Source organism: Thermobia domestica, chromosome 7, assembly GCF_964235325.1.
Source record: "Thermobia domestica chromosome 7, izTheDome1.hap1.1, whole genome shotgun sequence".
Taxonomy (NCBI): domain Eukaryota; kingdom Metazoa; phylum Arthropoda; class Insecta; order Zygentoma; family Lepismatidae; genus Thermobia; species Thermobia domestica.
Genome location: NC_137460.1, coordinates 206679366 through 206751454, shown reverse-complemented (window position 1 = coordinate 206751454; position 72089 = coordinate 206679366). Strand labels below are relative to the sequence as shown.

The 72089-nt window shown below is 39.9% G+C and overlaps 1 protein-coding gene and 3 pseudogenes across 1 annotated transcript; 1 reads left to right on the top strand and 3 right to left on the bottom strand.

The window, feature by feature from the left end:
* Positions 1–34017: 34017 nt before the first annotated feature.
* On the top strand, positions 34018–37643 carry LOC145689483 (NADH-ubiquinone oxidoreductase chain 5 pseudogene; annotated as a pseudogene).
* A 1744-nt stretch (positions 37644–39387) lies between these two features.
* LOC145689482 (ATP synthase subunit a pseudogene) lies at positions 39388–40165 on the bottom strand (annotated as a pseudogene).
* A 256-nt stretch (positions 40166–40421) lies between these two features.
* On the bottom strand, positions 40422–41134 carry LOC145688994 (cytochrome c oxidase subunit 2 pseudogene; annotated as a pseudogene).
* Positions 41135–49286: 8152 nt separating this feature from the next.
* On the bottom strand, positions 49287–50759 carry LOC145689481 (uncharacterized protein T26G10.4-like). Its single transcript, XM_081763653.1, has one exon. The coding sequence runs from the start codon at positions 50757–50759 to the stop codon at positions 49287–49289; it is 1473 nt and encodes a 490-aa protein (XP_081619779.1).
* Positions 50760–72089: the final 21330 nt, after the last annotated feature.

Here is a 72089-nt window from a genome sequence, read left to right as displayed (position 1 = left end):
TAAATGTGATTTCCCCTAACACAGAGAACTGTAAATCATGTATTTCGCGTTCGGGAGCGTGAATGGAGAGGAGTGTTATTTGATTTGCTTTTTAGTAACACATTGCATTGCAAATAAAGGTAGGCAACATTAATGGTAAGTAAAACAATAATAATAATAATAGGTGTTGTTTGTGGCAAGGCAATATCTTCCTCAATTTTTCTTCAAACGTAATGATTGTAACGCCATATCCCCCTTACAAACCAAATATTAGCAATTTATATCGAGTGAACGGGAAATTGTGGAGTGATGGGAGCAACGTTGGACAGTATGCACTCATATTACTCAGAAAACTAATCGATTTCAATGCAAAATGAACGAAGAGTCATTGTCATGGGGAGTCATGGGGCCACGGCAGAGCCCTCCTTAGGAAAAATGTCGATAACTTATATCGAGAGAACAGGAGGTGATCGTGGGATGGGACCAACGTTGGACACCGTGCACCCATAAGGCGCATCGAAAATATTAGGGGGGGCCGCCAGCCAGCCTTGCTTATTTTTACATAACAATATAAAATTATATTGTCCAAATACACACGCGAGTTACCTAGTAATATTTCATATTATTATTATTATTATTATTATTATAAACAGCGTCTTTTCATTACGTGTGCATGTTTGACATGAAACCAAAGAGAAGATCCATCATTCGTAAAAAGAATAAGAATAGCCATATACTTTAACTGTGAAAGACGGCGAAAAATACGAAAACAGTGTAGCGAAAAGAAACAATACTTTCTTTCAAATGGATAAAATATCAAGGAGAGATAGATTCGAAGTCGCATGGACGGCGCGAAAAGCCAGTGCTTTGTCCACTATTTTTTTTAACTGACTCACCGAACGTGTTTCAGTAACTTACTTATTGCTAATTTTACTTGTTTGTGTTTAACTTGCTTTTTCTAATAACATATAACGAAGGGGACACGAACACAGAAACATCGAGGACAGTTAAAAATCATAAATACTCTCCCGCCGAGAATCGAACCCGGGACACCATACACCAAAGTCGCACGTGCTAGCCGCTAGACCAGCGGGGAGGGCAACGCTCAACGCCTCTGTCGTTAGGGATTACGACCACTGTATTGCCAGCTATCACTTCTGTGGGTTGTATACTATGATCACATGTTCCTTCTTTGCTGGAAGAGTTAAACCTACATTCTATGTAATACATGAGGTATTTAGACCTACATGCTCTTCATATAATGTGATAAAAGGCCATGCTCGGAATAAGAAAAAGAACATTCCTTGGACAAAACGGAAACTATTGGCATCAGAAATATTTATCTACGAGGCATGCGCAGTAGTATATTTCAGAATAGCTACTGTTTCACTCAGTAAACGAAGAAAGGGGTATAAAGAAGCAAATATGTCGCGTCAACGAGATGAACCAGAGTTGACAGAGGCGGAGGCAGATGTGTAGTAATACAACAACTTGGTTAAATTGATAATTGATTCTGTATCCTGTAGTAGATTGTATCACAACTTTACGGGAGAGCAGAGAAAGACTCACTAACTAACGCTATCATACAGTAAGCTTTAGTAACACGATCATATAGACACAAATGGATGTAGTTGTGAGTACTACAACTTGGATTTAACGAAAGCCGTTTAGATATTCAGTGGTTTGCAGGGTTGTATAAGACACAAAAAAGATAAGACACAATACAATTCTTCATACCTTAGCTTCCAGTAGCTAAATACATGCAATTTCTGGTTAGATACTGCAACTCCTGTCGGATTTTAATACATGACGTATTGCAGGATACAAAATGCTTTGCATTACTTGTTTCTTTGTAGTAGTGCTCTCAACGGGTCGGGTCGGGCCGGGTTGAAGACCGACCCGACCCGATCCGTGACCCGAATTGACTGACCCTACCCGATGACCCGACCCGACCCGACTGACCCGAACCATGATCCGACCTCATTGACCTGACTCGACAACCCGACTCAAGCCTACCCGATTGACCCGACCCAACAACCCGACCCGAATAACCCGATTGACCCGACCCGAGCAGACCTGACTGACCCGACCCGACCCGTAACCCGACCCGTTTGGGAGCACTAGTTTGTAGACAGCTACTAGCTTAGCGTTCTGAAAGGTTGTGTATAAACTAGGGATAGCCAATTCCGGAATTTTTACTTTCCGTACTCCCGAAAGTAAAACCGGACAAATTCCGGAATTCGGAATATTCCGATTTTGGAATAATTCTGGAATTCGGAAAAATCTGGATTTTTCGAAATCCGTAGTTTTTCTCAATTCCGGAATTTTCTAAATTCCGGATTGTTTCCGACTTCCGGAATTCTTCTGAATTCCGTGGCGGAAATAAGACTTTGACCAGGTAATGGCGACTGCTTTGAAAGAAATGGAGATTATGAGAATTCAATCTGTCATATCTGCAGTTTCGTGTGGAGAAAAAACAAACTTATTAACCAACGGTTAAAGAACAACTCAAGCTATTAGTGTAAACTTTGCCGACATCATAAAAGAAATACGAAAGACATTTTGAATCGAAGAAATATGACATACAAGTTTGCAAGTGGAGACAAAGAAACCTAACGTAACCAGACTAAAGACGATTGGTTTGCCGCGTAGTGATCGCGGTTGAGTGGTCTACGGGGTCCCGGGTTCGATTCCTGGTGGGAGAGCCTTTGTGATTTTAATTGTCCTCGATATTTGTGTGTTCGTTTTCCTTCGTTCCTAGGTAAAGCCAGTTAACCGAGTAAAGCACGTAAAGCAAATCAAGTGTAGTTAGGTCAAGTAAGTTGCTGAGGCACGTTCGGTGGCTCAGTTAACTTTTTTTTTTTTTAAAAAAAAAAGTGGTCAAGGTGCTTGTGCGAATGCACGTCGCATTTTTTGTTTGTTTTTGTTTTGTTACTTTAGGATTTTTGATGGCGATTGATCGGTGATGACATACGTATCATTATATTCAGATATTTGAATACTCGGATGTTTCAATACTTGAACTATCAAATCTTCAGGAATAATAATAGTAATAATAATAAACTAATAATTATTATTATCTCGTAGAAGATTAAAAGCTAGGAGCCAATTATCGCTCAGGTCATACCATTACAAGCAGAAACGTGACATTTGGAAAGAATACTTCGGTTTGGTTTAATGTTGTCCACGAGAAGAGGAATTTCTCATCTGGTTTCTAAAACAAACAAAATAACCTGAGAATTAACATTTTACGTTCGAGACGGGATAAGGCTAACTCAAAATTTTCGTCTCGCTTTGGAGATGAGAATCGAGACGAGACGAAAAGTATCGTAAACATTTCCCGTCTTGTCTCGATTCTCGAAATAGTGTATGTCCATTATTTAAGTAGCAATTGCTCTGTAGGCTGAATCTCATAGGCTATTTCGTTACATTGTATTTCAGAGATCATTGAATTATGGTCTGTGTAGGTATTTTTCTAGCAAAGCTTTTATATTTACCTCTGCATATCCTAAAAATTAGTTTATTATATGCCTTACTGTTGCGTGATATTCAGTTATATTTATTACAGTTATTTTCCTTAAAACATACAGTAGAATACTGTTACATGAAACTTGAATGGAACACTCGACTTTAAAATTCGGGTAATTGCAGAGGTGTGTCTTGAAGGTGCGGAACCCTTTCCCCGAAATCTCTAATTTTAAGTAAGTTTTGCCAAATTTTAGGGCAAGTTTAAAACTTTTAATGCCATTATTATTACTATTATTATTATTATTATTATTATTATTATTATTATTATATCAACAACGTATACAATCTTTAAATGATATGTGGTTTATATCTGAATAGTAAAAGATAATTGACTGTCGATCTCGGTCGTCGAGAAGTCTTCAGGAGGCAAGGACATCGGTCACGTTCTGGGTTTGAGTTCCGAAAGGGCAAGTATGTAGGTTCGAGCCAAAAATTGTTAAAAGTTATAGGCTTCAGCCAAACATATTCAAAACAGCTGGGACCGGGTTTAGGCTTCTCAACGGCTCGAGCGGCTCGGCTTACAGCTCATTCACTATCGAACCGAACCGAAAAGTGAGCCGAGCCGACAGCTCACCCAACCGAGCCAATTTTGAGCCATCGGATTAGTTGAGCTGAGTCGAACCCTGCCGATGGACTAGTTTCAACTTAGCTGGCTAGAACCGGTTCTCATGAGCCGAGTAGGTGATCCATCCCAACCGAGAAAGCTCGAGCCATCGGTTTAATTAAGCTGAGTCGATGGCTCGTTCCAACTGAGCCGGCTCAGGTTATCGGCTCAATTGGGCCGATCCGACTGGAGCTGTTCGCTCAGTTGATACGAGCCGAGCTGGTTGATATCACTACCGGAGTTGGTCTTCTGCTTGGGCTCAAGAATAAGACCGTGCAGGTCTCAGCCTTGATTTTAAGAACTACAGAAGAACTACAGTATATACTTATATTGGTGATTACGACATTTGAGGCTGTCTCGTAATAATAATAAAAAACTCTTGTCTTCTCGTTATCTAGACGAGACGAGATACACCAAAATTGCATCACGAGATGCACTAAAATCACGAGACGAGATTCACACCTGTCGTGAGCAACACTGAAAGTATTCCACATTACTGCTTACTTTTCTTATGGCTTTCGCTTTCCACTCTAATCATGCCATTATTTCAAAACGAGTTAAAACGAGCTGAACGAGCTGAACGAGCGAGCGAGTCATTATCAAACATGACTCAACTCGAAACTCGACCTCGAAAACAGCGACTTGGCTCGGAACTCAAGTCAAGAAAATTACCTTTGACTCGACTCGAATTGAACTCGAGTCGAGTCGAATTTTGGCTCGACTCGTGCTCATCCCTATTCGTATTTGTAATTTGTTTCCACTTTAACAATTTCTATTCTTTTTTTCTCCGTTTACCTGCTGTTTCTGGATTTCTCTTTCGGTGTCGAATTTTTCCGAATTTCGGAATATTAACGAAATCAGACATTTCTGATTCCGAATTCCGGATTAGACGAATTCCAGATTTATTCCAAAATCGGAATTTTCCGAATTCCGGAATTTGTCCGGTTTTACTTTCGGGAGTACAGGAAGTAATAATTCCGGAATTGGCTATCCCTAGTTTATACACAACCTTTCAGAACACTAAGCTAGTAGCTGTCTAACAAACAAGTAATGCAAAGCATTTTGTATCCTGCAATACGTCATGTATTGCTATTCTTATTCTTTTTACGAATGATGGATCTTCTCTTTGGTTTCGTGTCAAACATGCACACGTAATGAAAAGACGCTGTTGATAATAATAATAATAATAATAATAATAATAATAATAATATGAAATATTACTAGCTAACTCGCGTGTGTATTTGGACAATATAATTTTATATTATTATGTAAAAATAAGTAAGGCTAGCTGGCGCCCCCGCCTAATATTTTCGATGCAGCTTATGGGTGCACGGTGTCCAACGTTGGTCCCATCCTACGATCACATCCTGTTCTCTCGATATAAGTTATCGACATTTTTCCTAAGGAGGGCTCTGCCGTGGCCCCATGACAATGACTCTTCGTTCATTTTGCATTGAAATCGATTATTTTTCTGAGTAATATGAGTGCATACTGTCCAACGTTGCTCCCATCACTCCACAATTTCCCGTTCACTCGATATAAATTGCTAATATTTTGTTTGTAAGGAAGATATGGCGTTAAAATCATTACGTTTGAAGAAGAATTGAGGAAGATATTGCCTTGCCAGAAACAACACCTATTATTATTATTATTATTATTATTATTGTTGTTGTTGTTTTACTTACCATTAATGTTGCTTACCTTTATTTGCAATGGAATGTTTTACTAAAAAGCAAATCAAATAACACTCCTCGCCATTCACGCTCCCGAACGCGAAATACATGATTTACAGTTCTCTGTGTTAAGGGTAAGCACATTTATTATATTATTCTTTCAAATAACACGTTTCACTAGTTACTTCACTTTCAATGTGTAATTTCATATCATCACTAACAATCATCTTGTTCCGATACGAAAATAATCCTCCTCCTGCAAAAAAAAAAAAAAAAAAGAAAGAAAAAAAGCCTGACCGTAGCGAAAGGGCGTGAACCTTTTTTAGGCGATTAATCGGGTCCAATATTTCAATGAAAGAGGATAAGTCCATGCAGACAAATATTTCAGTAAAAGAGGAAAAGTTACTCAAACTTTCTGAATACCTATTTATGGGCGAAATTTGGTTCCCTTGGAACTTTTTAAGAGTTTGAAGGGCCGCCATTTTGAACATTTTCATCTGATTATTCTCTTTAACAAACTCATCAACATATTTCAACAATAATGTTTGTGCCAAGTTTCGTCTCAATCCGCGGAAAATTAGGATGGTTATGGCATTCACAAATAGCGTTATATATACAGATAGATAGATAAATAGACACACAGAGGGAGAGAGAGAAGGTGTTTTGCTGCCTTCTCGCACCTGTGCTGCGTCAGAACTAAACCGGGCCTCTTTGCAAAATGTATTAACCAGCCTAACCTAAACACAAGCCTTTTACTTGCTAACGTAGAAACGTGGTGGAGAAGTGTAAGACATGTAGAAATTGTATTTTTATAACCATGAGTATGGATTCGAACCCCTCCAGTTCCATGTTTTTCTTTTTACTTTTTACAGCTACGTTGAAACGTTCAATTTTTATTCTTCACTAATTGCAAATGGCGTTTACATTCAAAATAAGAGGAATTTTGGTGGCATTTGTTCGGATATTCTTCTCTTTGGAAATGAAGAAAAGAATAAAAGCAATACGCAAAGACAAAAAGTATTATCAGTACTAAACATTACCAATAATAATTGCCACGAAAGACTAAATACAACCTTTTTTAATATCTTTCATGAGCTGTATGTATTATTAAGAAAAAAAATAGAAACTACCTTGCCGGAGATTTGAACTGGCGTCCTTTGCATTTGTGAGCCAGCACCTTAACCACTACACCAAGATCAGGGCGTGGTGAAAGTTTAGTTGTCGGCGTATTTATTGTATTTGTGTTTTATGTTCCCACTTCGACAATTCTTTCTCTTTTTTCTGCGTGTAACAGCTGATTCTGGCTTTCTCTTTCGGTGCCGTACTTTATTTACTCTATGCACTATTCGTATTCACAGTTTGTGCCTCTCTGCAATGTCTTATTCAGATTAAACTTTTCTCTTTGCCCCTCTGTAAACATTTGATTGATTTAATTCTCATACTCTCCACGGATGGAGCGCAGGAATGCCAGATTCGAAAAATAGGTGTACATTTATTTTCCTGACAGATAATACATGTCTTTTATAATGGATATAAAGGTATCTAGTGCATTTTTTCTTTTTTAGAACTGCATCGATTGCTTCGTGAGGTAAGCTTCCAAATGCGTTTGAGCAATCTAATTTGACTAGACAAAGGTCTTGTTTTGTAGCTCTTGCTTCTTTGATTCTTCTTTCCACTATGTAGTTGTGTTCAAAGACGCCATCGAATGGCATGAACTCTTTCTGGGCCTTGGTGATAGTGTTTTCTTCTTGAATCAATTTCATAAGTCTCGTAGACTAGCATCGTGCATATAATTTGGCTGCTGTTCTATTTAGTGTTATAGGTCTGTAGTTGGAAATGCCCTCTGGGTCGCCCTTTTTCAAGATGAGGATAGTTTTCCCATTCTTCCATTGTATTGGTATCTTCTTGTATTTACGGCAAATATTAAAAATTGTTGTTAATAAAACTCCATTCGGGTCCAAGAGTTTCCAATGGTTAAAGGTTAGGCCATCTTACCCAGGGGCAGAGTTTTCGGTCTTAGACAGTCTTCCTACCACTTCCTCCACGGTGAATGGGGCTGTTAATACTTCATTTTTCGCTTGATCAATTCCACTACCGTAAACCGATTCATTTAAATCAGTCTGGAAGGAACAACATCTTTCCTGGTCGGGCATTGGGCGCTTTCACCCTCTAAAATCAATCGTATGGTTCTTCTTCTATTTCGTTTATACAATTTTTAATTTTTTTTAGCGTCTTCGATGTCAATTTCTTTACGTCTAGAGCTTAAGTTTCTAGGTTGAAGGTTCATAAGATTCTGAGCAGTGTTTGTGATTTCAGACATTAGGTGTTCAAATTCGTCCCACCGTAAGTCATTTGGTTCCACTCTTTCAATTATCTTCAGTACATTTAGGAATTTCTTATGTAGTTCAGAGTTATCGTTCTCATCAATAAAGATATCAGTAGCAATTCTTTTGTTAACATTATTTCTTGAATCCTCATCTGGATCTAGGCTTAAGTTTACTTCATCTGTCGTAGATTTTGGTTCATCTTGTGAAGAATCTAATAATCCATCTCCGAAAGTATCTTCAGCTGAAATGTCAGCTAGTGTTCTATCCATGACTACTGCGGTTGTTACATCATCGTGTTTATCTGTTCTGAGTTGGTGCTTCCCACTATCCATTAAACTATCCTCTGATGTTTCGGGGATTGGGTTTCCTGTCGCATTGGGTTCTGACGGTGTATTATCTTCTTTACCTCTAGTATGGACCTGTCTGTCCTCTTCGATGACATCTAAGTTCTGCATTTGGTTACCGGTTATGTTTTTAGTTTGGATATGAGGGTTTTGTTTTCCGTTTCGAGGAATACTTTCTTCAGGGTTTTCATGTATTTGAACCTGAACTGTGACTTCTTTCCACTCTGGAGTTAAACTGATCGTGTGCCTCTCTTTAATTTCATTTACTTTATTGTGGAGTCTCGTAGTTTTAGTGTTCAATACAGTGGGGGATATAGCATCTTCAACCAAATCTAGATTGATAGACTCGTATTCTGAATCAGGCCTTATATTATTAGTCGGTTGGTGTTCTTTTTCGGCTGTAGCCTTGGGATCACATATCGTAGCCGACTTCTGCAATGCTGTATTTATATTTGGTTTTCCCGGCTTATTTCTTTTCCTGTTTGCTTTGTATGCCTGACTCTTATGCCAGTTCTCATGATTTCTTACCGCACGCATAGATGGGAATGAATTGTCACATATTTGGCAAGTGTATGCAAACTGTCTTGGGGGATCCACTGTCATATCGGTCGGGGTTATTTTATTACTTTTGTGAATCGTAGGTCGTGGACCAATATTTCCTCCACAATGGCAGCATATGTGTATGGTTTTCGTGATCTTTATATTATGATTCTTTAAGACATGTCTTTCAAGAGATCTTTTGGTTGCCGTCCAGGATGTTGATTTGAATATAGAGGTGCAATTATTTTCTGTACACTGTAGGTATTCCGCAATGGGGAAACGTAAGTTCAATATTGATCCCTCTCGCCAAATTGGTGGTATGTCCATTCTAAATCCTGATCAAACACTTTAAATCATTTAAAATATAAAACCGGAAATGAAAGATTATCAAAAATATAGAAGCCAAACTGATCTACCCCACAATATTGTATCACTGCAGGAGAATGAGGTAAAACCGTTACCTAACGAGATAAACTTGTCCTCTGGATACAACAATTGCTGAACGGTATGATATCATCATTGCAAAAACACGCATTCTCGTTATGCCAAATAAATTTTAGTATTCTTCTATACTTACTTATTCTATTCTATATGTCATAGTCTAGGATCTGTCCATAAGAGTTGTAGAAAAGTCGGGGATGACAGCAGATCTCGTCAGAACCTGTTAGAGGGTGATCAATTAATGAAAAAAATCAAAGGTAACACTTCCGCAACCGGAGCCTTCATTGTGAAATTCAATATTCAAAATGGCGCCCGCGCGCAAGTACCAAATTATATTTGAACTGAAATATCTTCTCACAGAAACAAGTCAAAAACTTCGTTTTTGTACCAAATTAAAGATAATTGATACTAGAAGTAAGAAAACTGGATATATTGTTTGCATGTTGCCGTCATATTTAAAAATAACGGTTATTTGGGCCAAAAGTTAGTTTTTCTCGTTTCTCTTTTTTTCATTTCATGACAAATAACTATGAAGTTATTATAAATATGAAAACGTAGTCCAAACTAATTAAAGGAGCATAATCTTAGCTTTCTATCGTTACCAATATCTTTAGTAGATCTTAAAAATGACGGAGCTATTTAAATTTAAGTGGCGCAGGGTGTAGCGTTTTTTGGACTGTAATAAATTACCGGAAAAACACTTACTACGCGCAAATCTTTCAAAGTTATTACTTTTCAACAAATGAAAATAGTCCATTCATTTTATCGATAAATTAAAGGTAATAGTTTGCTGTGTCGTAGGAAATGAACTAATAATGTCAACTATTATTATTAACATGTTTATTCATATAATATGTAGCTAATGTTGCAGACTCTAATGTGGACAGTGGAATAATAAAAATCCATAGTTGGCACCAATATCCTAGACAGTGACTATAGGAAACCTGTTTGGCATCCCCCTATCCCGAGACACCTCTTCCACTGCATCCGTGTTAGACGTAAATGCCTGCATCATTTGCCAGAATCGTGACAAATCTTCAGGTAAAATAATGTCTTTCCGAGGGATAGAAGATGTTATAACTGCAGCTGAAATTCGCAAGGATGGTTTCTGAAAAGACTTAAGGATCTTCAGCGAGGTGTAGAATTTGTGTATCATTGTAATTACGCATTCTATATGTTATATTTAAACAATGATGTGTTGTTACGGAAGAAAAGAAACGTACTGAAACTGAGGAGCAGGATCAACGTTCAATAAAATCTCAATCTGAGTCAATGGCAAATAAAATGAGAGTAGATATTCCAGTTTGACAATCACCATCTTCATTCAAGAAAGCAAGAAATGTTTTATGTGTAGTATGTAGGAAAGAGAGACACAACGGAATTAAACAAAAGTACAGAATATGTGAATCAAATCGTGCAACTATATTTTTATCCGCAACCATGTTCTTTAAAGATGACGGATTTACGAGAACTTGTGACTTGGAGGATGAATTAGCTGTTTTCGGTGCAGATTTCTATTATCATAAGGCCTACCTTGAGCACTATCTTCTGAAGTTCAATAAATATTCTCAGAAATCAGGTAGCACAACTACCGAGTCTAAGAAAACTAATAAAAGTACAGTGCTTAATAAAGTGGCGCCAATTATCGAGAAACTATTGGATGAGGGTGTAGATTGACATTGTGGGAAATTCGAGACTTCATTAATGGAAACAGTGAACTGACTTTTAATAACAACGAAGTTAAACTTTGGAGGAAAAGTATGGTTTTCGAAGCCTTTGAAAAGAAATAAACCTATTCTAGGTTTCAACTCATTATTTTGTACCGAAGAAGTAGCTGACATACTGAGATCGATTAACATACTTACGAGTGCAGCCAAAGAAGTACGAACGGCTCTCCTTCACACAGATTTCAGTATTGAAGGAGAATTTGGGGACAGTCAGCAACTTCATAAGTCCTGGCCAACAATTAGAATTCCTCAACCTCTTTTGGATTTCCTAGCAGAAATGCTGAACATCATATCTGGGGCGCAAACAAAGATCTACATATCACTAACGAAGACTGTGAAATGATCTTGAAGAATTTTCCGATCAACAAAATCTAAATTTTCAGAATCTATTGAAGTTAATCTTTCATATTTTATTCTATAATATATATCGTAGCAGGAAAGCAAACCCCATACATTTGATGGTGGCACATTCAATTCATGAGAAATGCAAAATCAGACAACTGATCTCAACTATGAATAAATTAAGTGTCAGTTGGCTATAAAGATATCATGCAAGCACGAAACAACTTTGCACAATATACACTAAAGATCTGTTCCTCCACCTTGTCTTTTTTAATTCACTTTCAGGGTGATAGTTTCACGGTAGGAGCTATGGACAGTTTCGACCGTGAAGAGGCTACTCTGTCAGGAATCCGTGATAGCCACGATACAGTCATGGTGCTTTTCCGGGAAGTGCAAACAAAAGTCCCATCGAAACCGAAATTGTCGAAGTCGATATTAGCAAGACCTCCAGTCCAAGATCTTCGATCCTTGCTTCAATCTCAGCAATTGAAGAAATGAGAAACGAAGGTACAACCTATATCGTTTCAAAACACGCTGACAATTTCTCCCGAACTATATGATTTGGACCTGCATCAGAAGGAGTTTACTCAAGACATAATGCACGCTGCATACAAGCTAGAAACTAAATAATTCACTCCAACGCGGGAAACTGTGAATGCGATAATAACGGATTCAGATGTTTCCAAGAAACAAGTTGGCTTTCTTCCAGTACTGCCGTATCCAGTAACGGAATATAATAGTGTATGCACAGCAACGAAAAAACTTCCAGAGCCTACTTATACACTTAAACCAATCTTCAATGCCTGTAGTATGTGACAAAGGGATGTATCGCATTGCTGCCGAAATTCAACTTACGGGCAATGAATTCTCAAACATTGTCCTCATGCTATGATCATTCCACATGACCTTCTTGTCTGCACAGGAAGGTACATTTCTGGTGGTGGTTTGGAGTCTCTTTTCATAGAAAATTTTTGGGTGCAAAATAACCGAGAGTATTCTAAAGGGAACTATCTACGTTAGGGCAGTGAGAGGTATGTTTAAGATTGCAGATGTGTTGTGCTAAAGGGAAGGCTTTCCTGGAAGAAGGTGAATATTATACGTGTGTCATCCAGCAGTTTGTTGACACTATGACTATTATGAAAGAAAAACAAGCTTAACGTGCTCTTATCAGTCCATGGAGTTGGCCATTAATTCAGATGAAATATCGAAGCTTTGCAGAACTTTTCAGAGAAACTCAGCTCAATCTCAGAGCAGTGCCACTGCCCTGAACAGTTTTTTACATCTTGTATTTCTGCTGAAAAGCCTTATAAGAGCTGACCGAGAAGGATACTGGCCGCTGCATCTGTATATTGTACTGCAGTTGCTTCCGGTATTCATGGCATTCAATCGAATCAGTATCCTGTGGTGCGCGTTCCTCTATCTTGGACAAATTAGAAATTTGGAGACTCAACACCCGGAAATAAAGGCTTAGTTCATAAATGGCCACTTCGTAGTAAGAAGAACGAACAATGTATTTAGCGCAGTTGGTGCTGATGTGATACTTGAACAGATTATAAATAGATCTAAGAAATCATAGGAAGGAATTATGGGTCAGACGCGCAGAAAGAATTATATTACGGAGTGGGAACTGTCGTACCACGAAGTTCTTTCGACATACCAAATCTTTAGCCAGACACTTGGTATATCACAAACAGACCATGAATTCCTTGGTAATGTACTTGTTGAAGTTCGTAACTCTGTTAATAGAATGGTAGAATTTTATGAAGCGCAGGGAAATCCCGTACAAAATTCACAGTCCTGAGAAGTTGTACCATTTCATGTCGCATGAAGTTGTACCAGATTCTAATGCAGAAGAAATCCTGAACTACCTGGCACGTAGCCATGAAGCTTATGTGGCATTTGGAAACGACAGATTTTTGTGCAAAACAACTCCTTTGTCGAAGATCATTCACATACGAAAACTTCTACTGATTCATCAAACAAATAAAGTAGTCTACTTTGTCTACTTTGCAAAAATTATTGGGACCGTCTGAGTACGTTTTCGAAGGACATTCATCAATGAATATAACAATTATTGCTGATGTTATGAACCAACTTCGTAAAACTCGAGTGAAAGGTTTAGCTGGTTTGCTGATCCGTTTGATGTATTCTTCAGGAGCTGCAGCAAGTTTAAACACGCACCCCCAGGAATTTAAGTGACTATCTAATCACCTCAGTCAAAAATGTGGAAAGACAGCAAAGTATAATGGAGAGATTTTGGGCTTTCTCGGAAAACAAGATTGAAATTCAAGATGTCTTAAAAGACTAGCTCTGCACAAAAGCGAAGTTTATCTTCTCTGAAATGTATCTGAATGAATTACTGCTTGAAAATGGTGTAACTTCTGCTATATCTGTCACTAACTCTTCAATTATTGCAAAAATTACATGAATGTTTCATGTTGGGTGTCAGTAATTTTACATTATGCTCTGAAAAGAAATATGTAAATATTCTCTAAAGCACAGCTAAAGTTAGATATTCGTAAAAATTTGAAACTGTAGAAAACCTTACTTAAGTATTACTAGCTCTCACAAGCACACATGATATTACCATCAAATTAAAGTAAATTCTCATGACATAAACTCTGCAAAATAAAACAATATCATGTTATTACATTAGCTACATATTATATGAATAAACATGTTAATAATAATAGTTGACATTATTACTTCATTTCCTACGACACAGCAAACTATTACCTTTTATTTATCGATAAAATGAATGGACTATTTTCATTTGTTGAAAAGTAATAGCTTTGAAAGATTTGCGCGTAGTAAGTGTTTTTCCGGTAATTTATTAAACAGTCCAAAAAACGCTACACCCTGCGCCACTTAACTTTAAATAGCTCCGTCATTTTTAAGATCTACTAAAGATATTGGTAACGATAGAAAGCTAAGATTATGCTCCTTTAATTAGTTTGGACTACGTTTTCATATTTTTAATAACTTCATAGTTATTTGTCATGAAATGAAAAAAGAGAAACGAGAAAAAGTTATTTTTGGCCCAAATAACCGTTATTTTTAAATATGACGGCAACATGCAAACAAAATATCCAGTTTTCTTACTTCTACTATCAATTATGTTTAATTTGGTAGAAAAACGAAGTTTCTAACTTTTTTTGTGAGAAGATACTTCAGTTCATATATAATTTGGTACTTGCGCGCGGGCGCCATTTTGAATATTGAATTTCACAATGAAGGCCCCGGTTGCGGAAGTGTTACCTTCGATTTTTTTCATTAATTGATCACCCTCTAACAGGTTCTGAAGAGATCTGCTGTCATTTCCAACTTTTCTACAGCTCTTATGGACAGAGCCTGGATTATCATACTAATTACACATTTTCTCTATGAAAGCACGGTAAATAGGCCAGACGATATAAAGGGCAGGGAAGTAAACTAACTATATTGAACACAAATATAATCACCTAATTCAAAATTTTGGCATTCTTACACCACAAGATGGATATCGAATCCGGAACCATACACTTACACACTCGCGGGACAAAATTCACGACGATCCAACACTTTCAAGCTTATATAAATAGAGATAATGGTGTTGTGTTGATGTACCCCATACTATTTTGTCACTGCAAGCTAATGGGGTAAGATTTTTGTCTGAGATAAACATGTCATATAGATATTAAAAAAAAAACTAAACAATATGTTTTCACTATTTCATTACTTTAGTTTCTTATTGTATACGATTTCAGAATGATCACCTGAAATATTATTAAACTGTTTTATATTGGTTCTATGGATAATCACACTGTTAAATCAACAAATATGACTCGTTTTTAGAACTATGATGATTATCACTATAAATTAACAGATTAAACTGAGATAAAGGTGTTGGGTTGACGTACCCCCAAATATTGTATCAATGCAGTTGAGAGGGAAGTAGTATTAACTAACTGAGATAAACATGTCATGTAGATTTTCCAGAATAGTGATAACAATCTGTAATCTTGAAACTCACTGTAATTCTACTTTTTAAACTATAATAATGTAAATCTAGGCATCAGTATTATCTATGTAAACCATCTACCATGTTGTTCCTCAATCCCTTGAAGTATAAATATCTGCTGATCTTACTGGGAAAGGGGTTTCCTTGTATGGACTAAAGAGCTGCCATCTATCTAGAAATTGGAGGAGCTAGATAACACTTATCTAACTGGGATAAGGGTGTCCACAATGACTCCGAACTGTTTACGAGCAAGCAGCAAGCGGATTATTTTGGTAAATGCACTCAATTTCACTCGCCCTTTGAATTAAAGCGATTGACCATGATTAGCGTGTTTATAAAAACTTAGATCACCTGGATACATCAATAAACTCATCCAAGCCGATGGAGGCGCGGTGGCTCAGTGGTAGAGCGTTCACCTCTGGTGCTTGGGGTCGCGGGTTCGATCCCAGCCCCCGCCACGTGAACTTTGTGGTGGACAAACACCGCGTGCGTGGGTTTTCTCGGGGTTCTCCCGTTTCCTCCCACTTTCTTCATTTCACCATTTCATTCATTACTCATCATCACCGTCTCCTTTAGCCTAACCGGCATATCCGTGGGACGTAAAACTCAAAGATTTCATTTTTTTTCATCCAAGCCGAGGAAGGGAGGGGTATCTGATCACACTATTATCCAACTGAGATAAACCTGGTTTCACTAAGCTGCTATATCGAACAAATAAATTTGAAAAAAGAACAATACCACAAAAATCATTTTCCAATTGTCCAGGCGTACACTACACTTAAAATGAACAATATTTTGCACAGAACATCTGAAAAATCGACATATGGATTCTGCTCCAAACAAGTGATTTTGGCGGGAACACTGTAGCGGAAAATGATCACATATAACTTAAGAAAACTATGATTTCATAATGTTGACATAAGATCTGTGTAGATATATTTGTACACTATATATTCACGGAACTGTCTGATATATATTTGTAACACAACTCTTTTTATTTCCCTAAAAAAATCCGATTAAGCTGATAAAAACAGAGGGTTTGTTTTGGGGTGTTTTTTAACTTTATTTTTATCATATTTTCTTTATTTGGATCATCATTTTAGGGAGGGATCACATCATTTCGTCACTTTTGTTGACTTTTTTTTGTATATTCTTGTTATTTGCTACGTTACACTTTAAATCATACTATCATAGTAATCGTTCCGATGCTGTAAAGCTTCGTTGCTTTACAGCATATCTTCAGTCTCTTATCTTGCTTCGTCCTTTAATAAAAGTCTAGTTGTTTATCATTTTAGTTTCTAATATTGCTTCGTCCCAGTTATATGTTCTATATATATGTCACGTGTCCACTTAATCGTGTCACTTATGCATAGCTTTTTCATTAATGTGCCATATGACTTGGCGCATATTTTCCTTAAGAATTTGTCATTTTTCAGATCCCAGGATCCTAGTGCCTCTATTACAATCGCAATCATCTCCACCTCTGTGTATTCTCCTAATAAAATTTCTTAGTTCTTCGTATTTTCTAATTTTTTCTTCTCTAGCTGTTTGGAAGGCTTCTAACCTATTTTCAAACGTCACTGTCACGATGCATTATTTCGTTGGGTTAAAACGAGGTCTGGTCTGCACCTACTCTCCGGTGTTACGACCTGGTTCTCGGCTACTACTTTAAAATTTTTGACAGCAGCGTTTTTAATTCTCTCGACTATTGCATTGTGTCTTCTCTGCATAGCGGCAGAATACCGCATGCAGTGATTCACTACGTGAGGGAGTGTTTCTTTTATGTAGCCACATCGCCTGCATGCTCTTTCGTTGTGCGGTCTCCATTTCTGGCTCCATTTAGAGGTAAAGGTTCAGCCTAGCTCTGTGAATGAATTGCCAATCCGCAAATCTGGTATAGGCGCCGTCTGACTTGAAGTGGCTATTTAATTTGGTTGTTCCAACACACTCCATCTCCTTCCCTTGATCTGCGTAATTAGTCAATTCCTGGCTTCTTTGTTGCTGTTTAAGGGTTCTTACTTTCTTCATTTTCGTATTCGTCTGTGTTTCGTTAATCGTTTTCCCGTTTGTTTCAATCTCTGGAGGCCAATTTTTAAAAGACCAATTGCAGTTTAATCTGCCGGACGCTTTTCTTGCCCTTGTCCACACGTTTTTTAAACTATTTGAATTTATTGCGTATTCTCCCTCCATACTTGCTGATAGGAACTTTTCTCTATCGTGTTCATTTTCCTCCCTTTTTAATCACTTCCTTATGGTCTGTTGAAGGTCTTCTTGAGCTAGTTCTTTCACAGCCGGGTCGGTAGATGTTAACAACTTGAATGCGCTGTCGATCAACGCTACATCTGCTTCTTCTGCTGCTATTGGAATTCCGCAAACTCCCTTTTCTCCAGTACCATACAGATAATTGTTTGACGCCTCTTTTGGCAGGTTGAGGGTCTTCTTAAGTAGTGGTCTTAGGGCGTCATGTATCCTCTTCCACTCTATCTTCTGATTTGTTCTTTGTGCGAAGAGTAAAGCCGGATAGAAGAAAGTTCTCATTGCGTCTAGGCGCTGCCATGGTGCTAGTTTGGACGTTAATATTTTAATCCCTTTTGCTATGATTTGTCTGGTGTCGGATTTGTCTACTGGTAGTAAAAAGCCTATAGGTTTTCCTAGAAAGGTTGAGGTTTCCCCATCCTTTATAGTTCTTGCTTCTTCTCCATTTATTTTCCACTTGGCGGGTCTGCAACCTACTGGTGTTCTGGCAGATAGATTTATTTTTAAGTTTATTTTCTTGAGTTCCTTCGTTATCCAGTCTATTTTTTCTTGCAATTTCTGTGGGTCTTCGCTTAACAATGTTATATCGTCGGCGAATGCTAGGGTATTGGTGGATTCTTCGTTCAGTTTTCTTAGTATGGGATCCAACGCCAATAAAAAGTAATGCACTAAGCGGGCATCCTTGTCGTATTCCTGCTTTGATTGTTATTTCTTCTGTCGCGCCTTCACTCGTTATAACTACAGAGCTCGTTCTTTCATATAGATATTTGACAATCCTTGCAAAAGTCTCTCCTGCGTTACATTCGTCTAGTATTTTGAATATAGCAGCATGCGGTAAACTACCGAATGCATTCGAACAGTCTAGTTGCATCATACATAAATCCCTCTTATTTTCCCTCGCTTGAGCCAGCTTCCTTTCTGTTATATAGTTGTGTTCGAATACCCCATCGAACGGTATGAATCCCTTTTGAGATGTAGAAATCATTTCCTCCTGTCTTATCCACGTCATCATCCTGGCCGCCCAACACCCTGCGTACAGCTTTGTAATTGTTCTCCCAAGCGATATTGGTCTGTAATTATTCACGTCATTAACGTCTCCTTTCTTGTGTATCAAGATTGTCTTGGTTCCTTTCCATTCCTGGGGTATTCTCCTGTACTTCTGGCAAATCTTGAATATCTCAGCCAGTAGCTTCCCGTTTGGATCAAGACTTTTCCAGTGCTTGTAGGTGATACCTTCTTCGCCCGGGGCCGAGTTCTCCGTTTTCTTCAACTTCCTCATTACTTCTTCCGGTGTAAATGGACTATCCTCTATTGTTTCTTCGGCTCTCTTGGTGTTTTCATTGACGGATTCATTGAACTCTTTTTCTTGCCAAGATTTGTCGAAATGCTCGTATACCGTATTCTTTTCTATGGCACACCTCGGTTTCTCCCCTTCTGTTATTAATCTTATCGCTCTTCTGTTCCTTCTATATAGTTTTTGAATAGTTTTGGCGTCTTCCGTGTCCGTCACTTGGGTACTCTTCTCATTTTCTTGTCTAGGCCGTAATTTAATTAGTTTCCCTGCCTTTTCTGTTATCTCCTTCATTATTCCGCAAAATTCGACCCATCCTTCATTTGAGGTTTCTTTTTGGTAAATCTGCTTAAGTCTACCCATGAATTCTAAAACAATTATATAACTGGGGTCTTCGTGGGCATATGGCCCACTTTATTTCGAATTTTCTTCACGAGCGACACTTTAGAGTGCGTGTGGGCTCTACTCTCTCAGAGCGCTTTGTACAAGAAAACGGTGTTCCACAAGGCAGTGTTCTTAGTGTCACGTTGTTTCCTGTCGCCGTCAACAGCGTTCTTTCGCAGATCCAGGCTCCTGTGTCTGGTCTGCTTTATGTTGACGATCTTGTCATTTTCTGGCGCTCCCGCCACCTTCGGCATTACTCGACAGCTTCAACTGACTCTCAATCGTCTCGTTCGCTGGTCGAATGAGACTGGATTTCGCTTTTCCACCGAGAAATCCCAATGTGTTCACTTCTGCCGGCAGCGTACGTGTGTTGTTGACCCGGACTTGTACCTCGATGGCACCCGTTTGTCATTCGTTGATACAGTCAGTTTGACCGTCGCTTGTCGTGGGCACCACAGTACGGAATCTTAAATATTCTTGTCTTCGAGCTCTGAATCTCCTTCGTGTCCTTTCCCACCGCACGTGGGGTGCTGATCGTACTGTTCTACTTCGTTTGTACCGTAGTCTAATTCGGTCAAAGTTACACTATGGCTGTATTGTCTATGGTTCTGCTCGTGCTTCTCTGTTACGACAACTTGACACAGTGCATCACCTGGGTATTCGTCTTGCTACTGGCGCCTACCGAACTAGTCCCGTCACCAGCCTGTATGCTGAAGCCAATGAACCTTCGTTAGTATATCGTCGCAGTAGACTACTCCTTAATTATTCTGCGCATGTGCGTTGTGTTCCAGACAACCCGTGTACACCATGTCTCCGTGGTGGTCGGATATACGAGCGCTATGCTGCACGTCCTCGCTCTACACGTCCATGGTACATCCGTGCGTGCGAGAGCCTTCTTGCCGACGATTTCGTGTGGCCCTCTCTTTCGTTGGTTCGCTTTTGTGCTATTCCACCATGGCTGCTCCGTCTACCTCGGCATGATTTACGTTTGTCTCTGCATTCGAAACAGCAAACTAGTTCCCAGGTGTACCAGCAAGAGTTTGCCACACTGTTAGATCAGTACCCCGATTTTAGTGTGTTCTATACGGACGGTTCTAAGGATGGGGATTCTGTAGGCTGTGCCTTTGTCACCGACGAGGGCAGCTCAGAATTCAATTTGCATCGCCTGTGCTCCGTGTTCACTGCCGAATTGACTGCACTTAAGCTTGCCTTGGACCATGCTCTCACGCTTTCATTACGTCGTGTGCTTGTTTGCACCGATTCTCAGAGCGTGGTTCTGAGTATACAGAATGCCTTTAGTATGCACTCTCTCGTGCAGGACATTCTTGTGAGATGCCATCAATTGCAGCAACAGGGTTGTGTCGTCGTTGTCTGCTGGGTGCCGGGTCATGTCGGCATCCGGGGAAACGAACTTGCTGATAAAGCCGCCAAGAACGCCGCCTTGGCCGGGGTTGCACTGGAGCATAGCCTTCCTTGCTCCGATCTTCGTTCCTATTTTCACATCTTGATGCGCTCTCACTGCCATGCCGATTGGAACCAGGCCATTGAGAGTAAATTGCATGCCGTCAAACCACACCTAGGTGAGTGGCGTACGTCCTCGTCCGCTCGTCGTCGAGATGAAGTGCTCCTGGCGCGTTTGCGTATCGGACACTCTCATCTGACGCATAGTTACTTGCTACGGAGGTTGAACCGTCCGTATTGTGAAGAGTGTATAGTTCCCCTGAGTATTCAGCACATTCTTGTGGAATGTCCTGAATACTCAGATCTCAGAGAACGTTGTGGACTGCCTTCTGTTCTCACCCGTGCTTTGGGGGATGATAGTGATGTTGTTTGCCGGGTACTTGAGTTTGTGCATGTTATTGGCGTTGCTCACGTTCTCTGAGCTGTTTTTAGTCTGTTGTCGTTGTTTTGTTGCTGCTAAATTTTTATATTTTGTCACTTGTTTTAAGTTTATTTTTGTATATTGTTATTGTTATCTTTTTATCTTATTTATTCTTTACTTACACTTTTGCTTTTTTCCATTTATTATTCATTTAGCAGAACTCTCGTTCCTTTGCACTGTCTTCGTTTTAACGTGTAATTCATTTTTAATCTTGCAGTCCTGAGCAACGTTGTTCATCGTGACGGGGACATATAGCCTCGTTGCTGACGTCCCCATTAACTCCCTTTCATTCACTCATTCTACCCATGAATTTCTTATGTAATGCTGTTTCATCCTTTTCGTCTATTAATACCTCGGTTTCTTGGCTTTCTATTTCGTCGTCATGTGTACCTTCAATTAGTTCATCTTGCCCCAGGTTATCTTCATCATCCTCCTCTGCTCGTGTTTCGTCTTCACCGTCTTCCTTTCCTGATTCTTCGTCGTCCCCCATTCTTTGTTGGATGTTCACCCCATTCCGTCTATCTTCAACAAGGTCTATCATCTCTCTTTCTTCTTCGTGTTCTTCTCCTTGGAGATTGTTTCCGGGGTTTCTGGATGTTGACTCCTCCATCGATCTTTTCCTCTTTCTGCGTTCTTTTCCGGCATAGATATCATAAGTTGAATTACTGCTTCCACTGCTGACGTGTTGGGTGGTGCTACTTCCTCTTCCTCCTCTCTGTCGTTATCGTGTGTTTCTTCCTCGATTGGAACTTCTCTTTCCATGGATGGCTGCTGATATCCTTGTTCAGAAGTTGTGTTCGTTGTTCTCTCGAATATTCCATCTTCTTCGCCTTCCTGGATTGTATTTCTGTCTCTAGCTTCCTCAATCTCTTCTTCTTCGACCTCTTGGTCTTCGTTGCTAACCTCCAATTTTTTCTTCTTGTGCCAGAGCGTGTGGTTTCGTAAGGCCCTTAACATTGGGAACGTTGTAGAGCAGGTGTAGCATTCGTATGCAAATTCCTCTTCATCTTCTTCTCTGATGTTTTCTCTACAGACGTGGGTTGATGGTTTCCTTCCAAGGTCTGTCCTGCAGCCCTTGCATATGTTAATGTCTCTGTCGATTTTAATCCCATGGTTCCTTAGCAGGTGCCTTTCCACCGAACGTCTGGTTGCAGTCCAGCTGCTAGCTTTGAAGGCTCACCTACAGGCTCGCTCTGTGCAGTTATGTCTTGCTTGTTGGGTATCTGATCTTCAGAGTTTGGCCTTCTCTACTGATCTTCGGGATATTCTGGCTCTCCGGCTCTCCTGCTGCAGCTTCCTGTCTTCTGTCATCCATCGTACTTTTCTTTCTCCCGAACGCTACCGCGTGTAAATTACGTTAGAGACAATGGTGATGCGGCTGAACCTCTTTAAAGGGCCATGTCGTCCTCTTACGAGAACCTCCGCTAAAGTTGGCTAATAATTAGGGGCGGCTGAATCTCAGAACTGAGACATGTCGTGCTCCTCCAGAGGAGACCTCTGCTAATCTCTAATGTACCTGACTGACGGCTGAGTCTATCTGACCATGTCGATCTTCTGAAGAAAGATCCTCCGCCTAACCTACCAAATCTAATTAACCTAACAATTAAGCTGATAAGAACAGATAGTAATTGTAATAATGTTTATTCCTTTATGTATACATATCTAGGACAAGCTCCTGTTGTCATTAGGATAAAACTTCGACCCTAGTTAGGCTGTCGTTATAGTTTCTATACATAAAGCTCTGTTCTTACGATCTGTCACAATTGTCTATATTAGGATATCTTCCTTTGTCATACTGTAAGATAATTCCAATCTGTATTAGATTGTCGTCAATATGGATAAAATATCTTTATTTTCTTATCAGCTTATTAAAATTTTTAGGTTTACTGCGGATTTAGAATACCTTGTTTCTCCTGTAGTAAAATTAAAAAGGATTTAAAAAACGAGAAAATTATAACTAAATAAAACTAAAAGTAAGTAAATTCAAGTAAAAATAATCTTGTATAATTATTTTAATTTCAAGACTCATGTCAATTAAAAACTGCTTTTATTAACGCTTGCCCAAATCCTATAAATCTTTACATCCTCTCTCTCTCTCTCTCTCTCTCTCTCTCTCTACTTTTCTTATTCTTACTATTTCTAATACTGTCTAATTCCGGTTATGTGCTCAATGTATATATCTCTCGACCATCTAATGACATCCGAAACACATAACCTTCGCATTAATTGCCCATATTTTCTTGAACATAGTTTCTTCAGTAATGCGTCATTCGCCAGATCCGAAGATCCCAAAGAGCCAACTATAATGGGGAAGATTTTAATTTCTGGGTACTCCTCAGAAAGTCTCTTACACAGTTGCTCATACTTTGTTACTTTCTCTTCCCTGGCTCTCTCGAATGCTTGGTACCTGTTATCGAATGTTATGGTGACATCAATTATGTAGGCAGATTCTGTTTGCTATTACTAAATCAGGTCTTTGATTTATGTCTTGGATTATTCTTTGATTCTCACTTACAATTTGAAATTTATAGGAAGCAGCTTTCCTTAAACGCTCAACGATGGTATTGTTTCGTTTCTGCATTGCCTCTGCATAGCTCATACAATGATTCAATACATGGGGAAATGTCTCGTTTCCATATCCGCACTTTCTACAGTTTTTATTTATATTAGTTCTTGCTTACTTGACGCCGTTTAGGGGCATCAAGTTTAGCCTTGCTCTATGTATAAATCTCCAGTCTGCAAATCTGGTGTATACTCCATCCGATAAAAAGTGAGAGCTAGCTTGGGCCATCTGAGCGCATTCTATTGCCTTTCCTTGATCAGGATATTGGGCAAGCTCGTCGCTTCTCTTCTTCTGTCTAGCTGTTCTTATTTTCTTTGATAAGTTGTGTCTTTGTCTTGAAATAACCCTCATTTCTTCATCAATTATTACTTCTGGCTCTTTCTCTTTGAATTCCCACTTGCATCCTAATCTGGAGGAAGCCTTCCTTGCTTCAGACCATGCAGATTTGTAATTATTGGTGGTGCGTTGGTATATTTCATTATATTTCGTCCATATCCCCAGAGAGGAACTTCCCCAGATCAGCCTCACTAGCCTCCTTCTTCAACCTTTCACCTACTGTTTTGTTCAGATCTATATATGCCATTTTCCTTATTTTCTCGTCAATCGATGTCAGTAATTTGAATGCATTGTCAATTAGGACAATGTCTGAATCCTCGGCTGCTATTGGAATTCCACATTGTCCTTTCTTCCTCAAACCATATATGTAAAGTTAGAACTTTCTTGAGGGAGGTTGAGGGTTCTCTTGAATTCTGGTCTCAAAATTTCATCTAATCTCTTCCATTCAGTTTTCTTAAAGGCATTCATTCTATACAAAAACTGTAGAGAGGGGTAAAAAAAAGTCCTCATAGCATCTAGTCTCTGCCATGGGGCTAGTTTTGATGTAAGGAGTCTTTTACATTTGTTTATTAACATGTCCTCCTTGTTGGACACTACGTTTAACCCAATGGGCTTTCCTAAGAATTTTGATTCGTCACCTTCCCTCAGTTGCACAATTATTTCAATTTATTCTTATTTCCATTTCACGGCACCCTGCAGGCTTACTCCCCGATATTCTCAGGATACGATATTTATACTCAATTTTATTTTTTCCGGCCCCCTTCATGTAGCGGACCGTCATCGTCGGGGAGGGGGTGGGGCTGAGAGGGCGGCTTCATTAGTGATTCATTTTATCACCCTTCATTCTCATATCATTGCATGCCCTCTCAATCGCGAATACCGCTACCGGACTCGCGGGTGGTTGGTGGGAGTCGGGAAGAGGCAGGTCTAGTGGACGTCTTCCTCCACTCGGGGAGGACGTGCACCCACCCGGCCTAATGTTGTCTGTCCAGTGTTTGTGTTGTCCGCAGTGTCGAGTCCTTGAAAATACCGACAAAAAACAAAAAAAATATGAAAAACTAAAAATACTAAAAAACCAAAAAAATTTTTAAAATACAAAAAAAATCCGCACCATTTGTTTTGCTCTTTCTGGGCTGGTGGTGGTCTATCTTTTGGTTTGCCAGGTTTCTTTTGTTTTGTTTCACTTCTTTTTTGGGGGGGGCCACGCGTTTTTGTCGACGGGAATGGTTTTTGCACTTCCATTCCCCTTGACCGCGTCGGCCCCACGCTGATCCTAAGGTGTTGGGCGTGCTGAAGGGATTGCCAGGGGGTAGCGTTAGTTCCCCTATTAACGCCCCAGTGTGACCTCACACCCCTTTCTTCCCTTTCTAAATGTTATTTAAAATTCAAACTTTTATGGGTATTACAACTATAAAATCGGATCCGGGCTCTCTCTCACGGAAGAAGCTCAAACAATGTGAAACTGAAGTAGTGGAAAAGACAAGTATCGCGACCCCTGTTGTCCGATATCTTGTAATTAAAGATAAAGACGTTGATAGTGCCAATTCTGATGCAAACCGTCCGAGTGATATTAAGGGCTTGTCCCCTTTTGTTATTCATAAAGTTATCACCTACCACGCCGGACAGGTTAAAGATATGAAAAACTTGCGTAATGGCACTTTATTGGTGGAAACGACAGATGAGAGGCAAACGGCGAAGCTACTTAAGTTAACATCTATTGGACCGGTGAACGTGTCAGTCGAACCACATCGTATGCTGAACGTTTCTAAAGGGGTAATATCGTGTTGGGATCTCCTCAATGCAACCGAAGAGGAAATTAAGTCGGAGTTAGCGGACCAACACGTTATCGACGTAGCTCGAACCAAAAGCAAGAAGTCAGGTGAACTCGTCGCCACCCAGTCCCTGATTCTTACTTTCAGTTTGCCCACGCTTCCAGAGTACCTCACGGCTGGATACTATCGTTTGAAACTTCGGGCCTATATTCCTAGTCGTTTGCGCTGCTTTAAATGCCAACATTTTGGGCACACCAGCACGTCGTGTAATGCGAGTGCTGCTCTTTGTGCGATTTGTGGCCAGGGTAGTCATGGTGCGGAACCCTGCAACGCAGCCAAGCCCTTCTGTGTCAACTGCAAGGGTGAGCATTCAGCTTGGTCTCGGGACTGTCCAGCTTTTCAGCGCGAGAAGCGTATTCGAGAACTCATGGTTGTTGAGAAGATTTCTGCTGCTGACGCTAAGCGTCGTCTGAAAGAAAGCGTCCCTTCTTCGCTTTCTGTTCCATTCGCTACTGTTGCAGCTAGTTCTCGAAAATCTGTAGCAACCCAGACATCTGACGTTTCCACCCAGACAGACTCGGTCCCACAGAATAGTTGTGACACGAAGACCCCAGTTGCAACGACAATCGAACTTCCCAGAACCCCACGTGTTTCTGTTAGTGGTGCTCTTCGGCGTACTTCAGCCCATCGCCGATCACCTTATATCGCCGGACTGAAACTTAGCCAACATATTCGTCAGCTGAGCGAGACTGTTCTCACTCCCAAGAGAACAAAATCTACGCCAGTTCGTAAGCCTCCTGCCGTTTCGCTCAAGTCTGACATGGAGGAGGACGAACTTATGGACTCCGAGTGGGCTGTTATTGGACCCCGTGGGAAAGTTCGCCTCAAACGTTAATCTTTTCCAGTATGGCGCTTCTTCAGTGGAACCTCAATGACTTCTGTGGTCACCGTGAGGAATTAACCCGACTGATCACTGACCACTCGCCTGTACTTCTCTGCTTGCAGGAAACCCATTTTAACCCTACCCAGTCCTTTCTGCTTTCTGGGTATACAATGTATCCATGTGATAAACCAGACGCTGCCGGCGGCGTGGCAGTCTGTGGCTACGATTCTTTTTATTCCCAGCAAATTCACATTGTATCCAGACTGCAAGCAGTTGCGGTGCCAGTACACTTTCCTTGCCCGCTTACCGTTTGATCGTTGTATGTTCCTCAATCTGAAGCCTTTGCAACCGCCGATCTGGTTCAGCTCTTCCATCAGCTTGACCCGCCAGTCTTGCTTGTAGGAGACCTTAATGCCTGTCACCGTCTATGGGGTTCTGTCCGTACTGACGGTCGTGGCCGCGAGGTCACCGAATTTCTTGAAGAGAGTGGCTTGCTTATCCTTAATGATGGCAGTCCTACTCATTTCTCCACTGCCCATGGCACATATTCTTGTATCGACCTCTCCATGTGCAGTGCTGGTCTCTTGACCTCATTGAACTGGAGAGTGCATCCTGATCTTTGTGACAGTGATCACTTCCCGTTGTTTGTTGAAGGTCTCCCTGTTACTCCTCCTTTTCCTCTCCGCCGCTTCAATTTGAAGCGTGCTGACTGGCGTAAATTCCGTGAGCTCAATGAGTTTCATCCTCGTGATGATCTCCCTGTAGCTGTTGTGGCAGAGGCATTTGAGCAGACTGTTCTTGATGCTGCTCATGCTTCCATTCCAGAATGCGGTGGCGCCGTTTCCCCCCGGCGTGTTCCCTGGTGGTCTGCGGAAATCCGTGAGGCTATCCTGGCTCGTCGGCACGCTCTTGCCACTTTTAATCGTCATCCAACTGACGACAATCTGCAGCGTTTCCGCATTCTACGTGCTCGAGCTAGACGTCTTATTAGGCTTTCGAAGCGCCAAAGCTGGATGACTTACGTTTCGTCCATCAATAGTCGGACAGCGATGTCCACGGTTTGGCGTCGGGTCCGCTCTCTTACTGGCAATACTCCTCCTGTTGATGTTCCGGCTTTAACAGTGAATGGTGTCTTAGTTACTAACCCTTTAGAGATAGCTAACACTTTAGGCCAGTATTTTGCTTCTATCTCTGAGGCTGCACATTATCCTCCTGCGTTCATTCCCCTTAGGGCCCGTTTAGAGCGGACACCGTTAAACTTCCGTACCGCCAACAGCGAAGCCTACAATGCTTTTTTCACCCTTGATGAATTCGATTCTGCTCTTCGTGAATCATCCAATACTGCTCCAGGGCTTGATTGTATACCCTACGAAATGTTGCGCAACCTCCCCTGCGACACACAGGTTGCTCTCTTGCAACTGTATAATCGCCTCTGGGTCGAGGAGTTCTTTCCACCAGGTTGGCGTGAGGCACTCGTTCTTCCTATCTTGAAGCCAGCAAAAGTCGCAACTCGCTCTACGAGCTACAGACCCATTGCTCTTACGAGCTGCGTCTGTAAGTTGTTTGAGCGCATGGTCAACAAGCGCCTGGTGTGGTATTTGGAATCAAATGCACTTTTCAGTAAATTTCAAAGTGGCTTTCGTCGTTTCCGCTCAACAACAGACAATCTCGCTTATCTTGAGGGTGAAATTCAAGACGCCTTTCTCCACGGCGAACATCTTGTAGCTATCTTTTTCGACTTAGAGAAGGCGTATGACACCACATGGCGTTACGGAATCCTAAAACAATTATATGACTGGGGTCTTCGTGGGCATATGGCCCACTTTATTTCGAATTTTCTTCATGAGCGACACTTTAGAGTGCGTGTGGGCTCTACTCTCTCAGAGCGCTTTGTACAAGAAAATGGTGTTCCACAAGGCAGTGTTCTTAGTGTCACGCTGCTTACTGTCGCCGTCAACAGAGTTCTTTCGCAGATCCAGGCTCCTGTGTCTGGTCTGCTTTATGTTGACGATCTTGTCATTTTCTGTCGCTCCCGCCACCTTTGCGGCATTACTCGACAGCTTCAACTGACTCTCAATCGTCTTGTTCGCTGGTCGAATGAGACTGGATTTCGCTTTTCCACCGAGAAATCCCAATGTGTTCACTTCTGCCGGCAGCGTACGTGCGTTGTTGACCCGGACTTGTACCTCGATGGCACCCGTTTGTCATTCGTTGATACAGTCCGTTTCTTGGGTCTGGTGTTTGACCGTCGCTTGTCGTGGGCACCACATGTACGTAATCTTAAATATTCTTGTCTTCGAGCTCTGAATCTCCTTCGTGTCCTTTCCCACCGCACGTGGGGTGCTGATCGTACTGTTCTACTTCGTTTGTACCGTAGTCTAATTCGGTCCAAGTTAGACTATGGTTGTATTGTCTATGGTTCTGCTCGTGCTTCTCTGTTACAACAACTTGACACAGTGCATCACCTGGGTATTCGTCTTGCTACTGGCGCCTACCGAACAAGTCCCGTCACCAGCCTGTATGCTGACGCCAATGAACCTTCGTTAGTATATCGTCGCAGTAGACTACTCTTTAATTATTCTGCGCATGTGCGTTGTGTTCCAGACCACCCGTGTAGACCATGTCTCCGTGGTGGTCGGATATACGAGCGCTATGCTGCACGTCCTCGCTCTACACGTCCATGGTACATCCGTGCGTGCGAGAGCCTTCTTGCCGACATGACCCGGCACCCAGCAGACAACGACGACACAACCCTGTTGCTGCAATTGATGGCATCTCACAAGAATGTCCTGCACGAGAGAGTGCATACTAAAGGCATTCTGTATACTCAGAACCACGCTCTGAGAATCGGTGCAAACAAGCACACGACGTAATGAAAGCGTGAGAGCATGGTCCAAGGCAAGCTTAAGTGCAGTCAATTCAGCAGTGAACACGGAACACAGGCGATGCAAATTGAATTCTGAGCTGCCCTCGTCGGTGACAAAGGCACAGCCTACAGAATCCCCATCCTTAGAACCGTCCGTATAGAACACACTAAAATCGGGGTACTGATCTAACAGTGCGGCAAACTCTTGCTGGTACACCTGGGAACTAGTCTGCTGCTTATCAGTAAGAGGAGATGGATTACAATGGAATGTTTATACGGATTTTATTGTGAAATTATTTAAATGAAGGTGGATTTGAATGTAATGTTAGTTATGTTGCTATTATGAGTAGGGCTCTAAGATATGTACACATCGCCCGTCGCTCTCATTTGTTTAGGTGAGATAAGTCGTAACATAGTGGGTGTACCGGAAGGTGTGCCTAGATTGAATTAAAACAAAATAGAGCTTGTTAGTTGAGCTATTCGTTTACATCGAGGAGGTTTCTGTGCAATTCAGATTATTTTGATTGAAGGAGATACTTATATGTATATTATATTGAGGGTAAGTGAATCAACTTTAATTTATGTTATTGTATAGGGTATAGAATTAATTTGTTGATATTATAGTTAATTAGTACCGTAAGGGAATGTTTAAATAAGTGAAATTTTTTTTGGAGGAAGAAAACATGAAATGTTGTACCTTTTGTATCAGGGGACATTAAATAATATTATTATATAATTATTTCCCGAAATGGAAAGAGCTAAAATATTATGATACTATAGGTGGCATATTATTTATGAATTTTATTTTAGTGGTGAGATGCCTTTCGGTTTCCATTATATCTGGTTGTACAAGAATTGGATTTAATTCAGTTGCGGTTAGACTTGTTGTGGTTTAGTTCATTATAGTTTTGCTGCGAGTAATAGTAAGGGGGATTTGCTCTTTACTTTTGTTTATTTATAATGTGGTTTTATATTAACTGAAAGATGTGAGCTTAGAAGTAGCTATCATTTGTAATTTTGTTATAACTTGTTTGAGTTATTTATCATATTTTATTACATTTAATTTATTATTGTACTATTGTTTTAAATTAATTAAGACAATTTATAATGATGTTATTAGTATATTGGTGAGAATGATTAAAGGAATTCGGCAAAGGTTTCCTCCGCCTGTTTATCAAAAACATGTCCTTTTGTTAAAATAGAAGGTCTGACCTGCCCAGTGAGGGTTTAAACGGCCGCGGTATTTTGACCGTGCGAAGGTAGCATAATCATTAGTCCTTTAATTGTGGGCTTGTATGAAAGGTCGGACGAGTGGAAGACTGTCTTTATTTGTAACGTTGAATTTTACTTTTGAGTGAAAAGGCTTAAATAATTTAAGAGGACGATAAGACCCTGTAGATCTTTATAATTAAGTAGTAATTTTTGTATTTGGTAATGAATGAATTTGCTATTTGATTATTGCGTTGGGGCGACGAGAAGATAAGTAAACTCTTCTTAAAATAATTACTTTTAAGTATTTTTATGATCCTTTATTAATGATTAATAGACTAAGTTACCTCAGGGATAACAGCGTAATTTTTTTTGAGAGTTCATATCGACAAAAGAGATTGCGACCTCGATGTTGGATTAAGGTTTTGTCTAGGTGCAGAAGCTTAGTATATAGGTCTGTTCGACCTTTAAAATCTTACATGATCTGAGTTCAGATCGGCGTGAGCCAGATCGGTTTCTATCCTTTATTTAGTAAATAGTACTTTAGTACGAAAGGACCAAGTACTAATAAAATTTATTATTAGGGAATAAAAATAATGGCAATTACTTTGGCAGATAAGTGCATTAGATTTAGGATCTAAGGATGGATGAGCTAGTCCAGGTAATAATGTATTATGATTATATTATAGGTGTGGTTTCTTATCTGATTTTGATTATTTGTGTTTTAATTGGGGTTGCATTTTTGACTTTATTAGAACGGAAGGTTTTAGGATATATTCAAATCCGTCGTGGGCCTAATAAGGTAGGCATTTGTGGTTTACCACAGCCTTTTGCAGATGCAATTAAGTTATTTACTAGGGAGCAAGTTTTTCCTACTATATCTAATTATTATCCTTATTATCTAGCTCCTGTTTTTAGTTTATTTCTATCTTTGTTAGTATGATTAAGAATTCCTTATTTAAGTATTATGTTGACTTTCTCTTTAGGTTTGTTGTTTTTTTTATGCTGTACAAGTATAGGCGTGTATACTGTAATAATTGCTGGTTGATCTTCTAATTCTTCATACTCTTTGTTAGGGGGCCTTCGGGCAGTAGCACAAACTATTTCTTATGAGGTTAGTTTGGCATTAATTTTGTTATCTTTTGTATTTTTAGCTGAGAGATATGGGCTGTTGAGTTTCGGTTACTATCAGGAAGAGTTATGATTTTTATGAATTACGTTTCCTTTAGCGTTAGTTTGATTCGCTTCTTGTTTAGCTGAAACTAATCGTACTCCTTTTGATTTTGCAGAAGGAGAATCAGAACTTGTTTCTGGATTTAATATTGAATATAGAGCAGGGGGATTTGCTCTTATTTTTATGGCTGAATATGCTAGTATTTTGTTTATGAGAACTTTATTTAGTATTTTGTTTTTAGGACATGATATTTTTTCTGTTTTGTTTTTTTGTAAGGTAGTATTTATTTCTTTTGGGTTTATTTGAGTACGAGGAACATTACCTCGATTTCGGTATGATAAATTAATATATCTTGCTTGAAAGTGTTTTTTGCCTTTATCCCTTAATTATCTTTTATTTTTAGGGGGCATGAAGCTTCTTTTTATTTCTTTTTTAATTTAAGTGTATTAAATTGAGAATAAGTTCTTAGAGCTTTGCTCTGTTGTATGTTTTCAAAACATATGCTTATTCTCAGCCAAAGAACTAAGTTTTATTTAATAAAAAATCTCATAAAGAGGATAGGTAAGGCACAAATAGGAAATAAGCGAAGTAGATAACTGTGAGAATTTGACCTGTTAGAATATAAGGATCTTCTACCGGCCGAGCTCCAATTCAAGTTAAAAGGATTACTGTTCTAACTATAATTCAGAATATGATTTGATTAATAGGGTAGAATTGTAGTCCTCGTATTTTTCTAGTATGGAAAAATGGTATAATTATTAAAATGAGGATTGATATTACTAAAGCAATAACTCCTCCAAGCTTATTAGGAATGGAACGAAGAATAGCGTAAGCAAATAAGAAGTATCATTCTGGTTGAATATGTACTGGTGTAACTAGTGGATTGGCTGGAGTGAAGTTTTCAGGATCTCCTAATATATAGGGGTTTCAAAGGGTGAGTAGTATTAAGGCTGTTATTATCATTAGAAATCCAATAGTGTCCTTAGTTGAAAAATAAGGGTGGAAGGGGATTTTATCTTGGTTTCTGTTAAGGCCGAGGGGGTTGTTAGATCCTGTTTGATGGAGGAATAGGAGGTGTACTATTGATATGGCGGCTACAATAAAAGGTAAAAGGAAATGAAAAGCAAAGAATCGGTTTAAAGTGGCGTTATCTACAGCGAAGCCCCCTCAAATTCATTGTACTAATATTGTTCCTAGATAGGGAATAGCTGATAATAGATTTGTAATGACTGTAGCGCCTCAGAAAGATATTTGACCTCAAGGTAGGACGTAGCCTACAAAAGCAGTTGCTATTACTAAAAGTAGAATAGCGACTCCTACTCTTCAAGTATGAAGATAAAGATAAGAACCGTAGTATATTCCTCGGCCGACGTGTAAGTAAAGGCAAATGAAGAAAAATGATGCTCCATTGGCATGTAGAGTGCGTAAAAGCCACCCAAAATTTACATCTCGGCAGATGTGAATTACTCTATTAAAGGCTAATTCAATACTTGATACATAATGTATTGCTAGAAATAGACCTGTAGCAATTTGAATAACTAAACATAAACCGAGAAGAGAGCCAAAATTTCATCAGTATGAAATGTTAATGGGAGCTGGAAGGTCTACTAGGGCGTTATTGGCGATTTTAAAAAGAGGATGATGTAAGCGGATTGGTGTTGACATATGGCTTAGAAGGCCGAAGAGGACCTTGATATAATGAAGTGATCTTTACTACTGCAATTAATGTAATAAATAGATATGTTGCTAATATAATAGTATTTATTAAGATTGATGTTATATAAAATTTCATACCGGGGATTTCTTGATAATTAGTCATATAATGATGAGGGTCTGGTAGTGAAGTTATGTTTGGTAGCAGGAGAGGGTCGATAATTATTATAAGAATTAGGAGCAATGGAACTAGAAAAATTAGTAGGAAAAGGTTAGTTGTTAGAGTAAATATTTCATTTGATGCTAGTCTTGTAACGTAAATAAATAGAACTAATATGCCTCCTAGGAAAACTAAGAAGAGAATATAAGAAAATCAAGGTGATTCTGTTATAGTTGAAATAGTTAAACAGGTGGTAATAGTGTTGACAATGAGTATTAATCCTATTGATAAGGGATGGGATATTTGAATTAGAATAAATCTTAGAACCACTAAAATTATAAGTAATATTCAGGTTATTTTAATTTCAAGAGATAGTTTATTAAAATATTAGTTTTGGGGACTAAAGATAAGTTTATACTTTCTCTTGATGCCTTTAGAATTTTATTCATTAATGGTTTACAAGACCAACGTTTTAATTAAACTATAAAAGCTTATGAAAATATTATTTATTTTGTTTTCTTGTTTTCTAATTATTTTAGGAATAGCTTGTTTTGTTATTCAACGTAAGCATTTATTGATAGTTTTATTAAGACTCGAATTTATTGTGTTGATAAGTTTTTTACTTTTGTCTTATTCTTTAGGAAGTTTGTATGTTGAAAACTATTTTTGTTTATTATTTTTAACTTTTAGTGTTTGTGAAGGTAGTTTAGGTTTATCAATTTTAGTGTCTATTGTTCGGACTCATGGAGGTGATTACTTAAATTCTTTAGTCGTATTACGATGCTAAAATATTTAATGTTTATATTGTTTTTAATACCTTTGGGCTTTAATTTTAAATTATGATGAGTTGTTCAGTTTTGTCTTATTAGTATTTGTTTTTTGTTTATATTAAGAAATAGTATGGGACTGGTTCCCTGGGAGGTAGGTTATTATTTGTGAAGAGACAGTCTGAGATATTCATTGATTTTATTAAGTATTTGAATTGTTATTCTTATAATTATAGCTAGAGAAGGCGTACTAAGAAGTTCATTTTATACTACGAGTTTTATTAGTTTAGTTTTATTATTACTTGTATTACTTTATTTGAGATTTTCTTCTTCTAGATTATTTATGTTTTATTTTTATTTTTTTTTTTTGAGGGCTCATTAATTCCTACGTTATTTTTAATTTTGGGTTCAGGCTATCAACCTGAGCGAGTGCAGGCAGGCATATATTTGTTGTTTTATACTTTATTTGCTTCACTGCCACTTTTGATCGGAATTTTTTATTTAGAATATGTTAGGGGTAGTTTATTAATAATTAATATGAGAAGTGTAATAGATCTAGGGATTACGTACTATATATGGTATTTTACTTTAGTTGTTGCTTTTTAAATTAAAATACCTATATTTTTGGTTCACCTTTGATTACCTAAAGCACACGTTGAAGCACCTGTAAGTGGTTCGATAATTTTGGCGGGAGTTTTGTTGAAGTTAGGGGGATATGGCTTATTACGTATTCTATATTTTATAGAAAATGTAGCTGTAAATATAAATTTAATTTGATTTGGTATTAGAGTTGTGGGTATTTGGTCGGTTAGATTAGTGTGTTTGCGGCAGGTTGATGTAAAATCTTTAATTGCTTACTCTTCTGTTGCGCATATAGGATTAGTGTTGATAGGTCTATTAACGATGGGATTATGAGGATTTAGAGGCGCTCTTACATTAATGATTGCTCACGGCCTATGTTCTTCGGGATTATTTTGTCTTGCAAATATTTCTTATGAACGTTTAGGGAGTCGAAGATTGCTGATCAATCGAGGAATACTATCTTTTATGCCGAGTCTAGGGCTGTGATGATTTTTATTAAGAATTGCTAATATAGCTGCGCCACCAACATTAAATTTATTAGGAGAAATTAGTTTATTGAATAGAATCGTTGGCTGATCTTGATTGAGTATATTAGGGTTAGCTTTACTATCTTTTTTTAGAGCTGCTTATAGATTGTATTTATATTCATATACTCAACACGGAATGCCTTATTCTAATTTATATTCTTGTTGAGGGGGAAGTGTGCGAGAATATTTATTATTGATATTACACTGATTGCCTTTAAATTTATTGATCTTTTTTGCGGGACCAAGATTTTTATGATTGTAGTTGCTTGAGTAGTTTAGAATAAAATTTTAGTTTGTGGAACTAAAGAAGGTTTATTGCCCTTAGGCCATGGTTTGACCTTTTTCAATTTGTATAACTAGATTTGCCTTTTTAAATGGAATAAGTGTTTTTTTGTTTCTAACAGGCTTGAATTTTTTAGTTAATAGATATAGTGTATTTATTGAGTGAGAGGTTATTTCTTTTAATAGAAATAAAATTATTATAACTCTTCTATTTGATTGAATATCATTTATGTTTATAAGATTTGTGCTTTATATTTCTAGAATGGTAATTTATTATAGTGGACAATATATAGGATCTGAACGATATCTTAATCGATTTATTATGCTTGTATTAATATTTGTTCTTTCAATAGTTTTATTAATTGTTACTCCTAATTTAATTAGAATCCTCCTTGGATGAGATGGACTAGGACTAGTATCATATTGTTTAGTTATTTATTATGAAAATGTACGGTCTTATAATGCTGGGATGTTAACTGCTCTTTCTAATCGTGTTGGAGACGTATCAATTTTGTTAGCTATTGCTTGAATGTTGAATTATGGAAGTTGAAATTATGTTTTTTATTTGCATAGAGTTTTAAATAATAATGAAATAGTGATTATTTCTAGCTTAATTATTTTGGCAGCAATAACAAAAAGTGCACAAATTCCTTTTTCTGCGTGATTGCCAGCAGCCATAGCAGCTCCTACACCAGTATTAGCATTAGTACATTCTTCTACACTTGTGACTGCTGGAGTCTACTTGCTAATTCGTTTTAGAGACGTTCTATTAAGTGTTTATGCGGGAGATGTATTACTTTTATTGTCAGGACTAACAATATTTATGGCTGGCATTGGTGCTAATTATGAATATGATTTGAAGAAGATTATTGCTTTATCTACACTAAGTCAGCTTGGTCTTATAATGATAATTTTGTCTATAGGATTCCCTGTATTGGCTTTTTTTCATCTATTGACACATGCTTTATTTAAGGCATTACTTTTTTTATGTGCAGGAGCAATCATTCATGGCGTAGGAGATACACAAGATATTCGTAGAATAGGAGCACTTGTAAGTCAGATGCCTCTTACTTTGTCCTGTTTAAATGTAGCTAACTTGGCTTTATGTGGAATGCCATTTTTAGCTGGGTTTTATTCTAAGGACTTAATTTTGGAGATTTCTTCTTTGTCTTTAATTAATGTAGTCAGCTTTTTTTATTATTTTTTTCTACAGGTCTAACTGTATGTTATTCAGTACGTTTAAGATTTTATTTAACAGGTAAGGGATTTGGGGGCACTAATATTCATTCTATCAGTGATAATGAAGGTTGGACTATGTGTAAGGGAATGTTAGGATTAGTAGTGATAGCAATTCTAGGAGGTGCTGCATTGAGTTGATTGATTTTTCCTACTGTTAATTGTGTTGTTTTACCTTTATATTTAAAAACAGGTGCATTACTTGTAAGTGTAGTAGGCTTGTGGGTTGGTATTTTATTATCAAGTTATTCTATTGGGCAGTCTTTAATGTGTGTGAAGTTTTATTTTAGCTCTACGATAATAGGAAGCATATGATTTTTACCTTACTTATCAACAAATTATATTATTAAGTTCCCTTTATATGTAGGAGGTGTATATTATAATAATATTGATCAAGGATGAAGTGAATGCCTTGGCGCTCAGGGTATATATAGTAATTTTAAGGATGGTTCAATATTAATTCAACAATCACAAGATAATTTATTTAAAATGTATTTATTAATTTTTTTATTTTTTACAATTTTTCTTTGCTTTTTTATATTTGTATGTTTAGGTAGCTTATATTGAAAGCATAGTATTGAAGATACTAAGAAGAATTATATTCCTTAAATAATACTCCCTGACAGTACTCTCTTTTTTACCTCGAAAAGGTAATGTAATATTTATACTAAGGGGGCTATGGTTATTTATTAAGAGATGTTAACGGGCTAATCCGCTAAAGATAAAAGTTAGCAGCTTCTTCTTGATTAATTCACATCTCCTTAGTTGGGGCAGGAAATCCCAATGGTATCATTAACAGTGAAATGCCTCTTTTTGGCTTCAACTAACAAGTAGGGGCCGAGGGACCAAAGGTCAGGTCGAAACTGAGTGCATTTGTTTGCTTCCTACTTATGAGATAAGTTGATAGCAACACCTTTTGGATGCAAACCAAATATTATACTTAACTATTAACCATGTTTGTTAGTCAGCTCATGTTAGGGACCCCTGATTTCATTCATGATAAAGGCCTATTAGGAGAATTACTAAGAATGTTAATCTAACTAAGGATCAGGATAGTGTATTAGTGTTGTTGATAGTAATTGTTATTGGTAGTAGGAGGGCAATTTCTACGTCGAAGATGAGGAAAATTACAGCAATTAGAAAGAATCGTAGGGAAAAGGGAATTGAGCCGATGATTTAGGATCAAACCCACATTCAAATGGAGAATTTTTTTCTCGGTCATTAATAACTTTTTTGGAAAGAAGAGTTGAAATGGCTATAACAATTAAGCAAATAATTATAGTTAGTAGGCCGGTCGTTAAGACTGTATTAATTGCCTATTTCATTTAATGATCCTTTTGATTGGAAGTCAAATATACTATATATATTAAATAGGCTTAACCTCCTCATCAATAAATAGAAATGTAAAGGAATAATCATACTACATCTACAAAATGTCAATATCAAGCAGCAGCTTCGAATCCAAAATGATGAGTAGGAGAAAAATGTGATAAAAGGTGGCGAAATAAACAAGTGGCTAGAAATGTGGAACCAATAATAACGTGAAGGCCATGGAAACCTGTTGCTATGAAAAATGTTGACCCATATACAGCATCTGCGATAGTGAATGGTGCTTCATAGTATTCATATGCTTGTAGAGCAGTAAAGTATAAACCTAGAAGGATTGTGAGTAGTAGGCCTTGTGTGGCTTGAGTGTGGTTACCTTCTATTAGTCTGTGATGAGCTCATGTTACAGTAACTCCTGAGGCTAGTAGAATTGCAGTATTAAGAAGAGGAATGTGTATTGGGTTGAATGGTACAATTCCTGCTGGAGGTCAGAAAGATCCAATTTCTAGTGTTGGTGCCAGTCTGCTATGGAAGAAGGCCCAGAAAAATGAAACAAAAAAGAATACTTCAGAGATAATAAATAAGATTATACCTCATCGAAGACCTAATGTAACTTGTATAGTGTGTAATCCTTGGTATGTTCCTTCTCGGGTCACATCTCGTCATCATTGAATTATAGTTAGTAATGTGATTAGTATACCTAGGAAGAATAAGGAGGGATCATATTGATGGAATCATTTAGTGAGTCCTGTAGTTGTAATTAAGGCACCTAGGGCCCCAGTAAGTGGTCAAGGACTTTGATCAACAAGGTGGTAAGGATGATTTTGTGGTGCTGACATAAGTAACTTCTCTTGAATATAGTGTAACTAGGACTGCAAATACATATGATTGAATTACTGCGACGGCAGATTCTAATATTAGGAGGGCAATTTGTCCAATTATTAATAATGAGAGTATAGAGAGAGATAAAGAGGGGCCCGTATTACCTAATAGGGTTAAGAGGAGATGGCCTGCAATTATGTTTGCTATTAATCGGACAGCTAGGGTCCCAGGTCGAATGATGTTGCTAATTATTTCAATACACACTATGAATGGTATGAGAGGGGCCGGGGTTCCCGAGGGAACGAGATGGGCAAATATGTGTTGAGTGTGATTGATTCAACCATAGATTATGAAGCTTATTCAAAGAGGGAGGGCGAGAGTTAGTGTGAAAGTTAGGTGACTAGAGCTGGTAAATACATAAGGGAATAGGCCTATAAAGTTGTTAAATAAGATGAAGGAAAATAGGGAAATAAATAGGAAGGTTCTTCCTTGATAGCTAGTGGGACCAAGAATAGTTTTGAATTCCTTATGAAGAGTTAAGGTAATTTTATTGGCCGTCCTGGTAAGAATCAAAATGGGATTGGGATAATTAGAAGCCCAATTACTGTTCTGAGTCAGTTAAATGATATATTTATAATTGAAGTAGAGGGATCAAAGGTCGAGAAAAGGTTTGTTATCACTTTCAGTTTATAGTTGTTTTCTTAATATTAGTATCACTTAAGGAAGGATCAGGTGTGTTTGGATTAAAATATATAATAGATGCGAATAGAAGGTAGCATATAGAAAATATAATAAATAGAATGAGTCATTTTAGGGGGGATATTTGTGGAATAGAAAAATACTATTAAGTAGTAATTTAAGCTTGACATGCTTACGTTATAATTTAACTAATTTTTCCATTGGAAGTAATTGTTATTTTACTATCTTTTGGTTTAAGAGACCATTGCTTACTTTCAGCCACCCAATGAAAGTTCTTGTATTATTTTTGTTATTCATTTAATGAATACTGAGTGAGGGCAGGCCTCAACAACAATTGGCATGAAGCTATGATTTGCACCACAGATTTCTGAACATTGACCGAAGAATAGGCCTGTGCGGGTAATGTTAGCTGCTACTTGATTTAGACGTCCTGGAGTAGCATCTGCTTTAATGCCAAAGGCGGGTATAGCCCATGAGTGAAGAACATCAGCGGCGGTAATTAGGATACGAATATCAATATTAATTGGCAGTACAATACGATTGTCTACATCTAGGAGGCGAAATGAACTAGGATTTATTTCATTAATAGGGATTATATAAGAATCAAATTCTGTTAAGGAGAAGTCGGAATATTCATAACTTCAGTATCATTGATGCCCAATTGTTTTAAGAGTGATTGCTGGTTGATGAATTTCATCTAGTAAATATAGGAGTCGTAAGGAGGGAAGGGCAATGAAGATTAATGTAATGGCGGGCAGGATTGTTCAGATAGTTTCTAAGGTTTGTCCTTCTAACAAGTTGCGGTTAATGTATGTGTTTGGTAGAAGGAAGGCTAATAGATAACCCACAAGAACTGTAATTATGGTTACAATGAGTATTGTATGGTCATGGAAAAATGTTATTTGTTCTATTACAGGGGATGTTGCATCTTGAAGACCTAGCTGATTTCAAATGGCCATTTCTAAGGAAGATGGTTATTCTTATATTTGGGGCTTAGACCCAATGCACTTATCTGCCACCTTAGAAGTTTGTTAGTAAGGGAAGTTCTGCGTAACTATGTTCTGCAGGTGGTAGGTTCTGAAATCATTCTAGAGACGTTGTTTGTTGATCTGAAAAGATTACCGGCCGAGCTCTTGCGAAGGCTTCTCATATGATAATTACAAGTACTAAGACGGCGATGAAAGAGAGGAATGAGCCAATACTTGATACTATATTTCATGTAGTGTAGGCATCAGGATAATCTGAGTATCGACGAGGTATTCCTCTTAGACCTAAGAAATGTTGAGGGAAGAATGTAATATTTACTCCTATAAATATCACTAAGAATTGAATTTTTAATCATGTAGGGTTTATTGTTGTTCCTCTAAATAAAGGGAACCAATGAATAAGTCCTGCTATAATAGCGAATACAGCACCTATAGATAGTACATAGTGGAAGTGTGCTCCTACATAATAAGTGTCGTGGAGAACAATATCTAAAGATGAGTTTGCTAGTACGACTCCTGTGAGACCTCCTACAGTAAATAAAAAAATGAAACCTAGAGTTCATAGAATTGAAGGTGAATAGGTTATTTGTGCTCCGTGAAGTGTGGCAATTCATCTAAATACTTTGATTCCTGTAGGAACAGCAATGATTATTGTAGCTGCGGTAAAGTAAGCGCGAGTGTCAACGTCTATACCGACAGTGAATATATGGTGAGCTCAGACAATAAATCCTAAGAATCCAATTGCTAGTATTGCATAAATTATTCCTAAAACACCAAAAGTTTCCTTTTTACCACTTTCTTGGGTTACAATATGTGAAATTATACCGAATCCTGGTAGAATTAAAATGTAAACTTCAGGATGACCGAAGAATCAGAATAGGTGTTGGTATAAGATTGGATCTCCTCCTCCCGAAGGGTCAAAGAAGGAGGTATTAAGATTTCGGTCAGTTAAGAGTATTGTAATAGCTCCTGCTAATACGGGAAGAGATAAAAGAAGTAATACAGCAGTAATTACTACAGATCAAACAAATAATGGTATTCGTTCTAAAGTTATTCCGGGAGTTCGCATGTTAATTACAGTTGTAATAAAATTTACTGCCCCAAGAATTGAGGATACACCAGCTAGATGGAGGGAGAAAATAGAAAGATCAACAGAGGCCCCAGCGTGAGCAATGGCTCTAGAAAGAGGAGGATATACAGTTCATCCAGTTCCTGCACCACTCTCTACAATTCTTCCTGTTAATAGCAGAGTTAGTGAGGGTGGAAGTAATCAGAATCTTATGTTGTTTAAGCGTGGAAATGCTATATCAGGCGCCCCTAGCATTAAAGGCACTAGTCAATTGCCAAAGCCTCCAATTATAATTGGCATAACTATGAAGAAAATTATAATGAAGGCATGGGCGGTAACAATTACATTATAAATTTGATCATCACCAATTAAACTGCCAGGTCGACCAAGTTCTGCTCGAATAAGAAGACTTAGGGATGTTCCTACTATTCCTGCCCAAGCCCCAAAAATCAAGTATATTGTACCAATATCTTTATGGTTTGTAGAAAATAATCATCGTTGCAAGTGTGATTAAATAGGGTGGCCGAAGTATTAAGGTGGTAGATTGTAAATCTATTTATGGTTAATAAACCTCCTATTAGGTTTTATAGTCAATATTTATGATGTCGGACTGCAATTCCGGAGTAGTAGTTAATATACTAAGACCTAAAAGATCGCCTTTTATTTATAGCTTTGAAGGCCATTAGTTTTTTTAACTTAAAGTCTTGTTTAAAGGATGTTGACAGTTAGAGGTAAAATAATTATTCCTCTTAATGAAGTAATAATGAATATTGATCTAATTGATGTTTCTTGGTTTTTTTCATTAAAGATGTTCATGTTTGATTATGATGGTTGATAATGAAGGCAGCATAAGCAATTCGTATATAGTAGAAAAGAGTAATTAGTGCTGTTATTACTATTAGGGTGAGAATAATAAATGATATTTGCTCAGCAGTTTTTATAATGATAATTCATTTAGGTAAAAATCCTAAGAATGGTGGAAGGCCCCCTAGAGATAAGAGGCTAGTAAAAATAGCTAATTTTGTTGTTACAATGATTTTATTAGAAAAGGTTTGGTTGATATGAAATATTTTGTTTATTGCGAAAAGAGTCACAGCTATTGTTGAGAGTAAGGCATAAAATAGAAAGTAGAGAGATCATGCTATATCACTTAATAGTAGGGCTATAAGTATTCAGCCGGTGTGATTGATAGATGAAAATGCTATGATTTTACGTAGTGATGTTTGGTTTAGGCCTCCGATTGAGCCTACTACTAGAGATAAGGTTAAGGTTAAGTAAATTAGATTTGTAGGTTTTAGGCTGTAAGAAAGTAGGCCAAGAGGAGCTAGTTTTTGCCATGTTATTAGAATAATGCAGTCTATTCAGAGTATCGCTTCTATTACTTCGGGCATTCAGAAGTGAAGAGGGGCTGCACCTATTTATACACTTTTCAAGATTTTTCAATACTGCTTATGACCAGTTATGTGTTCCGTATAAACGTCTCGGGACCACTTAATTGTATCACTGACACATAGTTTTTTGAGAATTTTCCCATACTCTTTCGAACATATTTGAGAAATAAAGTGGTCATTTTTTGGATCCCATGATACCAAGGCACCTACCACAATTGGTACCACTTCCACTACTCTGAAACTCCGATTTAGGTGTTCCTTTATCGCATTGTATTTGTTTATTTTTTTCCTTTCTCGCTCTGGTGAAAGATTCCATTCTATTCTCAAAAGGAATTGTAACATCTACAATATAAGCTTTATCACCTTTGCTTAGAACTAAATCTGGACGCACTCTATTTCCTTCCATCACAATTTGGTTTTCCTTTTCTATCTTGTATTTCTTTTCAGCAGCTTTTTAAATTCTTAATACGATATTATTATGTCTTTTCTGTATTGCATCTGCATACCGCATGCAGTGATTTATCACGTGGGGGAGTGTTTCATTCTCTTATCTACATCTGCGGCATCTTCTGTTATTTGTTGTATTCCACTTTTTTACTCCATTTAGTGGCACAAGATTTAGGCGTGCACGATGAATGAACCTCCAATCTGCAAATCTTGTGTAAGTCCCATTTACGAAAAAATGATTACTCACTTTATTGGCTCCTAAGCATTCCATAACTTTACCTTGGTCAGAATAAGTACAAAGCTTTCTACTCCTTTTTAACTGTATTCCTTCTCTTATTCTATGCATTATTAAGGTTCGTTGATTTACATCAAGAGTTATATCGTCTATTATTAACCTTGGGGTTCCATTTGTGAATAGTCATTTCGTGTTCATCCGACCCGTTGCCTTTCTTGCTATTTTCTTGTATTTTTAATAGCGTTTGACGTACGTTCATATTCATTATCCATCTCCGCTGATAAATATTTTGCTTTGTCCTCGTCAGTTGCTTCTCTACGTAACCGATTGTTAATAGTTTCCACTAAGTCTTCTTGAGCTAGATGTTGAATGTTTTGATCAGTCGACGTTAGGAGCTTGAAAGCAGTGTCAATTGCTGCTGTGTCTGCGATCTCGCTTGCCATTGGTATTCCACATCCTCCGCGTATTCGTGAACCATATAGGTAATGGTTCGAAGCTTCCGCAAGCAAATTTAGGGTTGATTTAAAGTGTGGTCTAAACTCATCATATAATTTTTTCCACTCGCCTTTCATTCTTTGATTAGTCCTTTGCTCAAATAAAAGGGCCGGGTAGAAAAATGTTTTCATTGCGTCAATTCTTTGCCACGGCGCCAGTTTTGATGGCATAATCTGTCTTCCTTTTTCTAATAGTTCATCCATCTTTTTCGCATCAGACAGGATGTTGAATCCTATTGGTTTACCTAGGAAGTGACAAGTTTCATATTCTAGTTTGGGTGTAATCTCAACTTCATTAATTTTAAATTTTGTGTTTCTATATCCTGCTGGTGTTCTTCCGGAAATATGCATAGTGGAACTTTTTTGTTCATTTATATATAAGTTTATTTTACTAAGTTCTCTCGTTATTTTGTTTATGTTTTCCTGTAAGATATCTGGGTTTTCGTGTATTAATGTAATATCATCAGCATAGGCTAGTATGTGGTGTTCATTATCTTTTGATGGAATGTCTCGTATGATTGGGGTCAATTGTTAATATAAATAAGAGACCACTAAGTGGACATCCCTGTTTTATTCCACTTTCTATTTTGATAGGTTCTGTTGGGCCTTCCTTCGTTAATATTCCAGACGTTGTGTTACTGTACATATCTCTTATTATGACAATGAAAGTTTTCCCCGCGTTTATGACAGAGAGAGCTTGAAAGATAGCTTCATGTGGTAGACTGCCAAAAGGATTTGAGCAGTCCAATTTTGCTATACAAAGGTCGTTGCGAATCCGTTTCGCTGATGCAATTTTCTTTTCTATTATAAAATTATGTTCTACCACTCCGTCAAATGGTAAGAATCCTTTTTGCGCATGTGATACCATTTCTTCTTTTATCCACTTCATCAGTCGTTCAGCCCAGCATCCTGCGTATAATTTCAGAATCGTACGAGAAAGCGATATTGGTCTATAATTCCTAATTTCCAGTTCTGAGTCCGATTTATGAATTAGAATGGTTAGGGACTTTTTCCAAGATTGTGGTATTCTTTTATATTTTTGGCACACCCGAAATATCTCAGTTAACAATTTAGCATTAGGATCTAACTTTTTCCAGTGATTATATCAGATCTTGTCATCACCTGGAGCAGAGTTCTCCGCCTTTGCCATCCTTCTTATTACTTCTTCAGTGGAAAAAAGTGTCGTCGCAATTGTCTCTTTTGCTTTTTTCATTTCCTTCTTATAGATCATTAGGTCAAAGTTCTTGGCTGACCAATTTTGGATGAAGTGCTCTTCTATCTTCTGTTTATCTATAGGGCATCTTTGTTTCTCTCCTTCCAGCAATAATCGAATTGTTCTTCTTCGATTTCTTCTATAGTTCATTTGTATGGTGTATGGTGCGTGGAACTTCCAGGTTTAGTATCCGATGCGGGAATTTCGAGTTTGGCCTATGTCGGATTTGTACTATCTCCGAAATTTTGGATGTCATATCCTCCAATATTCCTTCCATCTCACGCCAATTGTTTTCAGATTCAGGTTCTCTAAATATTCTTCGGATTTTGTGAATAAATTCCTGATGGATTTCCGATTCATCTTCATTTATAAGAGTATTCGACAATAATATTTCTGGTATATCTTGTTCATCACTCAATGTGAGTTCTTCAATTTGGCTTATTTCCTCATCTTTTCTTATTTCTTCTACCGATCTCTCCGTCATTGATATATCTTCTAGACTATTCTCTTTATCAATACTCGCATCTATTTTCTCTTGTGTGGATGTATGGGAATACTCTATTTTGTTTTCATCTTCCATTTTCTTATTAATGATCCTTTTATCCTGATACTTAGTTAGATTTTTATTTTCTAAGTTATCTGAAGTAGTCTTACTTGTTTTCTGAAAGCACTCGATTATATCAGGGTTGGATATTTTCTGCTTTTTGGATGTAATAATATTGGAGGTAGTGTTTGAGAGATCACCATTCATCTTAAGTGTGTTCGGCTCATCATGAATTTGAACCTGTACTATTACCTCTTTCCACTCTGGAGTTGCATTTATTCTATTTCCGTCAATATTGTCTGATGTAATCCGATGGTCGCAATTTTCCCTTCTGCCTTCTATGTCATTGGAAGATGTTTCTATTTCATCTCCCCTGTTCAGTGTTATACTATTCTTTAGTGACTCATCTGTGGTCTTTTCACTTATTTGTTTGTTTTTGACATTTCTTATATTGTTGGTGTCATTTTTCCTTTTTGTATTTTTTGTAGTCTCCTTTCGTTGATTACTGGTCTTGTTCCTTTCCTTCATAGCTTGAGTTTTATGCCACTTTTCATGGTTCCTCAAGGCTCTCAATGTTGGGAAAGTGCTATCGCAAATGTTGCATGTATATGCAAATTTTATCTCATTTGTTTCGTTGATGTCGTCTGGTATCATTTTTTCGCAGTTGTGATTCGTTGGCCTAGGGCAATGTCTTTTTCGCATCCATAACAGATATGATGAGTTCTTGTGATTTTAATATTATGATTTTTTAATATATGTCTCTCAACCGACCTCTTAGTCGCTGTCCATGTTGTTGATTTAAATATGGATGTGCAATTATTCTCTGTACATCGCAGATACTCCGCAATAGGGAAACGCAGGTTTAGGTTTGACCCCTCTCTCCAAATTGGTTGTACATCCATTTGAACTCTTTATCGATCACTGTTAATTAGTTAGAAGATATAATTCCAAAGAACAACATTGGGTTAGCGTAAAGTTAAGTTAATTTTTCTTCTTGAGTTTATCTCAGCGTAAACGTATATAAGCGTGATTTACTTAGTCACTTAGTTACCCCACACCTCTGCTGCCATCTTGTGGGGACCCCAACACAAACTACTGGTAGCCTAACTGAGATAAAGTAGTCACTAACACTTGCTCTTTTTTTCTCTTCCTCAATAACTTTTCATTTTCTATTTCAGAATGACAACTTAAGATGATTTGATCAAATGTTCACTTTTCAGATAATTATCCGTATACTATTAACCAAATTAAATACTTCAACACTCTTCTTTCAAACTCTTGGGTATCAAACACCTTTTCATAGTATATTAAACTGAGATAATGTTGTTTCGATGTACCCCACAGCATGGTATCACTACAGGCGATAGGGGTAATAACTTTATCCAACTGGGATAAAACATGTAAAATAGATTTTCCAAAGACTGAGCAATATACTTCACAAGTTCAATACTTGCTGTACATAGCACATTTATAATGAGTATAATATCTTTCACAATAAAATCAATAGTTGAAATTGATTCTAAATTAATAAGTTGACTAACCCCAATTTAGTGAATCAATACCAAGGAATGGGGTAATTGTTTTAAACTAACTGAGATAAAAGTGCCCTATCGATTTTTCAAATTATGATAAATAACTTAAATCTTGCAGCTCAGCATAATACTCCTATTCTCAACTACAGACGTATAAATATAAATATATATCTAGAGGTTATATAAATAAGTTATCCACCTTGTCGCTCTCCAATCCTTTTTGGATTAACTATGAGTATAGATTTCAGTCTGTCTAACTGGGATAAAAGGATCACTTGTATAATCTAAATATCTACCGTTTATCTAGACATAAGGGAGAGTAGGTAACACTGGTTTAACTGAGATAAAGGAGTCCACAATGACTTCAGACTATTTTTAAACATATAGCAAGCATATTATATTTATGATATGAACTTCATTTCGCTCACTCTTATGAATTTATGCTATATATCAGAAAATTTTTGGAATTATAGAAATTTAAACCGTCTGTAATCAGCAATGTTTCATCTTGTCTCGAAAGGGTGTCTCGTATCCCTCTCTCCAACTGAGAAAAAAAAAATCGGACAATACACAATATTACAAAATCATATACAATTTTCCAGGCAATTCTCAACACTTAAGAATACCATTCTTCTTCATAGAACCTTTCAAAACAAACATACGGGTGATGTTCCACACATTCAATTTTGGCGGGAGCACTGTAACGTAAAATGATTGCCTTTAACTTAGGAAAACTAGAATTTCATGGTGTTGGCATAAGATCTGTGTAGGTAAAATTTAGCACTGTATATTCATTGAACTGTCTGACACATCATTAAAAAACAACTCTTCCTTTTTCCATAAAAACCCAATTAAGCTGATAACAACAGAGTTGGCGATAAATGTTTGATTAGATTATGGAAAATAAAAGTTATCGACTATTTAGCCTCGTCCTATTCTTAAAAGAAGTTTGATTAATTTATAATCCTTCTCCACTATTAAGTTTCGTCCAATTAGTTTAGAAGATTGTATTCTAAAATCAAAATAAAAACTATGACAGTACTAAAGCCAAACTCTGTAAAGCAACAGTTTTAGTCTTGTCATTAGGAATGAGATATTATTAAAATGTAAGGGTATTAATATAGGAATGATTTAAAAACTGTTTGAGAATATCGATTGTAATTCGAAGCCATTGTTTACTTTGAGTTTCTGGAAGCACCATTAGTATTGTCTGTGCCCAGTTATGTGTTCAATGTATATGTCACGTGACCATTTTATCGTGTCACTGACGCACAGTTTTTTCATTAAATTTAGGTAAGTCTTTGAGCACACTTTTCGCAGAAATTTGTCATTGTGTGGATCCCAGCTGCCCAGAGCTCCAACTATTATTGGAATCACCTCGACCTCTACATACTTTTCCATTAGTTTGGTTCTAATTTCTTCATACTTTTGTACTTTTTCCTTTCTCGCATTTTCCACGGCCTCCATTCTATTCTCGAAAGGAACCGTTACGTCAGTTATATAAGCCTTGCTGTCTTTGACCAGAACCAAGTCTGGTCTGCATCTATTACCTTCCACTATCTGCTGATTTTCAGCTTCGATTTTAAATTTCTGGTTCGCGGCCTTTTTGACTCTGTTAACAATGGTATTGTGTCTGTTCTGCATGGCTCCTGAATGACGCATGCAGTGATTTAAGACATGAGGTAGGGTTTCATTTTCATAACCACATATTCTACACTGCTTGTTTCCATTATTCCATTTCTTGACGCCATTCAGGGGTACTAAATTCAACCTGGCCCTATGGATGAATCGCCAGTCAGCAAACCTGGTGTAATGTCCATCTTGTATAAAATGGCTGCTGGCTCTACTCATTCCCACACACTCAATAGTTTTGCCTTGATTTGCATACTGTAATAGTTCTGTGCTTCTTTCTTCTTGTAAACCTGCTCTCAGTTTTTTAGATACCTGCATTCTTCGGGAAGGTTTTATAATCCTTCCCTTGAATTCTATCTGAGGTAAGTTGTTGTTTACTTCCCATTTGCATTTTAGTCGGCCGGATGCTTTTCTCGCTACTGTCCAGGTATTCTTATAAGCGTTTGTTGTTGTTTTATAGGAGTCTTCCATAGTAGCGGATAAGTATTTACTTTTGTCATCGTCTGTGACTTTCCTGCCAATTCTACCTTTTATTGTCTTAGATAGTTCGTCATTTGCTAAGATTCTAATTACCATGTCAATAGAGGTTAAAAGTTTAAAAGCACTATCTATGGAGGCAATGTCTGAGCATTCGGCTGCAAGGGGAATACCGCACAGTCCCTGATTTCTGCTTCCGTAAAGGTAGAGGTTCGATGCCTCTTTCGGAACATTTAGAGTTTTCTTGATAAAGGGTCTCAGTATGTCATCCAATTTCTTCCAATCACCTTTGCTTCTTTGGTTAGTTCGCATTTCAAAGTGAAGGGATGGATAGAAAAATGTCTTCATGGCGTCGAGTCTTTGCCATGGTGCGAGTTTTGAGCCCATAATTTTTAAACCTTTGGAGATAATTTCATTAAAAGTATCTTCATTATTAGTAATATTGAAACCAATGGGTTTCCCAAGGAATTTTGTTTCTTCACCATCATTGATACAACTTATTATTTCATCTCCGATTTTTAACTGTATTTGTCTGCAACCAGCTGGGGTTTTTCCAGATATCATTGTACAGACACTTTTCTTCGGGTTTAAAAAGATACTACACTTTAATCTTAGCCAAAAGGCCGAGAAGCGATCAGATTGTCATACTAATGTGAGACTAAATAGCAGCCTCCAATCAAGACCAAATTAAGCTGATAAGAGCAGATTTTTTTAAAAAAAAAATGCATCATTTTTTATTAAGGGGTTTCTTTTTTCATATATATATATATATATATATATATATATATATATATATAATTCTTTTGGATGGAGGTCATCATCATCATTTTTTTATTTATTTATTTGATTTTTGGGGATGGAAGTCATCACTTTTTTCTCTTTTTTTCTTAGTATTGACGTATGCCTGTTAGATGTTCTGTATATACATCTCGGGACCATCGGATAGTGTCGCTAACAATCAACTTTCTCATTTTTCCGTATGCTTTGGCGAATAGTGTTTTCAAAAATTAATCATTCCTCGGGTCCCTACGATCCTATTACAATCGGTATTATTTCAATTATATTATATTTATCTCTAAGTTTTTCCTTCAACGCGTTATATTTTTGTATCTTCTGTTCTCTGGCGTGTTGGATGGTCTGCATTCTGTTTTCAAATGTAACTACCACGTCGAAAATTATGGCTTTGTCCTTTTGTGTTAAAAATAAATCAGAGGGGCTTCTGTCTCCTTCAATGATGGTCTGGTTTTCGCCTCTAACGGTAAGTTTCTTCTCTGCTGCCTTCTTTATTCGAGCTACCACAGCATTATGTCGCTTTTGGTATGCATCAGCATATCGCATGCAATGGTTAAGCACATGTAGTAACGTTTCGTTATCGTATCCACAACGTCTACATCTCTTCTTTTCCGCAGCATTCCACTTCTTCGCTCCATTCAAAGGAACTAAGTTCAACCTTGCTCGATGCACAAATCGCCAGTCCGCAAACCTGGTATACTTCCCGTCATTTATAAAATGATTACTGACTCTGCTCGCGCCGACGCATTCCATCGTTTTCCCTTGGTCGCTATATGCTAAGAGTTTCTGCGACTTTTCTTCTTGTTTTTTCATTGTGATTGTCTTCATTATCTTCCTATTTTTTCCATCTATGCAGCGGTCGTCTATATGCAATGTTACGTCATTTCCACTAAAATTCCACTTACATTTCAGCCTACTTGATGCCTGTCTAGCAGTTGTCCACACGTTTTTGTAAGCATTAGTTGGTTTCTCGAACTCATCATTCATTTCCGCTGATAGATAGCCTCCCTTATCTTCGTTATTAATGTCTCTTCGTAATCGAGTCCAAATGGTATCCTCAAGATCGTCGCTTGCTATTCTTCTTATTTCATGATCGGCTGATGTCAGCAGCTTATATGCGCCACCTATTTGGGCTGCATCCGCATTTTCTGCAACGACTGGGATTCCACATGCACCGTTCTTCTTCGCTCCATACAAGTTGTGGTTTCATGCTTCTTTTGGTAGATTCAGAGTTCTCTTCAGTAATGGTCTTAGAGACTGGTCTACTCTTTTCCATTATGCTTTCTTTCTAACGTTAGTGCTGGGTAGAAGAAGGTTCTTAATGCATCTTATCTGCCATGGTGTCAACTTTGAGCTTAGTATTTTTCCCAATTTTTATCATATCTTCAATCTTATCCTGGTTGTTTATTATGTTAAAGCCTATTGGCTTACCAAGTAGGACGGTTTCTTCTCCGTTCTTCAAGCTGTCTATTTCTTCGTCATTAACTGAATTTTGTGTCCTTACATCCAGTTTGTGGTCTTCCGGAGATATGAATGCTAACACTGTTCTTTGGATTAAATTTTAAGTTCAATTTTCCTAGATATTCCGTTACTATGTTTATATTATCCTGCAGTTCTTCCCTTGAGTTGGCGATGAAAGTAATATCATCCGCATATGCTAATATCTTATGGGATATATCCTCTTTTTGTATCTTACTGATTACTGTGTCAATCGTCAGACTAAATAATAGTCCGCTTAAGGGACATCCTTGTTCGATTCCTGTTTCAACCGTTATGGGCTTGGTTTCCCCATCCTCTGCCTTTAGTCTCGATGTTGAGTCCTTGTATATGTCCTTCACCACTTCCGTGAATTCCTCCCCTACATTCATTCTCGTTAGCCTCCTCCATGTAGCGGACCTGAGAGCGCAGCTTCATTTATCATCCCTAATCGTCATATATCGTTGCATGCCCTCTCAGCCCCGAATACCGCTACCGAACACGCGGGTGGTTGGTGGGAGTGGTGAAGGAGAAGATCTAGTGGACGTGTGCCTCCACTTGGGGAGGACCTGCACCCACCTGGCCTAACCTTGTGTGCGTCCAGTGTTTGTGTTGTCCGAAGTGTTGAGTCTTTAAAAAAATACAAAAAATTCGCACCTTTTTGTTTCGTTATGTTCTTTCTGCGCTGGTGGGGGTCTATCCTTTTCTTTTCCAGGTTTCCTTCGTTTTCTTTCACTTCTTTTTCCGGGGTCACGCGTTTTTGTCGACGTAAATTATTTTCTCGCAATTCCACTCTCGTTGACCGCGTTGGCCCCACGCTGATCCTAAGGTGTTGGCGTGCTGATGGGATTGCCAGGGGGTAGCATTAGTTCTCCCCATTAACGCCCCGGTGTGACCTCACACCCTTTTTTGCTTTGTAATTTTTTTCTCTCAAATCATACTTTATGGGTACCAAAACTTTAAAATCTGATCTGGGCTCTCCCTCACGGAAGAACCCCAAACCGAATGAAAGCGAAAGTGTGGAAAAGACAAGTATCGCCTTGCCCGTCGTACGATATCTTGTAATTAAAGATAAAGATGCTGATAGTGCCACTTCTAATGAAAACCGTCCCAGTGTTTATCCCTTTTGTTATTAATAAAGTTATTACTTACCAAGCCAGACAGGTTAAAGACATCAAGAAATTGCGGAATGGCACTTCATTGGTGGAAACGCTCGATGAAAGCAAACAGCGAAGCTACTGAAATTAACTGCGATTGAACCCGTGAACGTGTCAGTAGATTCTCGTCGTCTCCTGAACGTCTCTCGAGGGGTGATATTGTGTTGGGATCTCCTGAATGCTAGTGAGGCGGAGATTAAGTCGGAGTTAGCAGACCAACATGTTATAGCTCGCATAAAAAGCAAGAAGTCAGGTGAACTCATCGCTACCCAGTCACTGATTCTTACTTTTTTTGCCAGTGCTTCCAGAGTATGTAAAGGCTGGTTACTATCAATTGAAAGTTCGGCCGTGTATACCTAGTCCTTTGCGCTGTTATAAATGTCAACATTTTGGCACACCGGCACCTCGTGGAATGCGAGTGCTGCTCTTTGTGCCAATTGTGACCAGGATAGTCATGGTAAGTCGTGGATCCATGATAGTCGTGGATCCCTGTAAAGCAACCAAGCACTTTTGTGTCAACTGCAAGGGTGAGCATTCTGCTTGGTCTCGAGATTGTCCAGCTTTTTAGCGCGAGAAGCGTATACGGGATCTCATGATTGTTGAAAAAATTTCTGCTGCCGTGCTTAGCGTCGTTTGAAAGAAAGCATTCCTTCCTCGCTCTCTGTTCCATTCGCTACTGTTGCAGCAAGTTCTGAGAAATTTGTAGCAACCCAGATTCTGCTGTTCTCTTTCTTCTCTGTTTTCCGGGTTTTTGTGGTGCCAGAGCTTATGGTTTCACAGGGCTCTCATGGTTGGGAATGTATTCTCACATGACGTGCATTGGTATGCAAATATTTCTTCTTCGTTAATAATCTCTTCTGCTATCGTCCCTGTACATTCATGGTTTGATGGTTTTCTTCCCATATCCGCTCTACATCTGCTATAGATGTTTCTCGTTGCTTCGATTTTTATGTCATGATTCTTCTATGAATGCCGCTCCACAGATCGTCTCGATGACGTCAAGCTTGTTGATTTAAACGCTGCTCTGCATCCAGGTACTGTGCAGTTAAAGGATTTTGCAGTAGGGAATCGCACAATTAAGGTTGTCCGTCCTCTTCTCAACGGTTCCAATCTTCCCTCTTCTAGCGCCATCTTCTAATTTTTACGTCTATTCTCTCCTACCCTATCCTACAGTTAAAAGTCGGCTGAACCCTCGAATGACGGACTTTCGGGGCGTGTCGGCTTCCAAACTGGAAACCCTCCGCTTACTTCAAATAATTTTTAGCTTATGCGGCCCTATCCTCTATGGGACATGTCGGCCTTCTGACGGAAGACCATCCGCTCTAGCAGGTTGCGGCTGGAGCCTCTAAGGCCATGTCGACTTTCATAAGGAAAATTCTCCGCAATAACAAAAATCTGTAATGACCAAAGTGTGTATCTCCAATTAAGCTGATAAGAACAGAGATTTTTCTTTAGAGGCATGTTTTTATTATTGATTTGTGATCTCTTTATTTTCCATTCTTTTTGGTGTTGTGCCTTTTTTAGTTTGTTTTGGTGGCATCATTTCGTTGGTTTGTCATCCTTTTTAGAGGTACTATGGTCATTATACATATATATATTTTCTCTCCTGGATTGAATTGTTACTTATAACCAAAGGATTCACCTATAAAGATAAGGATTATTTTTAAAAGCTAAGCAGCCATCAGTCAAAACTTTGTTATTCGTATAATAAGAATTCGTTACGTTCGAAATGAAATTCTTCGGCTCCTAATACTGCCTCGTCCCTGTTATCTGCTCGATATATATATATATATATCTGGTCCATTTTATTGTGTCACTAATTATTAGTTTCTTCATTAGCGTTCCATATGTTTTCGAACATATTTTTCTCAAGAACTTGTCATTTTTTTAGTCCCATGAACCCAATGCCCTTAGTACTATTGGTATTATTTCGGTCTCCTCATCATCATCTTGGATCCAGATGTCTTGAATATTTCTGCTTGTAGTTTTCCGTTTGGCTCCAGACTTTTCCAATGATTATACGTAATTCCGTCTGCACCTAGTGCCGAGTTCTCCGTTTCCTTTAGCCTCCTAAGTACTTCCTCTGCTGTGAACGGGCTATCCTCTACTTTTTCTGCAGCTTTCTTGATGTTTAGGTAGATGGAGTCGTTGAAATCCTTCTCTTGCCATGTTCTGATGAAGTGCTCATACACCTTGTTCTTGTCTATAGCTCTTCTTCTGTTTCTTCTGTATAGCCTTTGAATCATTTTGGCATCCTCAACGTCAATCGCTTGGATTTTTTGCCCTTCTTTTCTTGGCCGTAGTTTTACCAATTTCCCTGCCTTTTCCGCTATCTCGTTCATCAAACCGCAAAAATCATTCCAGTCTTCATTCGAGATTCCTTTCTGGTTAATCTGCTTTAGTTTATCAATAAATTCTTTGTGTAAAAGCGTTTCATCCTTCTCATCTATTAGCTGAACATGAATGAATGAATGAATGATTGGGGGGTTAATGGGGACGTCAGCAACGAGGCTATATGTCCCCGTCACGACTGACACGGTTGCTCTGGACTAAAAACGTAAACAGAAAAAGCTTAAAATACCAAAGCACAATAAACAAGTGCTGCTAAATAATAAGAGAAAACGAAAAAGAGAAAATAAAAGAATAAATAAGCTAAAACAGATAATAATAACAATATATATAAAACAATAAAAGCTAGCAAAAAGTAAAAATTTAGCAGCAATAAAAACCGAAAACACACTAAAACAGCTCAGAGAACGTGAGCAACCCCACAAGCTTTAACAAAGTCAAGTACCCGGCAAACTATATCTCTTGAATCCCCCAAAGCGCGGGTAAGAACAGAAGGCAATCCGAAACGTTCTCTGAGAGCTGAGTATTCAGGACACTCAACAAGAATGTGCCGAATACTCAGCGGGACTATACACTCCTCACAGTACGGACGGTTCAGTCTTTGCAGCAAGTAGCCATGCGTCAGATGAGTGTCCGATACGCAGACGCGCCAGGAGCACTTCATCTCGACGACGATGGCACGAGGACGTACGCCACTCACCTAGGGGTGGTTTGACTGCATGCAATTTATTTTCAATGGCCTGGTCCCAATCGGCTTGCCAGTGAGAGCGCATCAAGATGTGAAAATAGGAACGAAGATCGGAGCAAGGAAGGCTATGCTCCAGTGCAACCCCGGCCAAGGCGGCGTTCTTGGCGGCTGTATCAGCAAGTTCGTTTCCCCGGATGCCGACATGACCCGGCACCCAGCAGACAACGACGACACAACCCTGTTGCTGCAATTGATGGCATCTCAGAAGAATGTCCTGCACGAGAGAGTGCATACTAAAGGCATTCTGTATACTCAGAACCACGCTCTGAGAATCGGTGCAAAGAAGCACACGACGGAATGAAAGCGTGAGAGCATGGTCCAAGGCAAGCTTAAGTGCAGTCAATTCGGCAGTGTACACGGAGCACAGGCGATGCAAATTGAATTCTGAGCTGCCCTCGTCGGTGACAAAGGCACAGCCTACAGAATCCCCATCCTAAGAACCGTCCGTATAGAACACACTAAAATCGGGGTACTGATCTAACAGTGCGGCAAACTCTTGCTGGTACACCTGGGAACTAGTTTGCTGTTTCGAATGCAGAGACAAACGTAAATGGCGGTAGACGGAGCAGCCATGGTGGAATAGCACAAAAGCGAACCAACGAAAGAGAGGGCCATACGAAATCGTCGGCAAGAAGGCTCTCGCACGCACGGATGTACCATGGACATGTAGAGCGAGGACGTGCAGCATAGCGCTCGTATATCCGACCACCACGGAGACATGGTCTACATGGGTGGTCTGGAACACAACGCACATGCGCAGAATAATTAAGGAGTAGTCTACTACGACGATATACTAACGAAGGTTCATTGGCTTCAGCATACAGGCTGGTGACGGGACTAGTTCGGTAGGCGCCAGTAGCAAGACGAATACCCAGGTGATGCACTGTGTCAAGTTGTTGTAACAGAGAAGCACGAGCAGAACCATAGACAATACAACCATAGTCTAACTTGGACCGAATTAGACTACGGTACAAACGAAGTAGAACAGTACGATCAGCACCCCACGTGCGGTGGGAAAGGACACGAAGGAGATTCAGAGCTCGAAGACAAGAATATTTAAGATTCCGTACATGTGGTGCCCACGACAAGCGACGGTCAAACACCAGACCCAAGAAACGCACTGTATCAACGAATGACAAACGGGTGCCATCGAGGTACAAGTCCGGGTGAACAACGCACGTACGCTGCCGGCAGAAGTGAACACAGTGGGATTTCTCGGTGGAAAAGCGAAATCCAGTCTCATTCGACCAGCGAACGAGACGATTGAGAGTCAGTTGAAGCTGTCGAGTAATGCCGCGAAGGTGGCGGGAGCGACAGAAAATGACAAGATCGTCAACATAAAGCAGACCAGACACAGGAGCCTGGGTCTGCGAAAAAACGCTGTTGACTGCGACAGCAAACAACGTGACACTAAGAACACTGCCTTGTGGAACACCATTTTCTTGTACAAAGCGCTCTGAGAGAGTAGCGCCCACACGCACTCTAAAGTGTCGCTCATGAAGAAAATTCGAAATAAAGTGGGCCATATGCCCACGAAGACCCCAGTCATATAATTGTTTTAGGATTCCGTAACGCCATGTGGTGTCATACGCCTTCTCTAAGTCGAAAAATATAGCAACAAGATGTTTGCCGTCGAGAAAGGCGTCTTGAATTTCACCTTCAAGATAAGCAAAATTGTCGGTAGTGGAGCGGGAACGACGAAATCCACTTTGAAATTTGCTCAAAAGGGAATGCGATTCCAAATACCACACCAGGCGCTTGTTGACCATTCGCTCTAGCAGCTTACAGACCCAGCTCGTGAGAGCAATGGGTCTGTAGCTCGTGGGGCTAGTTGCGGCTTTCCCTGGCTTTAAGATGGGAAGAACCAGGGCCTCACACCAAGCAGCTGGAAAAAACTCCTCAACCCAGAAGCGTTTATACAGCTGCAATAATGCAAGCTGAGAATCGCGGGAGAGGTTGCGCAACATATCATAGGAAAAACGGTCAAGCCCGCGAGCAGTATTGGACGATTCGCGGAGAGCAGAATCGAACTCAACGAGTGTGAAAGGTGCGTTGTAATCTTCGCTGTTGGCGGTACGGAAGTTTAACGGTGTCCGCTCTAAACGGGCCCTAAGGGGAAAGAAGGCAGGAGGATAATGTGCAAACTCAGAGATAGAAGCAAAATGCTGGCCCAAAATGTTAGCTATCTCCGAAGGGTGAGTAACTAAGACACCATTCACATTCAAGGCAGGAACATCAACAGGAGCAGTAGTGTCAGTAAGAGAGCGGACCCGACGCCACACCGTGGACATCGTTGTTCGATTATTGATCGACGAAACGTAATTTATCCAGCTTTGGCGCTTCGAGAGCTTAATAAGACGTCTAGCTCGAGCACGTAGAATGCGGAAACGCTGCAGATTGTCGTCAGTTGGATGACGATTAAAAGTGGCAAGAGCGTGCCGACGAGCCAGGATAGCCTCACGGATTTCCGTAGACCACCATGGAACACGCCGGTGGGAAACGTCGCCACCGCATTCTGGAATGGAACCATGAGCAGCATCAACAACAGTCTGCTGAAAAGCCTCAGCCACGACAGCTACAGGGAGATCATCACGACAATGAAACTCACTGAGCTCACGGAATTTACGCCAGTCAGCACGCTTCAAATTGAAGCGGCGCAGAGGAAAAGGAGGAGATGCAGGGAGACCGTCAAGAAACAACGGGAAGTGATCACTGCCACAAAGATCGGGATGCACCCTCCATGTCAATGAGGTGAAGAGACCAGCACTGCACATGGAGAGGTCGATACAAGAATATGTGCCATGGGCAGTAGAAAAATGAGTAGGACTGCCATCATTAAGGATAAGCAAGCCACTCGCCTCAAGAAATTCGGTGACCTGTCGGCCACGACCATCAGTACGGACAGAACCCCACAGACGGTGGTAGGCATTAAGGTCTCCTACAAGCAAGACTGGCGGCTCGAGCTGATGGAAGAGCTGAAGCAGATCGGCGGTGCTAGAGGCTTCTGAATGAGGAATGTACAATGAACAAACTGTAAGCGGACGAGAAAAGTATATTCGCACCGCAACTGCTTGCAGGCGGGAGACTAGGTGAATCTCCCGAGAATAAACCAAATCAGACACGCATACGGCCATGCCGCCAGCAGCGTGACCAGCATCTGACTTATCAGATCTGTACATAGTGTACCCAGAAAGAAGGAAGGACTGGGTTGGCTTAAAATGGGTTTCTTGCAAGCAGACGACAACTGGCGAGTGGTCGGAGACCAGTTGTAGCAATTCCTCACGGTGACTACAGAAGCCATTCAGGTTCCACTGAAGAAGCGCCATACTGGAAGATATCAACGTTTAAGGCGAACCTTACCACGCGGTCCAATCACAGCCCACTCAGTATCCATCAGTTCGTCCTCCACCATGTCAGACTTCAGAGTAGCTGCAGGTGGCTTACGAAATGGAAGAGATGTCGGTTTCTTCGGAGAGAGAACCGTGTCGTTCAACCTGCGGATATGCTGACTAAGTTTCAGGCCAGCCATATAAGGTGATCGGCGAGGGGCTGGAGTGCGCCGAAGACCACCACTAACAGTAACACGAGGAGGTTTCGGACGTTCACTCGGCGTTACAGCTGGAGGCTTGGGATGTTCGCTCGTTGATGCAACGGGGGTCTTAAGTAGTTCGCTCATCTTTGCAAATGGGGTCTTCGATTCACAACTACGCTTTGGGATCAAATCCGTTTGGGTGGAAACGTCGACGGTCTGTGTAGCTACAGATTTCCGAGAAATAGCAGCGACAGTAGCGAAGGGAACAGAAACCGAGGAAGGAAGGCTTTCTTTCAATCGACGCATCGCGTCTGTAGCAGAAATCTTCTCGACTACCATGAGTTCTCGGGTACGCTTCTCGCGCTGATAAGCTGGACAATCCCGAGACCAAGCAGAATGCTCTCCCTTGCCGTTCACACAGAAGGGCTTGGTCGCGTTACAGGGTTCCACACCATGACTACCCTAGCCACAATTCGCACAAAGAGCAGCACTCGCATTACACGACGTGCTGGTGTGTCCAAAATGTTGACATTTAAAGCAGCGCAGAGGACTAGGTATGTAGGGCCAAACTTTTAAGCGATAGTAACCAGCTTTCACAGACTCCGGAAGCGTGGGCAGACTAAAAGTCAGAATCAGTGACTGAGTAGCGACAAGTTCACCTGACTTCTTACTTTTGATTCGAGCTACCTCTATAACATGTTGGTCCGCTAATTCCGACTTGATCTCCTCTTCGGTGGCATTGAGGAGATCCCAACACGATATCACCCCTCTTGAAACGTTCAGAATACGGTGCGGTTCGACTGTCACATTCACGGGTCCAATGGCAGTTAACTTAAGTAACTTCGCCGTTTGCTTCTCGTCTGTCGTTTCCACCAATAAAGTGCCATTCCACAGTTTCTTTATATCTTTAACCTGCCCGGCTTGATAATTGATGACTTTATTGATTACAAAAGGGGATAAGCCCTTAATAGCACTCGGACGGTTTTCCTCAGTACTGGCACTTTCAACTTCTTTTTCTTTAATTACAAGATATCGGACAACAGGGGTCGCGATACTTGTCTGTTCCTCAATACCAGTATCATTTTGTTTGGGCTTCTTCCGTGAGGGAGAGCCCGGTTCAGTTGTGGAAGTTTTTTTACCCATAAGAAAAGTTTTTTTAAACATTTATAAGGGAAAAAAGGGTGTGAGGTCACACCGGGGCGTTAACAGGGGAACTAACGCTACCCCCTGGCAATCCCTTCAGCACGCCGAACACCTTAGGATCAGCGTGGGGCCGACGCGGTCGAGGGGAATGGAAGTGCAAGAAAACCATTCCCGTCGACAAAAACGCGTGGCCCCGGAAAAGGAAAACAAAAGAAAAGATACCTGGTTAACAAAAGGATAGACCCCCACTAGCCCAGGAAGAACAAAACAAAACGTGCGGATTTTTTTGTATTTTGTAATTGTACACGTTTTTTTTAAGTTTTTGATTTCTTTTGTGATTTTTTTTAATTTTTTTTATTTTCAAAGACTAAACACGCCAGACAACACAAACACTGGACGCAAACAACAGTAGGCCGGGTGGGTGCACGTCCTCCCCAAGTGGAGGAAGACGTCCACTAGACCTGCCTCTTCCCGACTCCCACCAACCACCCGCGAGTCCGGTAGCGGTATTAGCGGCTGAGAGGGCGTGCAATGATATGAAGATGAGGGGTGATACATGAATGAATGATGAAGCCGCCCTCTCAGCTCCACCCCCTCCCCGACGATGACGGTCCGCTACATGGAGGGAGTATTAGCTGAACAGTTTCTTGATTTTCCGTTTCGTCTTCATGTGTTTCTTCATCTATTTCATCTTGTCCCTAACTCTCTTCATCTTCGTCTTCTCCCCCTCCATGTAGCGGACCGTCATCGGGGAGGGGGTGGAGCTGAGAGGGCGGCTTCATCATTCATTCATTTTATCACCCTTCATCCTCATATCATTCCATGCCCTCTCAGCCGCGAATACCGCTACCGGACTCGCGGGTGGTTGGTGGGAGTCAGGAAGAGGAAGGTCTAGTTGACGTCTTCCTCCACTTGGGGAGGACGTGCACCCACCCGGCCTGCTGTTGTGTTTGTCCAGTGTTTGTGTTGTCCGACGTGTTGAGTCTTTGAGAAAATTAAAAAAATATATATATATAAAAATCCTAAAACGAAAAGCCAACAAAATATAAAAAAAAAATAAAAGTCCAAAAAAATCCGCACCTATTTTGTTTTGTTCTTCCTGGGCTGGTGGGGTCTTTGTTTTTGTTGGACAGGTTTCTTTCGTTTTGTTTCCCTTCTTCTTTTTCCGGGGCCACGCGTTTTTTCGACCGGAATGGTTTTCTTGCACTTCCATTCCCCTTGACCGCGTTGGCCCCACGCTGATCCTAAGGTGTTGGGCGTGCTGAAGGGATTGCCAGGGGGTAGCGTTAGTTCCCCTATTAACGCCCCGGTGTGACCTCACACCCCTTTTTTTCTTTATAAATGTTCACAAAAATCATATTTTTATGGGTAAAAAACATTTCAAACTGAACCGGGCTCTCCCTCACGGAAGAAGCCCAAACAAACTGATAGTGAAATTGAGGAACAGACAAGTATCGCGACCCCTGTTGTCCGATATCTTGTAGTTAAAGAAAAAGACGTTGATAGTGCCAGTACCGAGGAAAACCGTCCGAGTGCTATTAAGGGTTTATCCCCTTTTGTAATTAATGAAGTGATCACTTATCAAGCCGGACAGGTTAAAGATATAAAGAAACTACGAAATGGCACCTTATTGGTGGAAACGACAGACGAGAAGCAAACGGCGATGTTACTCAAGTTAACTGCCATTGGACCGGTGCACGTGACAGTCGAACCGCATCGTATGCTGAACGTTTCAAGAGGGATGATAGCGATGTTGTTGGCCGGGTGCTTGAGTTCGTGCGAGTTGTTGGCGTTGCTCACGTTCTCTGAGCTGTTTTTAGTATGTTGTCATTGTTTTATTGCTGCTAGGTTTTAAATTTTTTCACATGTTTTAATTTTATTTTTGTATATTGTTATTGTTTTTTTATCTTATTTATTCTTTTATCTTTCCCTATTGCTTTTATCCGTTACCTATTCATTTAGCAGCACTTTTGTTCTCTTAACTATTCTTTTTAGCCTGTAATACGTTTTTAATCTTGCAGTCCTGAGAAACGTTTTATATCGTGACGGGGACAAATAGCCTCGTTGCTGAGGTCCCCATTCCTCTTCATTCATTCATTCATTCATTCTTCCATCAACTTGAGCCGCCAGTCTTGCTTGTAGGAGACCTTAATGCCTATCACCGTCTGTGGGGTTCTGTCCGTACTGACGGTCGTGGCTGCGAGGTCACCGAATTTCTTGAGGATAGTGGCTTGCTTATCCTTAACGATGGCAGTCCTACTCATTTCTCCACTGCCTATGGCACATATTCTTGTATCGACCTCTCCATGTGCAGTGCTGGTCTCTTGACCTCATTGAGCTGGAGAGTGCATCCTGATCTTTGTGGCAGAGATCACTTCCCGTTGTTTGTTGAAGGTCTCCCTGTTACTCCTCCTTTTCCTCTGCGCCGCTTCAATTTGAAGCGTGCTGACTGGCGTAAATTCCGTGAACTCAGTGAGTTTCATTCTCATGATGATCTCCCTGTAGCTGTTGTGGCAGAGACATTTGAGCAGACTGTTCTTGATGCTGCTCATGCTTCCATTCCAGAATGCGGTGGCGCCGTTTCCCCCCGGCGTGTTCCCTGGTGGTCTGCGGAAATCCGTGAGGCTATCCTGGCTCGTCGACACGCTCTTGCCACTTTTAATCGTCATCCAACTGACGACAATCTGCAGCGTTTCCGCATTCTACGTGCTCGAGCTAGACGTCTTATTAGGCTTTCGAAGCGCCAAAGCTGGATGTCTTACGCTTCGTCCATCAATAGTCGAACAGCGATGTCCACGGTGTGGCGTCGGGTCCGCTCTCTTACTGGCAATACTCCTCCTGTTTATGTTCCTGCTTTAACAGTGAATGGTGTCTTAGTTACTAACCCTTTAGAGATAGCTAACATTTTAGGCCAGTATTTTGCTTCTGTTTTTGAGGCTGCACATTATCCTCCTGCGATCATTCCCCTTAGGGCCCGTTTAGAGCGGACACCGTTAAACTTCCGTACCGCCAACAGCGAAGCATACAATGCTCCTTTCACCCTTGATGAATTCGATTCTGCTCTTCGTGAATCATCCAATACTGCTCCAGGGCTTGATTGTATACACTACGAAATGTTGCGCAACCTCCCCCGCGACACACAGGTTGCTCTCTTGCAACTGTATAATCGCCTCTGGGTCGAGGAGTTTTTTCCACCAGGTTGGCGTGAGGCACTCGTTCTTCCTATCTTGAAGCCAGCCAAAGTCGCAACTCGCTCTACGAGCTACAGACCCATTGCTCTTACGAGCTGCGTCTGTAAGTTGTTTGAGCGCATGGTCAACAAGCGCTAGTGTGGTATTTGGAATCAAATGCACTTTTGAGCAAATTTCAAAGTGGATTTCGTCGTTTCCGCTCCACTACAGACAATCTCGCTTATCTTGAGGGTGAATTTTCGAGACGCCTTTCTCCACGGTGAACATCTTGTAGCTATCTTTATCGACTTAGAGAAGGCGTATGACACCACATGGCGTTACGGAATCCTAAAACAATTATATGACTGGGGTCTTCGTGGGCATATGGCCCACTTTATTTCGAATTTTCTTCATGAGCGACACTTTAGAGTGCGTGTGGGCTCTACTCTCTCAGAGCGCTTTGTACAAGAAAATGGTGTTCCACAAGGCAGTGTTCTTAGTGTCACGTTGTTTGCTGTCGCCGTCAACAGCGTTCTTTCGTAGATCCAGGCTCTTGTGTCTGGTCTGCTTTATGTTGACGATCTTGTCATTTTCTGTCGCTCCCGCCACCTTCGCGGCATTACTCGACAGCTTCAACTGACTCTGAATCGTCTTGTTCGCTGGTCGAATGAGACTGGATTTCGCTTTTCCCCCGAGAAATCCCAATGTGTTCACTTCTGCCGGCTTCGTACGTGCGTTGTTGACCCGGACTTGTACCTCGATGGCACCCGTTTGTCATTCGTTGATACAGTGCGTTTCTTGGGTCTGGTGTTTGACCGTCGCTTGTCGTGGGCACCACATGTACGGAATCTTAAATATTCTTGTCTTCGAGCTCTGAATCTCCTTCGTGTCCTTTCCCACTGCACGTGGGATGCTGATCGTACTGTTCTACTTCGTTTGTACCGTAGTCTAATTCGGTCCAAGTTAGACTATGGCTGTATTGTCTATGGTTCTGCTCGTGCTTCTCTGTTACGACAACTTGACACAGTGCATCACCTGGGTATTCGTCTTGCTACTGGCGCCTACCGAACAAGTCCCGTCACCAGCCTGTATGCTGAAGCCAATGAACCTTCGTTAGTATATCGTCGCAGTAGACTACTCCTTAATTATTCTGCGCATGTGCGTTGTGTTCCAGACCACCCGTGTAGACCATGTCTCCGTGGTGGTCGGATATACGAGCGCTATGCTGCACGTCCTCGCTCTACACGTCCATGGTACATCCATGCGTGCGAGAGCCTTCTTGCCGACGATTTCGTGTGGCCCTCTCTTTCGTTGGTTCGCTTTTGTGCTATTCCACCATGGCTGCTCCGTCTACCTCGGCATGATTTACGTTTGTCTCTGCATTCGAAACAGCAAACTAGTTCCCAGGTGTACCAGCAAGAGTTTGCCGCACTGTTAGATCAGTACCCCGATTTTAATGTGTTCTATACGGACGGTTCTAAGGATGGGGATTCTGTAGGCTGTGCCTTTGTCACCGACGAGGGCAGCTCAGAATTCAATTTGCATCGCCTGTGTTCCATGTTCACTGCCGAATTGACTGCACTTAAGCTTGCCTTGGACCATGCTCTCACGCTTTCATTACGTCGTGTGCTTGTTTGCAGCGATTCTCAGAGCGTGGTTCTGAGTATACAGAATGCCTTTAGTATGAACTCTCTCGTGCAGGACATTCTTCTGAGATGCCATCAATTGCAGCAACAGGATTGTGTCGTCGTTGTCTGCTGGGTGCCGGGTCATGTCGGCATCCGGGGAAACGAACTTGCTGATACAGCCGCCAAGAACGCCGCCTTGGCCGGGGTTGCACTGGAGCATAGCCTTCCTTGCTCCGATCTTCGTTCCTATTTTCACATCTTGATGCGCTCTCACTGGCAAGCCGATTGGGACCAGGCCATTGAGAATAAATTGCATGCAGTCAAACCTCTCCTAGGTGAGTGGCGTACGTCCTCGTCCGCTCGTCGTCGAGATGAAGTGCTCCTGGCGCGTTTGCGTATCGGACACTCTCATCTGACGCATAGTTACTTGCTACGGAGGTTGAACCGTCCGTATTGTGAAGAGTGTATAGTTTCCCTGAGTATTCAGCACATTCTTGTGGAATGTCCTGAGTACTCAGATCTCAGAGAACGTTATGGACTGCCTTCTGTTCTCACCCGTGCTTTGGGGGATGATAGTGCTGTTGTTTGCCGGGTACTTGAGTTTGTGCACGTTATTGGCGTTGCTCACGTTCTCTGAGCTGTTTTTAGTCTGTTGTCCTTGTTTTATTGCTGCTAAATTTTTATATTTTGTCACTTGTTTTAAGTTTATTTTTGTATATTGTTATTGTTATCTTTTTATCTTATTTATTCTTTTATCTTACACTTTTGCTTTTTTCCATTTATTATTCATTTAGCAGCACTCTCGTTCCTTTGTACTGTCTTCGTTTTAACGTGTAATTCATTTTCAATCTTGCAGTCCTGAGCAACGTTGTTCATCGTGACGGGGACATATAGCCTCGTTGCTGACTTCCCCATTAACCCCCATTCATTCATTCTTCGTCTTCTGTACGAATGTCATCTTCATCATCTTCTTTTCCCAACTCTTCAGTATCCTTCCCTGATTATTCTCCTCATTCCGTATATCTCCAGATATTTCTGCTGTCGTGTCGTTATCTTGGTCTCCTCTCTCTCCCTCCGTTTTTATCTCTTCTCCTTGAGGATTTAACATTACACTGACCTTCTTCTTTTAGCGTTCTCCTCCGCAGTTGATATCATCACTTGTATTACTGCCTCTACAGCTGATGTGTTTTCCCGTGTTATTTCCTCCTCCTCTTCTCTATCGATGTCATTTGTTTCTTCTTCAGGTGGATCTTCTTTTTCCAGTTGTAGCCGCTGGCTGCCATATTCAGAGGTAGTATTCGGCTTTCTCAGATCACCTTCCTCTTCTTCTCGCTCTTCGTTAGTATTCCTGTTTTCTCTATTCTGTTCGTCCATTTGTCCAGCCTCATCAGTCTCCTCAACTTCTTCGATTCCTTGGTTGGCCTCCAATCCCTTCTTCCTGTGCCAAAGCATTTGATTTCTTAGGGCTCTTGACGCGGGCAACGTTGTTGAGCAATTATTGCACTCATAAGCAAATTCTTCTTCTTCATCGACCTCTTCTCTAATATTCTGCCTGCAGACATGAGTTGAAGGTTTTCTTCCAAGGTCTGACCTGCATCCCTTGCATATATTAAGAACTCTGTTGATCTTCACCCCATGGTTTCTCAGCAGGTGCCTCTCAACCGATCTTCTGGCTGCAGTCCAGCTGCTGGCTTTAAAGGCCGACCTTCAGGCTAGCTCGGTGCAGTTGTAAGTGTTACTCGTTGGGTACCGGATTTTCAATGTTTGGCCTTCTCGCAGATCTTCGGGATAAGGCATTCTCTGTTAACTGTTGCTCTTCCACCTATAAATTATTTGTGGTTTCTTATCTTTGTATGGCCATTTACATCCTATCTTGGTTGAGGCCTTCCTTGCTTCTGTCCATATTGATTTGTAGTTATTTGTAGTTTTTCTATATTCATTGTTCATCTCTCCCGATAGATAGTTTCCGACGTCGTCTTCAGATAATTCGCTCTTAAGTCTTTCTTTTATAGTTTTTTTTTCTAAATCAGATGCCGTCATAGTCCTAATTTTCTCGTCAGGCGTCGTCAGTAATTTAAAAGCATTGTCAATTAGTATTCGACATAGTCCGGCTAATGTTATTCCACATAGTCCTTTCTTTCTTATTCCGTATAAGTAATTGTTGGACGCTTCCTGAGGGAGGTTAAGTGTCTTCTTGTATTCAGGTCGTAACACGTCGTCTATCTTTTTCCATTCAGTCTTACTAAATACGTTCGTCCTTTGCATGAATTGAAGAGATGGGTAGAAAAAAGTTTTCATAGCATGTATGCGTTGCCATGGTGCAAGCTTAGAGCTTAGAATTTTCCTTCCTTTATCTATAATTTTAAGCAGGTCCTCTTTATTTGAGACGATGTTAAAACCTATAGGGTTACCCAGGAATTTTGATTGCTCTCCCTCCTTTAACTGTGTAATTTTAGTGCCGTCAATTTCTATATTTATTTCTCGACACCCTGTCGGTTTTTGTCCACTTATGCTTATAAGAGAGCACTTTTGTGGATTTACTACTAAATTAATTTTCTTTAATTTTTGTGTCATTATTGTCACGCGTTCCTGGAGTTCCTTTTCGTTTTTCCCAATAATGGACAAGTCGTCCGCGAAAGCAAGGATTGTATGTTCTTCTGTCTGAATATTCATTATTATGGGGTCTATTGTTAGGATGAAGAGAAGGCCACTTAGAGGCCATCCCTGTCTTATACCAGCATTAACATTAATTCTTTCAGTGTTTCCTTCTGGTGTAACTATTGTTGTGGATGACTCACTATATAGGTCTTCGACTGTCTTTGTGATTGTACTCCCAGCGCCTATTTTCCTCAGAACAGTTGTTATGGCTTCATGAGGTATACAACTAAATACATTCGCACAGTCAATCTGGGCTATGCATATATTTTCCTTCTTCATTCGGGCTTCTTTAATTCTGTTTTCAATCACAAAGTTGTGCTCGAACACCCCATCATATGGCATAAAGCCTTTTTGAGATTTCGATATATTTTCTTCCTCTTGTATCCACATCTTCACCCTATTCGCCCAGCAACCGAGGTACAGCTTTGCTATTGTTCTGGATAGCGCTATAGGTCTGTAATTTGGTATGTCTTCCATTTCTCCCTTCTTGTATATTAATATGGTTAGGGTTTCTTTCCATTCCTTGGGAACTCTCCTATATTTAAGACATAAATTAAAAATTTCTACTAGCAGTGTGAAACCAGGATCAGATTTTTTCCAGTGTCTATACGTTATTCTGTCATCCCCGGGTGCAGAGTTCCCAGCTTTGGTCAGTTTTCTGGCGATTTCTTTGGCTGTGAATGGTTCATCGTTAACTTCCCTACCTTCTGCTACTTCTCGCTCGTCATAAATAGCACTATCCAGTGGCTTTGATTCGTATATTTCTTTAAAGTAGCTTTCTACTGCCTTCCTTGGTAAGGGGTATCTTGGTGAGTTCTCTTCAAGTATTAGTAGAATGGCTCGTCTTCTATTATTCCTATATAGTCTCTGTACCAGTTTCGGGTCATCCTTGTCAATGTCTTCTACTTTAGGTTTCTTCTCATTATCCTTTCTGTGCTAGAAGATAAAAACAGAGGTTTTATAGGAGCCATATTTTTATTTTATTATCATCATCTTATGCTGGGGTTTTCATCATCTTTTTATTGACACCATCCTCATCAAGCATTTTTTTACTATTTTTATTTTTTATTTATATATCTTGTGTTGTCAATATTTCTTTTTCTTTTTCTTTCGCGGATAGTATAAAATGTTTAACAAATGTTATATTTTAAAATTTATAGTCCTATGAGTCGTCAAAGTGTGTATCATACGTAGCTAGTAATCGTTAATTTCTAAATCTTCTTTCGGCTCTCAGTACTGCCTCGTCCCTGTAATGGGTTCTATGTAATTATCTCTCGTCCATTTTATGGTATCACTTATACATAGTTTCTTCATTATGTTCCCGTACGTCTTGGAGCATAATTTTCTCAGGAATTTATCATTTTTTGGATACCACGATCCTAGGGCCGCTACTACAATTGGGACTATTTCCACCTCCGCGTTTTTTCTCGTCAGCTTTTCTCTTAGATCTTCATATTTTCTCATTTTTCTTCTCTTGCTGCATTAAAGGCGTCTAATCTATTCTCAAATGTCACCTTTACGCCCACAATAAATGCGTTGTTCCTTTTCTCTAATAAAAGATCTGGTCTGCTCCTGCTGTCAGGCGTCACGACCTGGTTTTCTGCTTCAATTTTAAAATTCTTTACTGCGGCGTTCTTGATCCTGTTTACAATCCCGTTGTGCCTTCTTTGCATAGCTGCTGAGTACCTCATACAGTGATTAACCACATGGGGTACCGTCTCTTTGGTGTATCCGCATCTTCTACAAGCTTTTTCGTTGTCAGGTTTCCATCGTTCTGCTCCATTAAGTGGTACTAAATTCTGTCTCGCTCTATGAATGAAACACCAGTCAGCGAATCTTGTGTAGGCACCGCCGGTTATACACATTCCATTGCTTTCCCCTGGTCTTTGTAACTCATTAATTCTTGACTTCTTTGCTGCTGTCTCTGATTCCTTAACCTCTTCATTATAGTTGTTCTTTGTTGTTCTTGTATAATTTTCCCATTTATGTAGAGGGTTGGAGTCCAATCTCTGAAACTCCCTAGATTCTCAGCTTGCATTACTACAGCTGTATAATCGCCTCTGGGTTGAGGAGTTTTTTCCACCTCCTTGGTCTTAGGCCCTGGTTCTTCCCATCTTAAAGCCAGGGAAAGCCGCAACTAGCCCCACGAGCTACATACCCATTGCTCTCACGAGCTGTGTCTGTAAGCTGCTAGAGCGAATGGTCAACAAGCGCCTGGTGTGGTATTTGGAATCGCATTCCCTTTTGAGCAAGTTTCAAAGTGGCTTTCCTCGCTTCCGTTCAACTACGGACAATCTCGCTTATCTTGAGGGTGAAATTCAAGACGCCTTTCTCCAGGGCGAACATCTTGTAGCTATATTTTTCGACTTAGAGAAGGCGTATGACACCACATGGCGTTACGGAATCCTTAAACAATTATATGACTGGGGTCTTCGTGGGCATATGGCCCACTTTATTTCGAATTTTCTTCACGAGCGACACTTTAGAGTGCGTGTGGGCTCTACTCTCTCCGAGCGCTTTGTACAAGAAAATGGTGTTCCACAAGGCAGTGTTCTTAGTGTCACGTTGTTTGCTGTCGCAGCCAACAGCGTTCTTTCGCAGATCCAGGGTCCTGTGTCTGGTCTGCTTTATGTTGATGATCTTGTCATTTTCTGTCGCTCCCGCCACCTTCGCGGCATTACTCGACAGCTTCAACTGACTCTCAATCGTCTCGTGCTGGTCGAATGGGACTGGATTTCGCTTTTCCACCGAGAAATCCCAATGTGTTCACTTCTGCCGGCAGCGTACCTGCGTTGTTGACCCGGACTTGTACCTCGATGGCACCCGTTTGTCCTTTGTTGATACAGTCAGTTTCTTGGGTCTGGTGTTTGACCGTCGCTTGTCGTGGGCACCATATATACGGAATCTTAAATATTCTTGCCTTCGAGCTCTGAATCTCCTTCGTGTCCTTTCCCACCGCACGTGGGGTGCTGATCGTACTGTTCTACTTCGTTTGTACCGTAGTCTAATTCGGTCCAAGTTAGACTATGGCTGTATTGTCTATGGTTCTGCTCGTGCTTCTCTGTTACGACAACTTGACAGTGCATCACCTGGGTATTCGTATTGCTACTGGCGCCTACCGAACAAGTCCCGTCGCCAGCCTGTATGCTGAAGCCAATGAACCTTCGTTAGCGTATCGTCGCAGTAAACTACTTCTTAATTACTCTGCGCATGTGCGTTGTATTCCAGACCACCCGTGTAG

Bases quoted from the DNA above. Each gene is read 5' to 3' on its own strand.
- LOC145689481 (XM_081763653.1), bottom strand. From the start codon at position 50,759: ATGATATCTGGAAAAACCCCAGCTGGTTGCAGACAAATACAGTTAAAA.